This window comes from Chrysemys picta, chromosome 1, assembly GCF_011386835.1.
Source record: "Chrysemys picta bellii isolate R12L10 chromosome 1, ASM1138683v2, whole genome shotgun sequence".
Classification (NCBI taxonomy): Eukaryota; Metazoa; Chordata; order Testudines; family Emydidae; genus Chrysemys; species Chrysemys picta.
In genome coordinates this window covers 140,520,010-140,591,910 of record NC_088791.1, presented here as the reverse complement: position 1 = coordinate 140,591,910, position 71,901 = coordinate 140,520,010, and the positions used below count along the sequence as shown (strand labels likewise).

Sequence of the window (71,901 nt, the reverse complement as noted above, 5' to 3'; positions counted from 1 at the left end):
CTTGGGAGTTTAATACAAGCTGGGAGTGGCCAGTATTATTTTTTAGAATCCTTGCAGGCCCCCACTTTCTGCATTTGAAGTGCCAGAGTGGGGAATCAGCCTTGACAGATACCATCTTCCATTGTTCCCAAGTGGTGTGAAGCCAAACTGTCCTCAGGAAGACGGTGGCTTTATGTGGCTATTTTGAAAGAGGGCAGTTATAATACTAAGCACTTATTTTTAAAAATTACTGTTGTACCAGATCTACTCAACAGGGAGGACAGGAGCAGGACATTTGGCAGTGGAGTGTAAGGACATTTGGGAACAGGACAGAGGAGGAAATCAGTGTGCGCATGCGCAGGTACATGCATGCGTGTGTGTGTGTGTGTGTGTGTGTGTGTGTGTGTGCGCAGGGAAAGGAAAATTGAAGGGAAATGTTGGAGACAGAAATGGGGAGAGGTAGGGGCATGTATAGGAATTTAAGCTCCACCACTTTTGAAGGGGCATGTTCTGTGCCCCCTCCCCGTGACTCCCGGTCAAAGGAGCTCACTCTCCCAGCCACGGCCCTGGGATCAGAGGAGCTGCAAGTTCCCCCCATGACCCCAGGGCCGGAGGAGTTCTGTGTCCCTGCCAATTACTGGGAGGAGTGCCGTGTACCTGCTTGCCCCCCCCCCTTGTGCACGCCCCTGGGGAGAGGAATTGGTGTGTGCATGGGTGAATGGGGGGAGACATGTGGAATTGGGGGAAACTGGCCACTATATTCTGGCTGGTTTACATAGCATCAGAGTGGTAGAAAGCAGCTAGAATTGGTGACTCTAATCATAAAAGTTAAAAATAGGGTTGTCAATTAATCCCAGTTAACTCAAGCAATTAATGCAAAACAAATGATCTAGATTAAAAAAAATAGTCACAATTAATCACAGTTTTAATAGCACAGTTAACCAATAATAGAATACCAACTTAAATTTATAATAAATATTTTTGGATGTTTTTCTACATTTTCAAATATATTGATTTCAATTACAACACAGAATGCAAAGTGTGCAGTGCTCAGTTAATATTATTTTTATTACAAATATTTGCACCGTAAAAAAGAAAAACAAAAGAAATAGTATTTTTCAATTCAGTTCATACAAGTACTGTAGTGCAATCTCTTTATCATTAAAGTGCAACTTACAAATGTAGAATTATTATTAGAGCTTTCAATTACTCACAATTAATGCATGTGATTAACTCAAAACAAATTAACGTTATTTTTTTAACGAGCTTCACTTGCACACCTCTGTAGATGGGACTCAGCAGCAGCTGGGCGGGGAGGGAGGTAGCTTTGGGGCACATGATTCAGACCCTGGGTCTGTGTTGGAGTAGACTGGCATATCTGGCTCAACAAGACAGGGTGCTGGAGTCCTAAGCTGCCAGGGCAGAAAAGCAGGGGCAAAAGTTGTTTTGGCACATCAGGTGGCAGCTCCCAAGGGGGTTTCTGTGATCCAACCTGTCACAGTGGCGTAGTCGGCAGGCTCTGTGCACAGCTGATTGCTTTGTGGTACTGGTAGTGATTTTAAGTGAATTTTAAGTGTGGTGGCTGGAGAACAGACAAAGTGGTTACTGGTTTGTTATTTTCTGTTTGCTTATTTCGGGTAAAGGAAGTAGGGACAGAAAAGGCAGCAAAATAAGTAAGAGTGAAGATCAGAAGAAGCTATAACTACACAAGTTGCAAATTGCCCAGAAAGGCTGAACACTGGGCACTGGGAAAGTCTCTGTTAACTAAGAAGCCCTTGAGCTGAGTGCATCTCAGTTTCAGTGAACTGCAGATGGGTGTGGCCCAACCTCTGTGTCTGTGCTGAAGCTGACTGGAGTGTCTAACTTAGCAAGACAGGAATGGAGGGGTGCCTATTCTGGCAGGAGAGGGTTCTCTGTGGTATCCCAGCTCATCGAGTGACAGTCTAAAGGAAAGACAAATGGAAATTGATGTGCAATTTGCCCAGGAAAAGGCTGCTCTGGAAAAAGAAAAGGCTGCCCACCAGCAAACCCTGGACATAAAAGACAAAGCAAATTGAGACCCAGAAGCATGAACTGGCTGTAATGAAGTGGAAGAGGTACACAGAGACATGTATCCTGGAGCTGGAAGTTGGGGTCCTGGTGACTGCTGCGGTGGGAACAGACCCAAAGGACTCTGTAGCTGGAAGCAAGCCCAACCTGAGTGAAAGGGAGAGGATTTTGCTGGCCAGTGAAAGGTCTGTCATAGCTGGTAGCTGTGAGCCTACAGCTGAATCAGGGGGCCACAGGAGTGTCTTCCCCAGAGGGGAGCCCAAAAACAAATTTTAGATATACTGCCTCCACCATGGTATCATTACAAAGTTTATAATCTACTGAGTGTGGTCATCCTATTTGTATAAATGTACCACTCTTGTATCTGAAACTAGAAATATGAAATATAACTCTGAGGGCCTATTGTACTTATGCAAAGTGTGGGCCATTAATGGTGGTTTGGAAACTTGACGACCCCCATTAACAAGGACAGTTGTCTGCAGATGGCTCTGTTTACTTGTAAGTCTCCCTGTATACGTGTGTGCTGGCAAGTGGGTAATGAAGTCTTACAGTGACATGTGATCATGTCACCTGAACTGGAATCCATCTTTAACCTGGTGCTTTTCCATTGAGAAGCAGGGGTGGGAACCCAGAGAGGGACAAAGGATTCCCGCCTTATGCAAAAGATATATAAATGGGTGGAACAGAAAAAAGGGAGCAGCCATCATGAGAAATCCCCTAGCTACCACCTGAGCTGGAACAAGGGCTGAACCAGGGGAAAGGATTGTGCCCAGACTAGGAAGGCGTCCAGTCTGTGAAATAAACTAAGCTCAATATACTAAAGAATACTGGCTACAAATAATTTCTGACCCTAAATATTGTTTTAAGCAGATTGCAGAGTTTCTTGAAGGTAAACGGCACTGCTTGCAGCTTAAATCTCCAGGTATTCCTTTCACAGGCTAGACACCTTCCAGCCTAGGTCCAGTTCTTTTCCAAGTTCAGTCTTAGGTGTTTCCAGCAGTCATCTTCAGCGGGGAGTCCATGAAGAACTGACCCCGATTAACTCACTCCCAAGCTTTAAATAGGATTTACATATGGCAGGAATCCTTTGTTTCCCAGTTTGATCCCCACCCCCTTCTAGTGGAAAAATACCAGCAGTTCAAGATGGTGTCCAGTACCAGGTGACATAATCACCTGACCCTGCAGTGTCCAAATCAGCATCCCAAGAAACTTCTCAGGAAGGAGGGAAATTAGTATATTCAAAGACCTATTGTTCTCCTTAATGGCCCATCCAGGCTGATTGCATTCTGTCTGGTGGGTGTTCTCCAGGTGCAAACACAGCTGTAATTGTTACATAGTTCATAGTCTTAATTTTACATACAAAAATGGTACATGCATACAAATAGGATAATCATGTTCAATAAATCATAACTTTTCCAATTATATCTCACATCACCCATCTTCCATAAAATACATCTTAGTTATGCCATATTCATATTATAACAATATTTCTGTGAAGAATATGGGGTGTAGCGTCACAAAGGTTCCCTGAAAAGGGATGAGGAGAGAGGGCAGGAGGGAGGGGAAGAACTAATTCCAGAGTGTATCGCAGTCTTATCGTGCATAGCACCCAGCGATCTGAGGTGATATGGGCCCATGCCCAATAGAAGTGAGATAGCCAGTCCACAAAATAGGGGAGGATGGATCCAGATATAGTTCTGGTATGCCGTCCACGGGCACACCCTCAAAGCGCCTGCTTGGTGCCAGATGACTACCTGGTGAGCCCAGATCCCTGGGTCGAAGAGGGTTGGAAGGAGGTCTCCTCTTGTAATTCCTGCCCTGCCTTCTACTATAGTCCTGTCTCAGTTGTGACTGGTAGAACTGAGGCAATGGCGGTGGATTGAAATGTTTTGTCAATGGGTCCAGGGTGTACAGTCCTAAAGACTTCAGCGTGGCCCTGGAGTCCTTCAAGCTGTGCAGCTTGGCATCCGTTTGCTCAGAAAACTGTGCAGTGCCTTCAAAAGTCAGGTCTTGGATTATCTGCTGCCCCTCGTGAGGGAGGCCAGAGGTCTGCAACCAAGAAGACCTTCTCATAGCCACCGCTGACACCATGGTCTGCACAGCTGAGTCGGCTACATCCAGAGCCACCTGCAGGGATGCCTTTGCCACCGCCCTGCCCTCCTCGACCAAAGCCGAGAACTCTGCTCTGGACTCCTGGGGCAATAACTCATTACATTTTGTCATTGCTCCCCAGGTATTAAAATAACACTGACTACGGAGCACCTGCTGATTTGCAACATAAAGCTGGAGCCCCCCGTGGCATAGATCTTTCTGACAAAAAGGTCCAGCTTTTTGGCATCCTTAGCCTTCAGGGTACAACCCTGTTTCTCTTGCCTTTCTCGCTCATTTGCTGCTGAGACTACTAGGGACCCAGGAGGTGGATGGATATAAAGATATTCAAACCTTTTTGGTGGGATGAAGTATTTTCTCTCCACCTTCTTTGCCATAGGTTGCAATGAAGCTGGAGTCTGCCACAGTGCCTTGACCAGTTCTAAAATGGCACTATTGAGGGGCAGAGCTACCCTTGATTGACCCAATGATGCCAAGATATCCACCAGAGCATGGGAGGTCTCTGAAACTTCCTCCACCTTGATGCCCGGGTTTTGGGTGACCCTTTTTAGCAGCTCTTGGTGCAACTTGTGGTCATCTTGTCTGGGCACCACTGAGGTTCCTGCAACCGCCTCCTCCGGTGAGGAGGAAGAGGATCCTAGAACCAGTCTTGCTCTTGCCTGTGAGCTCCTGACGGGTGCCGTGGTGCCAGTCCCTGAGGCACGGTACTGGGCTTGGTGCCTTGGTCATGTCCCTGTACCACTAGAGGAGGAGGTGGCGGTGGGGCTCTACTTTCTGATGCCATTGAATATGACCTCCTCGACTGAGGTTCTTGGACCTGAAAAGCCCAAGGAGTCCAACATGGCCATTGCACCAGCATCTGCCATTGTGCTGGCCAGCCCATTGGTGGGAATCCCTGAGTCATGTCCTTTATCCAGTACAGTTGGCCTGACCGGTGACGGCTCCTTCATGAGGTATAGGACTCTGGCTCTGAGTCCGATGCCGAGGATTCACTGCCCAGAGACCACGGGGGAGGGGGGGTGCTAGATGGTACCAGCAAGCGGTCCCGGGATGGGCTGTTGCATCATTGCCGGTTTTCCTTTTGACAACACCTGGGGGCTCGGTACCGAAACTGTCCTTGCTTCCAGTGCCGGCTTGTGTCTAGTTGGTGATGACGGTACTGGGAGGGACATCAGGTCCCGTGCTGCCTGGAACTCCTCAGCCGTGGACGGGAGTGCCAACCCTGCACTCCTATGGCTTTCCCTTGGGGGAGAGTCCAGTGGCACCGGACTCGACAGCTCCCTCCCTGGGGTTGGAGTCAACGGTGCCACAGTAGCAGCCGTTGAGCCCAAGTGGCACTGTGCAGGTCTCACTCTGCCAGAGTCCTTATGACCGGTGGGCCTTGGGGTCGGGGAGTGCCCCCTGTCAGTTTTGCACTGCTTCTTGTATGGTACCGGGGAACAGGAGCAGTGCCATATACTCTCCTGCACCAACCTCCTCTGTACCGGCAAACTGTGCCAATGCCGGGAGTCATGCGATGCTGATGAGGAGTCCTTTCTCGGTGCCAGAGAGATCGGGCTGCGGTGCTTGTCCCTCACAGAAGCCAATGCACTCCTCACAGAGGCAAAGGTGCTCGATGCCAAGTCAGGGTGACCCGGCTCCAAGGGATGAAGAGCCGCCTCCATCAGGAGGAACTTAAGTCTTTGTTCCCTTCCTTTTGAGTCCCGGGCTTAAAGCCGACATCAATTTTGCAGCGATCACGCAGCTGGGATTCACCCAAACACTTGAGGAAAATGGAGTGGGGATCACTGATAGGCATAGGCTTGTGGCAAGCCATGCATAGCTTAAACCCCGGAGACCGAGGCATGCCCCGGTGCTGGGGCGGGAAAGAACCCATGGAGCAGGGTCCTACTCTATGCTAACAACTACAAACTTTTATATAACTATTTACAGGAAAATGTACAAGTAAGTCCATTGGGGAGAGTACCTGCAGAGCGACCATCACAGGCAGAAAGCAGGAACTGAGGGGATGGTGGGTCTGCAGGCTCCTATATACAGCGCCAAGAGGGCGCAACTCCAGTGGGCACCGGAGCTGACCCAATGGATACCACTGAGAGGAAAAACCTTTCGGCGACGGTGCATGCAGTGCACGTACACCTACATTGGAAGGGACATGAGCAAGGACTCGAAGAAGAATCAATATATTTGAAAATGTAGAAAACATCCAAAAATATTTAAATAAATGGTATTCTATTATTGTTTAACCATGTGATTAAAACTGTGATTAATCATGACTATTTTTTAATCTCGCGATTAATCACGATTAATCTTTTTAATCGTTTGACCGCCCTAGTTAAAAATAAAATTATTTAAGATACAAATATCAGATGGTAATATTATTTTGGGGCTTATTATTTAGTGTTTGGGTACACGATTGTTTGGTTTTTCAAAAAAGGAAATTCCTAAACAAAAATTCCAAAACATCCAAACATGTTAAGATGTGGGGAATACCCAGGTAAGCCAGACAAACAATCTAACTCTGCCCTGTAGTGATAACATAGGAAACATGAAAAACCTAATATATCTTTAGAAATCAGCTTCATCTAATCCCAAACATTATTATGCACTAATCATGCTTGGTTATTGCATGGCATAGCTACAGGCAGAGTTAAAGTTGTTTGGGTGCCTTAACTGTGCATTTCAATACATAAAATGTTTAGATTTGTTTTATGTTGAACTCAGTTTCCTGAGTTCATAATGCTTATCTTTGGGATAATTACAATACCCCTGTAATGTTTTACTTCTAACTTACTGATACGTTTAATATATTTTCTATCCAGGAATATTTATGAAAGCTCTTCCTAGTCTCCTGTGTCTAGTATTAACACATTCTGCATTTTTGCAGCATTTCTTTGTTCTCTGCAGGCTTAACAGACCCTGTTTATCTTTATGGATTTCCCTGGTTCATTTTCTGTAAGAGTGCTTTTTGTACTAGGAAAAAAGCAGAGCAGTTTGGAACTGTTTCACTGTCAGGAGAGTCTATTGCCAACTCTATGCGTTCAAAAATCATGAGATTTTTAAAAGTAATGCGTTTTGTGTTCTTTTTATTTGTCATCTGGAGTTGGAATGTTTAGGGCTCATATTTTCAAGCTTTTCTCTACACCATAATCACTGAAACTTACTGTTTTTGTATAAAAGTCATGTGTAGAAAAGCCCTAACTCTGCATTTGTTTAATTACTTCCCTTATTTTTGATCAGCACCAATATATTAGAAACACAGAAGGAACTTACAGGTCTGTTGTAAGAGGAATGCCATTGACCCAGTAGAAGCCTTCTTCTCGCTTGCGCAGTCCAATCCAAGAGTCTTGCATGTGCATACGCTTAGTGAGGAAATGCTAAACAAGACAACGTTTATATTAACTTGAATTTCCCCACTGGGAACTTTTCTGTACCCACTCAGGAGGTATGATTAGTCATTCTATCAAGGAGTTATTGTTGTTATTGCACAGAAAGCAATGGGCCTGATTCTGCACTTACAGCTATCTTGAAGAGTTACAATCTTAGTTTGTCACAGTGTAATCTAACCTAACCTGAGTGAAACAAACAAAGAGGAGTGGAAGGTAGCAGGAAAGGGAGGACGAGATAACAGAAATCTGAGCATGTTAGCATGTGGAACTCATTGCCACAAGTTATCACTGAGGTCAAGTGTTGAGCAGGATTCAGTAAATCATTAGCTATTTATATAGATAGCAGGAATATTCAGGGTTATGACTGTATGGGGGTTTATTTAAAGGTTTTGGAAAGTATATTGTGACAGACTGACAATATCCTGTAATATCCTGAACAAACCTTATGGAATAAATAAAGTTTATTGAATTAAGTTAGACCTTATTGAACTAAGCTTAATACTTCTGGTGTACAATATATTAAAAATGCAACTGTGTATGTGTTGTTGGGGCATTGTATGTATCTTCTCTAATAGGACGGGGATGCTAATAAACTTCTTCCTTCATCAACCTTTGAGGCCCCCCAGGGAGATACACATATATTAGTTCCAACTGGATTTTCCAGGGAGCAACAGACAAAGAAAAGACTTTTGGGTAAAAGCCTGGGTTTAATCTGATTCGGGGCTTCATATCTGATCCAGCAAATGGACAGGAGCCCTGGTCCACGGAGGGCCCCAATCCTTAGGGGAGGACTGGAAGGACTTGACCTACTGAGACCTCATAAGATTGTGTGCTTGTTCTGACCTGAAGTTTTGATGAGCTTGTAACCACAAAGAAACCTCTAGAGTGGGGTGATGCCTGGTAAGCTTATTAGCATGCATGTAGGTTCTTTCACTGTTTTTAATGTTCTCTCTGTAGTGCTTTTTACCTTAAGAGTAAAGTTGGCTTGCTTAGAAAGAGCTGTGTGGTAACTTGTATCTATAGTAAACACTTTATCAGTCTCTGAAGAGAAAGCAAGCAGGTCTGGTTAGACAGACTGTCTTTGCTGGGAAATACACAGTGAAGGCAGAGAACTGTGCAGCCTGGGAATACCCCAGTCAGAAGGGAGTGAGACACAGGTCTCCACTAAGGAAGGCAACAGCTGGGGAGCTGGAAGCCCAGAGTGGGTGCCCTTGCTGAAGGGAAATACAGGTGCAGTTACTCTGAACTTTGACAGATATAAATTCTCATGCTTCTAACCAAAAGCCAATGACCAACTAATGGTATAAAGAAGAAACTTTCACTATAGATACCTTTCTGTAACTGCCTTCTACAGGGTTTCTTACACTTTCTTCTGATGCAGCTAGTCTAATGGACAGGGCCGGCTTCAGGCATCAGCTAAGGAAGCAGGTGCTTGGGGCGGCACTCCGTCCGCTATTAGGGCGGCCTGTCCGTGTCTTCGGCGGAAATTCGGCAGCAGGTCCCTCATTCCCTCTCTCTCTTTGAGCTGCTGCCGAAGTGCCGCCGAAGAGGAAGAGAGGGCATGAAGGACCCGCTGCCGAACTGCCACCGAAGAATGGAGTTGTGCGATTGAGCTGCCGCCAAAGTGCCACCGATGGGCCTTTTTTTTTTTTTTTTTTGGGCTGCTTGGGGTGGCAGAAAACCTGGAGCCAGCCCTGATAATGGATGAGATGGATCACTACCCAGTATAGCAATTACTATGTTCATATGTTTTATTATAGACTAGCTGTGATCACAGTTTATAGGTATAGAGCAGTGCTTCTCAACCTTTCCAGACAACTATACCCCTTTCAGGAGTCTGATTTGTCTTGCGTATCCCAAGTTTCACCTCACATAAAAACTACTTGCTTACAATATCAGACATAAAAATACAAAGGTGTCACAGCACACTAGTACTGAAAAATTGCTTACTTTCTCATTTTGTCTAGATGAAATTTTTGTTTGTACTGACTTCGCTAGTGCTTTTTATGTAGCCTCTTGTAAAACTAGGCAAATATCTAGATGAGTTGATATACCCCCTGGAAGATCTCTCCATTCCCCCAGGGGTACAGGGCATTGTTACTGCTGAATTTCTTTCCAATACAAATAAATAAAATCAGATTAAAATGCATGGACTAAATTCAATCTTGATGTAAGTTAGTGTAAATTGACTTCAGGACTGAATTATTTCCATGTCACTATCTGTTATCACCAATAAAATGTGTACCAGCCAGTAAATCAGATAACACTCTGGCATTCTGACCATATTCAGTGATTAAAGCAGGAAAGAAAGTTCAAATATCAGTCTATCAGAAACCAAACTTTCCATAAGAGTACAGTATATTACCTGTTCAGTTTATTACTCAGAATACACAGGTTCAAGTTCTCATCTAATAATAAGTAATAATGCAGCAATGTCACCGGTGTTGATTAACCCAGTGTGGTTGGACAACAACAGGAAGGAATGAAGATATGTCAGTGCAAATGACAAAACAGTGAGTTAGAATCCAAGGAAGGCCAAAGCAGATCAATCCAGATCTACATCACTGACACAGTCAAGGGATCTAGTCTCACCTTAGCATAGTTGGTGTGTGTCTCTGTCACGTTATTGACTTGACCTGGGACCGTATAGAACATGGTTGCAACCAAAGTCCTGTAGTGGCACCAAATCTTGTATAAAGGGGGTCAAATGAGGTGTCTAAGACAAGGTTATGGTTTGCTGGTTATGATTATGCTCTCTATATGTGTGTATCAATTTTGTAGTTGAAGTTATGAATATTGGCTCTACACTGTCTGTATTTCAAATTTATGCTGTGCTTCTGGGAGACATCCCAGACAAGTTGGTGTTAGCTCTGCCTAGCCTGCTTGATGGCCCATTAAGGACCATCAGCTATACAACTGACCCATTGAGAGAAGGTAGATATGTCTTGTAACTCAGCAAAGTATGCAGGAATTTGCCCATGTGACTCCAGACTTCATTTTGCTGTGATTTTCCACAGTAAGAACAAAGAGGTGTTCTTACACCTGGAAAAGACTATAAAAGGCTGATGCCTCATCTCCATCTTGTCTTCAATCCTGCTTCTTACCTCTGGAGGGACTTTGCTACAAATGGAAGCTCTTCACAAAGGACTGATGACCCATCCCAGCTGGGGATGTACTCCAAAGACTTGATTTGAACCTGCAGTTTATTCTATCATTGCTATAAGCCTGAACCAAGAACTTTGCCATTACTATATGTAATTGATTCCATTTAACCAATTCTAGCTCTCATCTGTATTTTTTCCTTTTATGAATAAACCTTTAGATTTTAGATTCTAAAGGATTGGCAACAGCGTGATTTGTGGGTAAGATCTGATTTGTATATTGACCTGGGTCTGGGGCTTGGTCCTTCGGGATCGAGAGAACCTTTTTTTTCTTTTACTGGGGTATTGGTTTTCATAACCATTTGTCCCCATAATGAGTGGCACTGGTGGTGATACTGGGAAACTGGAGTGTCTAAGGGAATTGCTTGTGTGATTTGTGGTTAGCCAGTGGGGTGAGACCAAAGTCCTCTTTGTCTGGCTGGTTTGGTTTGCCTTAGAGGTGGAAAAACCCCAGCCTTGGGCTGTAACTGCCCTGTTTAAGCAATTTGTCCTGACTTGGCACTCTCAGTTGGGTCCCGCCAGAACCAGCATTGTTACAGTCTCAAATAGGGATGAAAACCAAAATGTTCAAATCTGGGTTATTTAAAATTAGGCAACTACATCCATATTTAGGCATTTAAAAATAAGTGACCTGAAGATCCACTGCTCCCAGTGGGATATGGAATTAGTTGCCTAATTTTAAGAACCCATGTTTAACACTTTGACCTAAGTGTGTATCAAGGAGAACAGATGATACCAGGAGGCAAGGAACCACAAGAAACAGCAGTGTAATCATTCCACATAATTCACTGCTTTCCAGAGGGAAGAGGGAGAGATAGGCGGAGAGAAACAAAAACTTACAGAATTTAGAGACTGGAGTGGTAAAGAACAGAAACCACAACTAGAGTACTCTCCTGATTTGTAGTCCATACCCACAGCTCTGCCAAAGCACCTCCTTTAATCTGAGGAAATTTTCTCCCACTAATGCCTGCAACGCAAGGTATGAATTGGGCCCATTGTTTTAAGATTCTGATGGCTGTCTTACATTCTTTTAAGGTTGTCAGATACCACAGGTATGGCCATGATATAAATATATTGACAGAGGAGCAAAAACCACCACTCCTCTTGCCAAAATTCTGTTAGAAGGAGGTGGGTTAAACTAATGAGGCATCATCACTCATCTGTCTGACACCATGAAAGCCCATCCACAGAAATACCGTTCCTATGGAGTTACATGGTTTTAGGGAGATGACTAGGTGTGGAAAGGATATTGAAGAACTGTCCTTCACAGCACTGTCCCCCTTCAAACTCATTTTGATTTCCCTACTGGCTATATCAATAAGATGGACTCCCACTCCCTGATATCAAACTTCTTCAGTAAGATGGTTGACCTAGGTGTATCTAGAGAAACCATGACAGCTAAGCCCCTGAGGCCCAAGGTTGTGGGGCCAGGAAGTTGTGAGGATGCAGTGACCTCCATCCTGGTGCCTGGCCTTCTCAGAATGGTCTCAGATCTCCAGGTTTTCGTCATTTTCCTCATTGGGACCTCTATGATGTTGGAAAGTCACATCTCCCACTTACTACATGGAGAGGCAGTCTGTCTTCCCTCAACCATGCTTAAATCTGGAGGAATTCTGCAGCCTTAAAGACAAGGAGTTTTTCACCTACATGGACTCTGACTGTCTTCTAGGTGGGAAGCCATTGTCTAATCTATAATTCATCATTCCCAAGAAATAAAATTAATATGACTCATGACAGATGTTGTTTGTACAGGCCAAAGCTTTTCTGGGGGGTGCTTCCCCCCCCCCATATTTAAAGGACAACATCAGTTTTGCAAGTAGATGATACTGCAAACGTGATCTCCATTTCACTGGACTGTGTTTTACAGGATCTGATTTCTTTACCACAGATCCATTCATCTCTGTGTACTGTGAGCTTGGACATGCACTGGAGGGAGGAAGGGACAGGAAGGGTCAGGGGATTAATAATTTCACCTCTAATTTGCCAGTTCAAATCCAGCCATCAGGGCAATGTGTGCATTGCTGCTGCCTCTGCTGGGGCTAAATAAAGGCCCTTGGTTTCCTGGACTGACAATCTGGCACCTTTCACTATCTGTTTCACATAATTTTTTATTTTACAAAGACTTAAAAGGACAAATGTTGAATGAGAAAATGGGGACATTACAGGAGCTAAGGAAAGAGACTAAATGAACTTTGTTTTTATTCCCTTACCATTTCTTGGTGGTTTTCAATCACAGCTAGTGAAGCTTCATAAAGGGAACAGAAGCTCTGACTGGAGTCCCAGTCCTTCTCCTCCTCTGAGAGAAAATAACATTTCCTTTTGAAGTACAGCCAGTCCTCAGGGCATGGTTCAGAGGGCAGGGAGATGGGAGGTTCTTTATTGAAGAGATGCCATGCAACTAAAAAGGAAAAAGAATGTGTCATATTTCTTTCGGATAAAATCTCCCAGTTCAGGTTCTCTGGGGCAGCCTAACCCAGCCAAGTTTAGCCCTTCTGAAGACAAGATTCACAGTGAATGTCAGAGGAAAAAACAAACTAAATAAAGAATAATAATGCACCTCATCCTGCAAGCCCTTCTGCATCCAGAACTCCCACTGGCTTCTGCTGAGGCCAATGGTACTTGAAGGAGCTCAACACCATGCAGAGTGTGCCCTCAGTGACATGTCCAGGATCTCAGTGACGGTCTCACCCTCCATGTGTACCAATGCACATCCTAGGTCATGAGCACCTTCATCCCCAAGGCACCAAAAGTTCTCTACACTTGAGCTATACTTTAGCTGATAGCAGTAACAAGCTCTTATCTTCTTTGGGCCACTTCACTCACCTCAAGTAAAAATAATTGGGCTTTATACATGTGAAGTGCTGTGGAGAGGAGGAGGAGTTTGTGGGGAGTGAATCTATATCCCAGTCCCTGTGGCCACAACCTCCTGCTGCTCTAGCTTCTCCTCACCATTTTTGTGGGGTGTTAAGATCATTGGAGCTGCATAATCATCAGTCGTGTAGCCATTCTCCCAGCCTGCCCCCAACACCACCTTCTACATTGGTCTATGTTGGACTGGTGTGAAATCCCTTTCTGCAATGCCCAGAGAATATAGAATCTGTTTCCATCTTCACAACCGCATTGGGGGCATAAATGGTGTCAGGAGTTTTGCAGAAGGGATCCTCACCAGGGTGAATTTCACCCCATGGTGAATTATTATTTATATCAGAGTAACTCCCAAAATGTCTCACAGCACTGTACTGACATGTAGACAGATGTATTACTGACCCCAAAAGCTTATAAACTAATGGCAGCCATGAAAAAAGAGCTACAACAATAGATGGGAAAATTGGAGGATGGCCAGAGGAGGGTGTGACGAAGTGGGGATTTTCCCTTGTCATGTTGTATGTGAGCCTATGTGAGTCTTACTGATGAGCCTATGTGAGTTTTACTGTTTTGCATGAATACTGTGTGTGCCTCAGTTTCCCTGTGTGCTGCACCAATGCCTAGGTGGTGGGAATAAGGCTGTGTGACTTTGGCTGAGACCCTCGGAGGGCAGGTTAGGCTGCTCCAGCTGCCTACATGTAGGCGATGGCCAGTGCCCTTCGTAACCTGAGACCCAGGACGGGGATGAAACCAGGTGACGACCAGGTGACGACCAGGTGACACTTTGCCTGGGAAGTGAGACAAAGACCAGGAGGAGGATAGGGGTGTCTGATGTCGGCTTGCTGGAAGCTGGGCAGTCTGCTTGGGGGGACTGGAAGAGGGGGAGTCCCCAAGGTGGACTTGGCTGGAAGTCACTGATTTCTGTGCTAGCAAGCTCTGTTCTATGCTGTGTTCCTGTCAACTAATAAACCATTCTGTTCTACATGCTGGCTTAGAGTCATTGCTGACTCAGGAGTTGGGGTACAGGGCCCTCTGGCTTCCCCAGGAGCCTTGCCTGGGCAGACTCGCGGCGGGAAGCGCACGGTGTGGAAGGGGATGCTGAATGCTTCGAGGTCAGATCCAGGAAGGTTGAAGATGTGTAAGCATCTTGCCCTGGCGACAGTATGCTCAGAGAGAGGAGGCATGCTACCCCAGAGTCCTGACTGGCCTCATATGGAATAGTTCCAGAGCACTGGCTCAGTGACTCCGTGACAGAGGGTTACAGACAATAAGGTCATGTACACTTAAAATTTTACCAGCATAGATACATCAGCTAGAGGTATGCTTTTTACCAATATAGCTATGCCAGTAAAAGCCTTAGTGTAGATGCAGTTATATTAGTATGACAGTGCTTATGCCAGTATAACTTATGCTGGGCAGGGGAACAGGCATAAACTATACTGCTGTAAGTACTTTCATACTCATAGAACTGTGTCTACAGACGGTTTACTTAGAGTTATGCACATCTTGTTACAAAATGTGTTTGACAATATGTATAATACTCCTTTAACCCACTGAAATCCTCTTCCAGGGTAGAGTGCCCCATATTCAAACTCCCAACCCCATCCTCAGTCACCATTCAGTCTCTCCATCCACTACCCTCTCTAAACATCCAACCAGCCTCTGTCCTCATTCTACATGGCAACTTCTTGGCAGGTCATCCTGTGACCATTCCATACCTACTCCTAGCAGCCCACTCCCTCAGCACAAGTTCTCTCTCCCCTCTGGGGTATTGTGAATGTTTTTAGGAACAAAACTTGATAAAGGAGAAAAAAATCCTCGAGGGTTGATGTGGGGTAGGAAAATGGGATTCTTTCTGGTCTCCAATGAGTTAAGGGCTAGAGCTGGCTGAAAAAGGGGAATCCTTTTCTGGAAAAATTCTTTCAATTTTGAAAAAACTTATGTCCTGAAGCTAAACTTATTTTCATCAGAAAAATTCTGACAGCTCTGTTAAGGGTACGCAGGGCTGCATTTCACCCTTAACAAATGTTTAATTAGCGATACTAAAAAATAAACACAGAAAAATAGCAAGTGACCCCACAGAATATGGGAAAGGGGCACAAAAGGTTGAGTTAAGAATAAAAAGTCAATTTTACTGCTAAATCCTCTGGATTTTATTAATTTGTGGGGTGGGAATTAAACAGTTTTGGAATAGCAGACTTCATTCTTTTTTAAGATTCTATATTGAAGTTATTCTGCCTCAATAGCAGCATCACATTGCTATAAAGATGCCTGACATAATAAGGTACAATGTTGCCTCCATTAATGGGAACTCTGGCTTTAGGCCCCAGCATTTCCAGTATTGTTGAATACAAGTATTATTGCATTTGACAACTGAAGTCCTAGAGCAGGGGTCAGCAACCTATGGCACGTGTGCCAAAGGTGGCATGTGAAATGATTTTGAGTGGCACTCACACTGCCTGGGTCCCGCCACCGGTCCCGCAGCCTCTGCTGCCATCTTGGGGTCCTACCGCTGGCCCCCTGCCACCCGGGGTCCATCTGCTGCCGGCCCCAGGCTCCAGCCACCAATCCCAGAGGCTCTGTTGCCATCCTGGGGTCCTGGCTGCCGGCCTGGGGTGCTGCTCCTGGCCTCAGCCCGGGGCTCTGCAGCTGCCACCAGCTGTGGCCCACTGGCCCCAGCCTGGGGCAGTGAGGGCTGCAGACAGGGGCCAGAGGGAGCGCAGCTCAGCATCCCCAACTTAAAAATTGTTCCAGCGCCACTGTACTGGGATATTTTTAAGTCCTGATTTGCTGCTTACATCACTGTCACGTCACATGGAACAGCGCACTGTGTTTGACGTTGTGTGCGCCGTCTGTCATGATTTTTTTTTCCACTGTACGTTTGAGGGGTACATTTGACAAAATGTCAGCTCCTAAGAAAGCAAAGTTAGATGTCTGTTCACTTCACTTCTTGGACAGACACATTTGGATTTATTCAAAAGAAGGACCGTGCTGTTTGTGCTTTCTGTTGTGAAAGTGTTGTTGTCGCACATCAAGTGTTCGAAGACATTTTCAAACGAAGCACGAGAAAACCTTTCTTGACGAAACAGACAAGACTGAATCGATCAAAAAGGCAGTAGCAGGATATGAGAAACAAAGCAGTGTTTTTAAATGCTTAAGTGTAAGTAAAAATCAAGCCACAAAGAAGGAAGTTACAAGATTGTACAGTATCAGAGGGGTAGCCATGTTAGTCTGGATCTGTAAAAAGCAACAAAGAGTCCTGTGGCACCTTATAGACTAACAGATGTATTAGAGTATAAGCTTTCATGGGTGAATACCCACTTCGTCAGATGCAAGATTGCACAGTGCATTGCAAAAAATGGAAAGCCATTTACAGATGGGGAATATATAAAAGAAGTTTTTTCTCAGCAGTTCAGAGGTTTTGTTCAACGATTTGCCAAATAAAAGATGCGTATCTAGAATAAAAGAACTGCCTGTCTCTGCCAGAACAGTTGAGAGACGTGTAAGCGAAATGGCAGAAAACATTAACGAAAAGCAGACAACTGCTTTAAAAGACACAGCAGTCTTTAGCATTGCAGTTGATGAGAGCATGGATATAAACAACGTTCCACGTTTGGCAGTTGTTGCAAGATATTGTGCTTCCAATGAAATCCAAGAGGAACTTTGTTGTCTAAAACCCCTGCATGGCACAACAAAGGGGGAAGATATAGTGGAAAATTTTGTAAACCATTTTTAAGAATGAGGAGTTGACATCAGAAAAATATTTTGTGTGACAACAGATGGTGCTCCTGCCATGGTCGGAAAACAGAAGGGATTTGTAATGTTACTTGAAGATCAAATTGGCCACCTGACTGTCAAATTTCACTGTATCATCCATCAAGAAAACCTGTGTGCTAAAATTTCTAAGCTTAATAATGTGATGAATACAGTGGTGCAAATTGTGAATGTCCTTGTTGCTCAATCTGCTTTGACTCACAGACAGTTTCGAGCACTGCTAGAAGAGATGAACAATGCTTATAATGACATTCCACTTCACAGCAACATTTGGTGGCTAAGTCGTGGCAAGGTTTTGGTGCACTTTGTAAACTGTTTTGATGCAATCAAGGCCTTTTTGTCAGAAAAAGGACAAAACTACCCTGAACTGGATGATGAAAAATGGCTGTGTAAGCTCATGTTTCTAACTGTCATCATTACTCACCTAAACGAATTCAACCTCCATCTCCAGGGTACAGGGCAAACAGTTCTGAATCTTTATGAAACCTGGAAGGCATTTGTCGTAAAACTAGCAGTTTTTTCTCGGGATATTCGAACTTCGACTTTCCGCTACTTCCAACACATAAAAGAACTATCGACACGTTGCACTGTCAGTGTTGATGAGATTGGAATGTACATGTAAGAACTGGAATCAGAATTTTCTGACAGATTTCAAGATTTCCAGCGATTTGGCCCAATGCTTTCTTTTCTAATTAAACCTGAAAAGTTCAACGAAAGCAGCTTGGATTCGTCTGCATTTCCGTGGATGGGTGTTGAAGATTTTGAAATGCAGCTCATTCAGTTAAAAAGCTCAGATTTGTGGGCATCAAAGTTTGGAGATCTGCGGAGTGCACTTAAAGCTACTGAGAAAGATCATGGCCTCTATTTTGACCTGCTGGCCAGTGAAATGTATCTGTCTGAAGAAAATTGCATTTGCAATGCTTTCAGTATTTGGATCCACATACCTGTGTGAACAGGTATTTTCACACATGAAATCTGTCGGTCCCTCTCAGAGCCAGTTAACAACTGATCACTCAGAAGCCTGTGTGCAGCTTAAAGTATCCAAATTTGTGCCAGACATTGGAAAACTCTGCAAGGAAAAGCAAGGGCAAGGATCACACTAAACTGATAAGATCTGCATTTTAATTTAATTTTAAATGAAGCTTCTTAAACATTTTAAAAACCTTATTTACTTTACATACAACTATAGTTTAGTTATATATTATAGACTTATAGAAAGAAACCTTCTAAAAACATTAAAATGTATTACTGGCACGCAAAACCTTAAATTAGAGTGAATAAATGAAGACTTGCCACACCACTTCTGAAAGGTTGCCGACCCCTGTCCTAGAGCATGATAGTGAGATGAAATGTACTTCAAATGGTAAAAAAACAATACAAATACTTACTCGGGAGAATTACCAGGACCAATACCAAAATCAAAACAGCAACAGAAACAGTTCCAGCGATGCGATTCTGGCATGAGAAAAGGCCTAAAAAGGTGAAGATCATTAAAGGCTTTAACATGTGTGTAGCAATTTCAGGTTTAGGACTACTGACTGGAGTTAGGCTGTGCCCCACAGAACCAGATAAAGGAATCCTCAGACAACGCTGGGACAATTTCTAATCTCAGTTACACCAATGTTATTCTGAGTAACTCCACTGAAGTCAAAGAAGTGGTTGCTCTGGTTTTACATCAGTGTAACAGGGCTTTTCTACACACAGAATTACAGCATTCCTGATTCATTTTGTTCCTGATTAACTTCACATGTGGACACTTACTGTTTGCAAATGGGTTATGTATGCTAAACATGAAGAAAGCACTTTTCTTGTGGAATAATGGTGGCCACACATGGAGTAATTCAGGAACAGCTACTGTGCTTTAAATTCACACCCTATCTTAATCAGTGTTAATTTTCAAGCATACACAACTCCGGTGTGAGACCAAAATCTGACCAGTTATGTCTACCTAGCAAATCCACCCAACCCAGTCAACCAGTCATCCACATGTGCATACCTGTAACCATGTTTTATTAGTGAATGCAGCAAGACAAGATGAGGTACTTGAGTGGGGTTGAGGGGCATGGGGCAGGAGACAGGGAAGAGTTAGAATCTCATATGAGGGGGCAAAGGGATACAGAGGATTCCAGGCCAAACCAAAGACAGTAGTGACTTGGATTTAGAAGGGCATGTCTACTTGAATTCTAATCTATTTAAAATATATATGTTAAAATGAGCCTCAAACTCTATACCTGCTCCTCAATACCCCTATCAATCACTGTGGTTTTATAATCACATTTTTCTGGTTTCAAAAATGTTTGTTTGTTCACCCCTGTTGTTGTATGAAAGACTCACACAAACAACGGGGAAACAAATAAACATCAATTACATTTCCCATAGATTTTGGGGGCAGTTTGAGAAGCGCAACTCTCATAGAGGGCACCCCCAGAATGAGGCATTCAAAGCCACTAACCTCTTCTGATTTTTTGGCCTTCCTAAACAGGGAAAGTAGACTCAGCACAAGACCCCAGATACTCAAAGGTATTTCAGTGCAAGTCAGGCACCTAAATACCTTTCAGGATCTGGGCCAATGTGCTGGCAAATAGAATATTCATCAACTTTCTTTCTCTAATCTCTTTTAGTTACAATAATCTTTAATGTTACCTCTAGTTAGTAGGAAACATTTTCAACCAGAAGTATGATTTTTAAATTGGCAGTGTCCCTTTAAATAAGCAATGGCTTTACCTTTTCCTAGTGCACCCGATATTTAAACCTGTGATAATCCCTGCCTAAAGAGAGATGCTTGAAAGGGTATGAAACAGCGAGGAATCTATTGTTTTGTTTTTCCACTTAAATAAAAACACATTCTCTTAATCGCAAAATTTACAAATTACAAATTTATTAAGATGCACTTGGCTGACAAGAGTTGTACTTTGTTCCTGAAAAAACAGACCCATAATATTGCACAGTTCAAATGGCAGAATTTGAGGTATGGGGCCTGGCTGCACATCTTGAAAGCGAATCAATTGTTGGGGTGAGGAGCCCCACCACTGGATTTTGTGAGAGAGATTGTGTCCATTCCGAGGTCAAAATGTGTGTGCGCGCGCAGCCGGTAGTTTACCAAACTGCTACGTTGCGTGGCAGAAACCGCACCCAGTTGCAAAAGGGGAGGGTTGTGTTTCGTGCTGATACACCCCTGCACTCTGGGCAAAAAAAACCATTGTGTTGTGTCCTTCGCGTGCAACTAGCGCTTGCAGCAAACTCAGCCCCCACCCGCACCCGATCTGGGCATCTCTCTAGCATCACGCAGAACTCAAATCTGGGACTCCAACAGTCTCAGAACAGAGGGTTCCCAACCTGGATGTGGCGCCGAACTTCCCCGCGATGGAAGTGTTCAGCGTCCCCACCCCCCGATTCAAGCTGGATGTGGGGGTTTTAATTTAATTAAACATTACAACCTCCTCCTCCTGTAATATCCTCCCATCTCCAGCCCTCTTCCTTTCCTCACTCCCTTCGGTCATCGTCCCCGAACACAACCCTCCTTTTCTCTTCCCTTACCCTTCCCCCATCCGAAACCTCCCCACCCCCAAAGGTGGGCACCCTTCCCCCTCAAATGCGTCTAGGCCCATACTGCAGCGGAGAGGAGTGGGGACAATTCAGATCGCACCAACTCCACACACAGTCTCATGGAGTAAAATTAAAATCTCTTACCGGACACAGCTTCCTTCAGCCGACTGAACAGCTCCCCGCATCCCGACAGTTTCCGTAACCAGAAAGTTGCATTAGGCGGTAACGAAGGGCTCCCAGTTTCAGAATCACCCCCAAGACTCCGATCTCTCGACCCGCTGCGAACCTGGGGCTCACTGCCGGTGCCGGGTGCCCACTGAGTGCAGGGCGAGCTGCGATCTTCCGGGGTTCCCGGGGGTGTTGTGCTTGTTAGCGGCTCTCTCTCCTCTTGTTCCCCGGGCTGGTATCCAGCGGCTCTTGACGTAGACCGAGCAGGAATCCCCCCTTCTCCTTCCCTCTGGGCCCCTGCAGGCTCCATCCTAGCTGGGAAGCGGCCTAGGAGTGGTCGCGCGTCCTCAATGATCCGGTTCCCCCTTTCACTTTCACTTGCGTGCCAGGGCGCTCGCAGGAAAGGCTGCGGATAGCACAGGCGCCTCCCCCCGATAGCACCTCCCTGCTCTGCCCTGCAGAGGAAAGCAGGGGACGGGAAGGGAAGGGGTGGGGAATGGGGAGAATAATGCCTCCAGAGGGCGAAGAGGGCAGAGTGGCACAGGGGGAAGGGGATGGTACATGGGAGGCACAGAGAACAGCAGACTGAATAGCAGATGAAGAGGTAAAGGGAAAGGGATAACATGGGGAAGGGAGATGGGAATGACCTGGGAGTTGAGAAGAGGTTACAGGGTGGGTAGCACAGAGAAAGGAGGAGATGCCATGGACAAATAGCAGGAGGTGGTACAGAGAAGAAGGGGTGACCTGGGACATAGGAGAGAGGAGAAGGTGAAGAGATGGCACAGAAAGGAGCATACGCATAGTTTGACTGCTATATTCGGGGGGGGGGGGGAGGGGAGAAGCCCAGGCACGCACACACATGTGCACAGTGAAGCTAGTTCCCTTGGCTCGCTGGCTCTCTCCCCCCACCTGCAGTTGTCCCTGGGCTGCTGGTGCCACGGGAATGGGGTCGGGGGAATGGGTTAGGATGGTTTAATGGGGCATCCCCAGCTACTGCTGTCTGCTGTGGCGACCTGAGCAGGGGGGCTGTGGCCACTCTGGCAGCAGCTGCTGCCATTTTGTGCATGCTCTGGTGCCCCCCTGTGCTACTGAAGCCCACTCCCTGCTGGGGCGGCTGGTGGGGGGACACCACATGCCAGGCTCCTGCTCCCCCTACCCTCATTTCCATATCCAGGGATTTCCCTACACCCCCCCTGAATTTCCCCAACACCTCCCCTCACCCCCAGTTATATGCAGTGTTGCCAATTTAGTCGTTTGGAAATTGGAATTGACATTGAAACATTAATAGACACTTTAAAAGCATATACAGTATATGGGAAAATACTTGTACCTGAGAAAGCATGATGGGTTTGAAAAGTATGAACAAGGACTAGCTTCCTCACCAAGCCATTATTTATGTAAATATATGTTTCCTAGTAGGCCAAGATTTTTAAAATGCATTATTTGCCAAGGTTGTTATCTCACATCATCACTATCTCAAGAGGAGTTTCTGTACTTTTTATTATTATAATTAATTTTTATGTAAGAATGGCCATATTGGGTCAGACTAATGGTCTATCTACCCCAGTATCCTGTCTTCTGACAGTGGCCAATGCCAGGTGCTTCAGAGGGAATGAACAGAACAGGGAATCATTGAGTGCTCCATCCCATTGTCTCGCAGCTTCTGGTGAACAGAGGCTAGGGACATTCAGAGCATGGTGTTGCATCCCTGCCCATCCTGGCTAATAGCCCTTGATGGAGCTAACCTCCATGAACTTATCTAGTTCTTTTTTGAACCCTGTTATAATTTTGACCTTCACAACATCCCTGGCAAAAAGTTCCACAGGTGACTGTGCATTGTGTGAAGAAATACTTCCTTTTTTTTGTTTTAAACTTGCTGCCTATTAATTTCATTGGGTGACCCCTGGTTCTTGTGTTAAGTGAAAGGTTAAATAACATTTCCTTATTCATTTTCTCCACACCAGTCAAGATTTTATAGGCCTCTATCATATCCCCTCTTAGTCATCTCTTTTCCAAGCTGAAAAGTGCCTGTCTTTTTAATCTCTTCTCATATGGAATCTGTTCCATACCCCTAATCATTTTTGTTGCCTTTCTCTCTGTACCTTTTCCAATTCAAATATATCTTTTTTGAGATAGAGTGACCAGAACTGCAAGCAGTATTCAAGATGTGGGTATATCATGGATTTATATAGTAAAAGTGGAGGACCGTGGTTTGTCAGACTGATCAGCCAAGCCAATACTGACAACCTACATGAAAAGGCTACAAAACACCATGCCTCTGGACTGCATCAAGATGCAGAAAGCCTTATAAACCAGTCACTGTCAAAGCCAATTTTAGAAGTACTTAATAAGGCTGTAAGAATGCTGGAGACACAACTCAGTTTATGTGAACCAACATGGCTGTTGCATCATACTTTCTATTTAAGCAAGAGATACCACACACTACAAACTAGAGGCCAATGTTAAGTGCATTGTCACTTGTTAATCCTGAAGTTGGACACTGGTTCTGAACAAGACTGGCAAATGCTCACTATCTTTCTGCAAAACATTCAGCTGACTGTCTAGAAGCAGGCAGTGCAACAGTGAAAGACTCAGCAGTTGAAAAAGTGAAGAACTCTTTAACCACATTCAAAGAATGTGCATACATGGCTGATGAATGCAAATAGGCATCAAGTATTAGAAGCAAGAGGAAGGCCAAGGACAGAGTAGGCCCATTACTCAATGAGAGGGGAAAGACAATAACAGAAAATGTGGAAATGGCAGAGGTGCTTAATGACTTCATTGTTTCGGTTTTCACCAAGATGGTTGGTGGCGATTTGATGTCTAACATAGTGAATGCCAGTGAAAATGAGGTAGGATCAGAGTCTAAAATAGGGAGAGAACAAGTCAAAAATTACTTAGACAAGTTAGATGTCTTTAAATCACCAGGGCCTGATGAAATGCATCCTAGAATACTCAAGGAGCTGACTGAGGAGATATCTGAGCCATTAGCAATTATCTTTGAAAAGTCATGGAAGACGGGAGACATTCCAGAAGACTGGAAAAGGGCAAATATAGTGCCCATCTATAAAAAGGGAAATAAGGACAACCTAGGGAATTACAGACCAGTCAGTTTAACTTCTGTACCCGGAAAGATAATGGAGCAAATAATTAAGCAATCAATTTGAAAACACCTAGAAGATAATAAGGTGATAAATAACAGTCAGCATGGATTTGTCAAGAATAAAATCTGTCAAACCAACCTGATAGCTTTCTTTGACAGGGTAACAAGCCTTGTGGACGGGGGGGAAGTGGTAGATGTGGTATATCTTGACTTTAGTAAGGCTTTTGATACTGTCTCGCATGGCCTTCTCATAAACAAACTAGGGAAATACTACCTAGATGGAGCTATTATAAGGTGGGTGCATAACTGGTTGGAAAATCGTTCCCAGATAGCAGTTATCAGTGGTTCACAGTCATGCTGGAAGGGCATAACGAGTGGGGTACCGCAGGGATCGGTTCTGGGTCTGGTTCTGGTCAATATCTTCATCAATGATTTAGATAATGGCATAGAGAGTACACTTATAAAGTTTGCGGACGATACCAAGCTGAGAGGGGTTGCAAGTGCTTTGGAGGATAGGATTAAAATTCAAAATGATCTGGACAAACTGGAGAAATGTCTGAAGTAAATAGGATGAAATCCAATAAGGACAAATGCAAAGTACTCCACTTAGGAAGGAACAATCAGTTGCACACATACAAAATGGGAAATGACTGCTTAGGAAGGAGTACTGCAGAAAGGGATCTGGGGGTCATAGTAGACCACAAGCTAAATATGAGTCAACAGTGTAACGCTGTTGCAAAAAAAGGAAACATCATTCTCAGATGTATTAGCAGGAGTATTGTAAGCAAGACACGAGAAGTAATTCTTCCACTCTATTCCACAATGATTAAGCCCGAACTGGAGTATTGTGTCCAGTTCTGGGCGCCACATTTCAGGAAAGATGTGGACAATTTGGAGAAAGTCTGGAGAAGAGCAACAAAAATGATTAAAGGTCTAGAAAACATAACCTATGTGGGAAGATTGAAAAAATTAGGTTTGTATAGTCTGAAGAAGAGAAGACTGAGAGGGGACATGATAACAGTTTTCAAGTACATAAAAGGTTGTTACAAGGAGGAGGGAGAAAAATTGTTCTCCTTAACTTCTGAGGATAGGACAAGAAACAATGAGCTTAAATTGCAGCAAGGGCGGTTTAGGTTGGATATTTGGAAAAACTTCCTAACTGTCAGAGTGGTTAAGCACTGGAATAAATTGTCTAGGGAGGTTGTAGAATCTCCATCATTGGGGATTTTTAAAAGCAGGCTGGACAAACACCTGTCAGGGATGGTCTAGATAATACTTAGTCCTGCCTTGAGTGCACGGGACGGGACTAAATATCTCTCGAGGTCCCTTCCAGGTCTGTGATTCTATGATTAAGTCATTAAGTATGTTATCCTGGTGTCCGTGGTAGGCCAGTAGATGCATTCTAGATGTTCAGGTTATAGAAGACACATCAGCTGCATCTGTGACATCTTAGAAGAGTTAAATGCTTGTAAATTGAGCCCCAAACAATTGGCTGCTTGTGCATTTGATGGAGCCACAAACTTCTCTGGAAGACATAGTTGAGTACAAGCTTTGCTCAGAGAAAAGTGTAACCCTAATCTCATCTATACACACTGCAGAGGCCATCTACTGCAGCTAGCACTAGTACGAGCTGCAGAATCTTCAAAAGACATTAAAAAGCCATAAATGTAATGGCTTTGTTATACTCTTTTTTCAGCAAGAGTCCAAAAGGACTGAACATCTTGGAAATAAATAGAAGACTGAAGAAATAAATTGAAGTTCAAATTAGTCCAACCTGGGAAAACCTGCTGGCTCTCTAATGAGCGATTCTTGGCTGTTGTGTTAAAATTACTGCAACTGTTATTACTGGCTTTGGAAAGTATCTACCAAGATAGGACAGATCTAAGTAGTGAGGCTGGTGTTACTAATTTCAGAGAAGACTATAACCATTCTCTCTCTTGTAAGTCTATTGTTGAAACCACTTGGGTCATTAAACAATGCCATCCAGGCATCTGCTACAACAGTAATAGATCTTTGTCCAGCAATAGAAGCTACCCTTGGACCAATCAGAGAGATATCCATTGAAAACATACTGCAAGAAGCAAAGACTTCAGTCCAGAAGTAGACTAATGAAGGCACTTATATTGACTCGTTAAGTGAAGAGGACAAGAAGTGTTTGTTAAACCAGCTGAAAAAGTACACAGACTTGATTCTTACAAATCTAAAATAGCGATTTCTGGATTCTGCTCAACCTCTATGTAGCTTTTACAGATGCCTGTCTTATAAAACACCTACAGTTGAGTGGAGTGAGGCGCTACCAACAATGGGGCCGCTATGTGATCAGGAGAGAATAGAGAATTTTGAACACAGAGTGGAAATCAGATGATGAACGAATGACTTCAACTTCTTCTTCTTTATCATCACTAGTGGTTTTCGACACAATCTTTGTAGGAAGTAGGAATCCCTCTCTTGCTACTCCCAGTCACAACAGCTACCGTTGAGCGTTCTTTTTCCTCATTGAATAGAATATTGTGTCCTGAAAGAAGTCGCCTTCTGCCTGATCATGAGCATCTCGTGAAGGACTGGAAGTAATGGACACACAAGAAGACACCAAGTTGTTGTGCAAAATTACAATAAGAAACAAAGAAGGATGTAGATATAGTGCTTCATAGTAGGCTTGAGTAGGTATGTTAGCAACAAGAAAAAGGTCAGGGAAAGTGTGGGTCTCTTAATGAATGGGGGAGGCAACATAGTGACAGATTATGTGGAAAAAGCTGAAGAACTCAATGCTTTTTTGGCCTCGGTCTTCACAGACAAGGTCAGCTCCCACACTACTGTCCTGGGCCACACAGTATGGGGAAGAGGTGAGCAACCCTCAGTGGTGAAAGAACAGTTAAGGACTATATAGAAATGCTGGACATGCACAAGTTCATAGGTCAAGATCTAATCCATCCGAGGGTGCTGAGGTAATTGGCTGATGTGACTGCAGAGCCATTATCTCTGAAAACTTGTGGCTATCGGGGGAGGTCTCAGACGATTGGAAAAAGGCAAATATAGCGTTCATCTTTTAAAAAGAGAAAAAGGAGAACCCGGGGAACTACAGACCGGTCAGCCTCACCTCAGTCCCTGGAAAAATCATGGAGCAGGTCCTCAAGGAAACCATTTTGAAGCACTTGGAGGAGAGGAAGGTGATCAGGAACAGTTAACATGGATTCACCAAGGGCAAGTCATGCCTGACCAACCTGATTGCCTTCTATGATGAGATAACTGGCTATGTGGATATGGGAAAAGCAGTGGACGTGATATATCTTGATTTTAGCAAAACTTTTGGTACAGTCTCCCATAGTATTCTTGACAGCAAGTCAAAAAGTATGGATTGGATGAATGGACTATAAGGTGGATAGAAAGCTGGCTAATTTATCAGGCTCAATGGGTAGTGATCAATGGCTCAATGTCTAGTTGGCAGCCGGTATCAAGCGGAGTGCTCCAGGAGTTGGTCCTGGGGCCGGTTTTGTTCAACATCTTTATTAATGATCTGGATGATGGGATAAATTTCACCCCCAGCAAGTTCGTGGATGACACTAAGCTGGAGGGAGAGGTAGATACCCTGAGAGTAGGGATAGGGTCCAGAGTGACCTAGACAAATTGGAGGATTGGGCCAGAAGAAATCTGATGAGGTTCAACAAGGACAAGTGCAGAGTCCTGCACTTAGGATGGAAGAATCCCATCCATCGCTACAGGCTGAGGACCGACTGGCTAAGCAGCAGTTCTGCAGAAAAGGACCTGGGGATTACAGTGGACAAGAAGCTGGATATGAGTCAGCAGTGTGCCCTTGTTGCCAAGAAGGCTAACGGCATATTGGGCTGCATTAGTAGGAGCATTGCCAGCAGATCGAGGGACGTGATCATTCCTCTCTATTTGGCACTGGTGAGGCCACATCTGGAGTACTGCGTCCGGTTTTGGGCCCCCCACTACAGAAAGGATGTGGACAAATTGGAGAGAGTCCAGTGGAGGGCAACAAAAATGATCAGGGGGCTGGGTCACATGACTTATGAGGAGAGGCTGAGGGAATTGGGATTGTTTAGTCTGCAGAAGAGAAGAATGAGGGGGGAGTTGATAGCAGCCTTCAACTACCTGAAGGGGGGTTCCAAAGAGGATGGAGCTCGGCTGTTCTCAGTGGTGGCAGATGACAGAACAAGGAACAATGGTCTCAAATTGCAATGGGGGAGGTCTAGGTTGGATATTAGGAAACACTATTTCACTAGGAGGGTGGTGAAGCACTGGAATGGATTACCTAGGGAGTTGGTGGAATCTCCATCCTTAGAGGTTTTTAAGGCCCGGCTTGACAGAGCCCTGGCTGGGATGATTTAGTTGGTGTTGGTCCTGCTTTGAGCAGAGTGTTGGACTAGATAATCTCCTGAGGTCTCTTCCAACCCTAATCTTCTATGATTCTATGAATTTTAATTTCTGTGATGATTTTAAAACACGAGTTAAATCTAATAAAACGGTCATGAAACATTTTTCAGTTTTCACTATGGTGCCATACAGCCCACCTTTGCCCTCACAGTCTCAACCCTCCTCGGCCCTCACCCCCCCGTATATTCGAGTACCTCCCCCCACACACATTTCAATTCCCGAGGAAAACATTCCCCATATCCCCTTCTCTTCCCCATCCCATTCCCCTTCCCCTCCCCACTGGCCCTGCCCCATCCCCCTCTCCACATCCACTTCTCTTCCCCCTGCCCTATCCCCCCTTCCCCACTGTCTCTTCCCCCACCCCCCTTTCCCCAGCCCCATTCTGCCCCCTTTGCCCTGCCCTGTCCCCCCTGCCTCCCCCGTGTTCACTCACCATTGTACAGGAAAGAGGAGGGTACTAGGGCACTAGGACCCAGGTGGCCTCCTGGGGCAGCTGCTCCATCCTCCTGCTCCCTTCCCAGGCCTGGCTGCAGGACTTACTCTGCTTGGCCTGCTGGGGTGAGGTGCAGAAGGACCTAGCTCCTCCCCCCCCCCTCCTGCCACTGCTCCTTGTGGCCCAGTGGTGAGGTTAGGTGTCACGTGACCCTGTGTGCCCCCCCATACCTCATCTCTGTTTGGGGGGGCAATGCCTTCCCTGCATCCCCCCAAACTATGCCCATGAGCTTAGGGAGAAGTGGAGAGGATTGCACAGGGAGGCCAAGACACAAAGCGAGTGGGGGGATGGGGGAAGAAGGTGGGGATGGCACAGAAGTGTGGGATGGGGGGATTCCAGACAGGGGGCATAAGGGAAAGAATGGCTGAACAGGTAGGGTTGGAGAACTTTCCCAGAGACCATATTTAACCCAAAATAGTATTTTTCTTGCAGTTGCAAGAAACAACAGTAAGGGTACATCTACACTACAGTGGGGAGTCGATTTAAGATACGCAAATTCAGCTACGTGAATAGCGTAGCTGAATTCGACGTATTGCAGCCAACTTACCCCGTTGTGAGGACGGCGGCAAAATCGACTTCTGCCGCTTTTTGTCGGCGGCGCTTACTACCACCTCCACTGGTGGAGTTAGAGCGCCGATTTGGGGATCGATTGTCGCGTCCCGACGGGACGCGATAAATCGATCCCCGAGAGGTCGATTTCTACCCGCCGATTCAGGCGGGTAGTATAGACCAGACCTAAGTTAAAAGATGCCAACAGGTCTTGCATACAGTCACAAGAAGTGTTTCCATTTTCAACTGAGGGCTTGTCTGCACAAGTTAACATACTTGTAAAGACCAGTCTGAACACTTCCTAACTAAACATTAGTTCCAGGCTGCAAACATTTGTAGCTTATCTTAGGTGATGTGAAGTGACAACTGTTAACTGCTTAAATAAAGGTATAAAACTTCAGAGCCAGCCAGAGCTTCCTCCCTCTTCTCAAACAATTTACAAATAGTTTACTGGGCTGAGCTTCAAACAATGTGTTCCTGTGTATTCCTGTTTCGAGACAGTGTGTTCCTTCTCTTTTCTGATCTGAAATGTGGTCTAAAAGTACATTCTAAAACAGGGTTCCTATTTTCTGCAGCGAGGGACTAAAATAATAGTAAGAATCGATTAGGTCCAAGTAGCTCTCTCTGTGTAAGATTCTATGTCTGGATGTTGTGTGTGTGTGTCTGTAATAGAGCTGCATTAAAAACAAAACAAATAACTTGTGGGAATGTTTAGCACTCTGAAAGCAGTTTCATTCTGTTTGTTTCTTAAATGTACCGATTTCACAATTTTTCAAAATACTTGGTGGAGTTTATCAAAATTGTTTTGCATTTTGAAATCTGTCATTTTTGCAAATAATTTTTTTCTACTTCAGAATTGAAAACATTTGATTTTGGAAGAAAAAAATCCACCATCTCGCTAAGATGACCAGTCAAATGAGCGTTGGAAAAGAATAAAACTGAATCTGACAAAAAAAACCCCAAAACTAATCCCCACAGGACTCAGGATACACAATGAGGATGTGTGAAACACAACAGAGAAAGACAACTATGTGGGAATGTGTCATTTTTGACAACATACCAATAGAACCTGGTTTCCTCCAAATCAACCACCTGGCTCCTTGGCAGCCCACTTGGTGGGCTGACAGGAACCAAGAGCTTGGAAGCTCTGAGACCCTCAACTTCCAAACTCCCAGGCAGCCAGAGGCAGAATGCACCAGGGGTGTAACAATAGTTGAATGTGGGATTACTCCAGAGTCTTTACTGCTAAGTCACTTGTAGGGAAATTCATGGCTTTAAAACTTGGGCGCAGATCTACAACTGAAGTACAGGGTTCTCCCGAAAATAACAGCCTTATTCGATACCTTGACCAACAAAGGAGGAACAGAACTGGAGACCCTTTCACAAAGCAGGCCAGCTCCTTTTAAATATCAAAATGTTGGCTCGTTAAAGGATAGAATATATACTTTCCTCATGGATTGTACTTTCTAAATGGACAACCTACCCTAAATGCTCAATTACTGAGAGACAATCATCACTCATTGATATATTTTGCTTTCCACAACCAACTCTCTGTACAACTTTTCATGAGTGATGTACCGAGTATACGGATTCTAACATCTAAACTGTATTGTTAAATTTATTCACCTAAATTTCGGTTATTGCTGATTATGCACTATATGTATCCTATGACTTTTAAAACAAACTAAAACAAACTTTGTATTTGTGGATAATCTAAGCAGTATACCCAGATGTACAGACACTCTTTTCTTATCCTGTCTACTATATAATTTTTTAACATTAGCTTTAATAAAAAAAAAAATTAAATCTGCCTTCCAATCACCTTTTCAATCAGTGCAAGAGGACGAAAGGAGGGCTTGCTTTCCTGGGCTCTCAGAGGAGGGAAAGTCCCAGGCAGCAGGCTATTCTCAGAACAAACCAACTTTTACAAACCAGCATGAACAGCCTCAGTTGAGTGAAGAGTTAACATCTGAATGCAAAAGTATTGTTTACAGTGAGAACTTGAAAGAAAAATTAACTAATGGTGATAAAACTGCAGTGTGTATCCAGGTATGCAAGATTGTCTCTCCACCAGAGGAGGTGCCCATCATTGAAACTACTACTGCTGCTATTTCATAGGAAATTCCCTGTAAGAAAATCCCCAAATATTACTGAATCTGGAAGATTATCTTTAGCAGTTATTCCACTAACAGGCATCCCAAATACCCATGCAACTTTACTTCTGAGTGTATCAGTGAAGAAGTTGGAAGTAATACTTGATCACAGCTAAGTAGAAAGAAAGTTACCTTTTCAGAAGATCTGAGCTTGGAGATATTTGATGATGCCATGCTACCTATTACACCACTCCAAAAGGGAAACCTTCCATCCAGTGAACAATCCCATAATGGCTCCTCCTGCCTTCGATCTATTCTGAAGAAAACACCAGTAAAACTACTGAGGGCCCAGGCTCCCAAGACTTTCAGGATTCTGGCTCCTTGACAGCTGAGAAGCCCTGGGGCCTACTTCCCTTGCTCCCAGGTTGCCCAGCTCCCAGGCTCCCTGCCTGGTGAGCTGGCAAGACTACAGCCAGCTTGGCAGGCCTTGGATGAATTTAGAAAGGGTCAAAATAAAATGCCATGTCAACTTTTTAAAAACAAATTTTTGGAATTCCCTTTCCCTGGAAAATTTTGAAATTTCAAGTTCTATTTTGGAACATTTTATTTATTTATTTATTGAAATTTCAGAGATGCCCACAGAACAGGAATTCCAATTTCTGGCCAGATCTACTCTGTACATATGCCATGCATGGATCTTATGTGTGTCTCTCTCTCCCTTTCTGTGCAATGCATTGATCCCATTGATAAATAGATTTTCAGGCCAGAAGAGACCATTGTGATTATCTAGACCAGGGGTCGGCAACCTTTCAGAAGTGGTGTGCCAAGTCTTCATTTATTCACTCTAATTTAAGGTTTCGCGTGCCAGTAATATATTTTAATGTTTTTAGAAGGTCTCTTTCTATAAGTCTATAATATATAACTAAACTATTGTTGTATGTAAAGTAAATAAGGTTTTTAAAATGTTTAAGAAGCTTCATTTAAAATTAAATTAAAATGCAGAGCCCACTGGACCGGTGGCCAGGACCCGGGCAGTGTGAGTGCCACTGAAAATCAGCTTGCGTGCCGCCTTCGGCACGCATGCCATAGGTTGCCTACCCCAGATCTAGATTCACCTGTATAACTCAGGCCACAGAACTCCCCCAAAATAATTCCTAGAGCAGATGTTTTAGAAAACATCCAGTCTTGATTTAAAAATTGTCAGTGATGGAGAATCTACCATGACCTTTGGTAAATTGTTCCAATAGTTAATTACTCTCACTGTTAAAAGTTTACATCTTATTTACATCTAACTGGTATGTGTGCACCGTCCACACATTGATCCTATGTCTCTTGTCTCTGTCTGTAAAACCTCAATCCTGTGCTTTGTTGCAAGGGGGTTGGAGCGGGAAGAACAATACCGGATTTATAATGGCGCCAGCCTCTTTCCCTCTTTCCCCAGCGTGCTACGTCCTGTCCCTCCCCCCCCCCCCCCGACTGGTCAGTTGGATTAGCCTTGCAGGCAGGAGGGGGGCAAGGAGGAGCAAGCCACAGCACACCACTCCAGGGAGGAGGAGAAGACGAGGCGGGGTGAGGCCTTGGGGAAGGGGCTGGAATTGGGGCATACCCGCTCCAGCCCCCTGCGTGAGCACCCCCACGACCCCAGCCCACCCCCCAGCCCTCTGCCCACCCTAACCCCTGCACCCCCCCAACCCCCTGCCCACCCTAACCCCTGCACCTCCCAGCCCCCTGAGCCCCTGCCCTGACCCTTCACTCCCCTCACACCTCCTCAGCACCCCCCACCTCTCCAGCCTCTTCCCTGACCCCTGCACCCCTCACACCTCCCCAGCCCCCTGCCAACTCCTGCATTCCCCTCACACACCCCCAGCCCCCTGCACCCCACTCTCACCCCCTCACACACACCCAGCCCCTGCCCTGACTCCTGCACCCCCCCCCCACATCCCCACCCCCATCCTGAGAACCAAATAGGAGCTGCCCCAGGTGAGCGCTCCACACCCCAACCCTGAGCCCCCTCCCTCACCCTAGCTCCTGGCCAGATCCTGCACCCGAACATTTTTTTACAATATTTGCAAAGATCATTAAGTGGTCCGTCGAGACCCTCCATGATTTTCAAGTGGTCTGTGGAAAAATATGTTAGACTACAAGAACAATCAAGGTACCTCATTTTATTTTCATTTACTTGCTATTACTTATGGGAGGAGGATGAAGAAAAAAAGAATGAAAAACAGGGGCGGGGGGAGATAAGAGAGAATGTTCTTTTTCTTGACTGGGTCCCAAGGAGGAGCCCCAAAAATGAAGCTGAGCACAGGGCTGGGGGGCCCCACTAACTCTAAATCCACCACTGGCTGTCATGTCACCTGGGCTGGGGATACTGTCAGGGCTGATTTAACCTCTATGCAAACTAGGCGACCGCTTAGGGCGCTAAGTTTTGGGGGTGCCAAAAAGCGGTGCCCCCCAATTTTTTTTACACTACAGTGGAGTCACATCTTACACGGGGGTTAGGTTCTAAAATCACTGCGTAACAGGAAAATTGCGTATAGTGAAAATTACCATAAAGTACAGTATACACTAGAACAGGGGTCCTCAACCTACGGCATGCATGCCAAAGGTGGCACGCAAGGCAATTTCTTTTTAATGGCAGGCTGTGGGTCCCGGCCGCCGCTGAGCCTGCTGCCGACCTGGGGTTCTGTTCACTCAGCTGGCAGCAGGCTGAGCAGGGCCAGCAGTGGGCCGGCTCCTGCCAGCCGGGGTCCCAGCTGCCAGCCCCGCTCAGCCTGTTGCTGGTCTGGGGTTCCGGCTGCCAGCCCCTTGCCAGTCGGGGTCCCGGCCGCCAGGAGGCTGAACGGATCCAGCGGCCGGGACCCCGGCTGGCAGCAGGCTGAGCAAGCTGAGCGGGGCTGAGCAGGCTCTGGAGACAGTGGACGGAACCCCAGACCGGCAGCAGGCTGGGGTCCCGGCCGCCAGCCCTGCTCAGCCCGCTGACGATCTAGGGTTCCAGCTGCCGGCCCCTTGCCAGACAGGGTCTCGGCCACTGGCCCTGCTCAGCTTCCTGCCGGTCTGGGTGAACGGCAAGAGGCTGAGTGGAGTCGCCGGCTGGGACTCCAGTTGGCAGCTGAGTGAACGGAACCCCAGGCCGGCAGCAGGCTCAGCAGTGGCCGGGACTCACAGGCTGCCATTAAAAAAAAAAAATCAGCTCGCGTGCCACCTTTGGCACGTGTGCCGTAGGTTGAGGACCCCTGTTCTAGTGTATACTGTACTTTATGGTAATTTTCACTATATGCAATTTTCCTCTTATGCACTAACCTTAGAACCTAACCCCCGCGTAACATGTGACTCCACTGTATTCATTTTTGAACATTTATAATAAGTGATGCTCCGGAGGGGAGGGGAGAGGTGCAAGGTGGAAGTTTTGCCTAGGGTGCAAAATATCTTTGCATCGGCCCTGGATACTGTGTCAGCTGATCCCCACAGTCTCCAACCTACCTGGGCAGTACAGCAGACATGGCCCTGCCCATTAGCTCCTCTCCACTCCCTAGTCCACCCACCACTTGCTCAGGGCCGGCTCTGGCTTTTTGGCTGCCCCCCCAAAAAAAACCCTGCGGCGCGGCTGGAGCGCGGGTGCAGGGGGACCGGCTGGGGGATGTGTGGGGGAGGGAGCAGGCGGGAGAGAGAGAGAAGGGGGCGGCCAGGGCTACAGCAGGGGCACTGCCACGCAGCCCCTCCCGCTGCGCCGCCTCCTGCCGGTGTATCACCACAAAGTGCTCCCGCTCCCGTTTCGCTACTTTGGGTGTACTGAGCATGCTCAGTCGAACTGAGCATGCCCAGTAACCTTCGTTGTAGCCACTGCCCTCTCTCTGCCCTCTCTCTGCCCTTACTTCTGCTAATGATTTGCTGCCTCCTCTTTGGGGGGGTTTAAAAGGATTAAGGGGGGCAAATCGCAGCGGGGGGCTGTCAGGGTCTGAGCATCCATCCCCCCCACAGGAAGCAGACCGGGAATGTTTTCCACCACAACCCCATCCCTCCCGTTTTGCAACCATCCCTGGACCAGTGACAGGTGGTGATACACCGGCAGCCGCAAGGGCTCCGGTCGGCGGGGAGGGAAGGAAGAGGACTGCCCTGCAGGGCGGCCAGAGCAGAACAAGAACAACAACAAAAAAAGCGGCCGTGCCGCCCTACGATTGGGCAGAATGCCGCCTCCAACAATCTGCCGCCCCAAGCACCAGCTTGCTCAGCTGGTGCCTGGAGCCAGCCCTGCACCTGCCTCCCCCTTAAGGCTTAGCCCTCTTACTTTTAAAAATGATTGCTTGCCCCTCTCCCCCCCTCAGGCTTTTCTGGCAGCCCTGTTGCCAGGTATCCAGTTTTAGACTGGAAACTCCAGTAGAAAACGGGACCTGAGTGTCCGGTTAGCAGTGCTGACTGGAAACAAAATGTCCGGTTATAGGAGTAACCACATTATCCTCCGCTCCTCCCACTCCCAACACCCACCCCAGAGGGCTGGAAGAGAAACTGTCCTGCTGCTGTGGGAGAAGGGGTGTGACGACACGGCAGAGAGAGACAAAAAATATGGGCTAGAACCAGGTAGGTACCCGCTCTATGTGGGCAGGGGCAGGGGGGATCCTGTTTATCCCCTCCCCAGCCCTGCTGCACTTGCAGTTTACCCCTGACCCCTCCCTTACTCCAGAGACCAACCCTAGCTCCCGCCCCACTGTACTTTTACCCCCTGCCCCTTTTACAATTATTTCCCAGGGGGGCCCACAAAAAGTTAATCCGGCCCTGGGGAAGAATGCATTACTTCCATGTCTTGGTGTGGATGACATGAATTGACACTAAAATTGGATGCTTTTGCGTCCTCAGCTTTTTCTACAGCGGGGAAGAGTATCTGCATCTGGTGTTTGGGCTCAGCTCATTATAAGGTTCAGGTTTCTGAACCCCTCTGATCTCCCATAGTCTGGGCATGTTGGTAACTCGGCAGGAGGGTGCCTGTCACTCTCTGCTGGGTGCCGCCTGGGAATGTACATCGGCCCGGGCTGCTGCTGATCCCCGTCCCCGACCTGGGCTGCGGGGCGGGGGCTGGGAGCTCGCAGAGGAAGTGAAAGTGAAAGTAGATAAGAGAAGCGAGCGCTGGGTCCCGGGGAGCTGCTCGGTAGCGGGGGCGCGTCGCCGTCGGAGGGATGCAGAGCGTCGCAGGGCAGAGCGGGAGCGAATGGTCCCACCGGCCTCCGCCCCGCGGGGAGAGGCCGCAGCTGAGGTGGAGGCGCGGCCGCCACCGTCTATCCAAGTCAGAGTCAGACCTGAGGGATGTAGGCCCCGACCCGGCTGGGGCCCAGCTAGCCCTGGGCGGCGCTTGGCCTGCGGATCCCTCCAGGAAACGGGGCTCAGCACGGGACTGCCTGGTGCTGATGGATACCAGGAACTGCGATCCGGAGCTGGGACGAGGCATAGGAGGGGAAATGGAGCAGCTCCTGGGGTCAGGGCCCGGCGCCGGGACCCTAAAGGCCAGCTGGAGACACACCACGTGGGGTGAGAGGGGGAGGGGAGAGGTCTATGGCTGGTGTTTGTGTGACATGCTGCCTCCTCCTAGAGCCCCTCATCGTCCCTTCTCCCCATGTTGCCCTTCCACCCTCTCTGCGACTCCACCCAATCTTCCTTCAAGCTCTCCTCCACACCCCTGGTCTCCCCTTTCCCCTCCACTCCCTGCCTTCTTCTACTCTCCCCTTCACCCCTTGCTATTTCCTCCTCTGCCCTAGCCTGCTCTCCTTGTTCTTTCCCTGTAACAAGCACTACTTTCTTAATAATGTGCAAGACAGCTCCTTACACGTCAACACAGGGGGGCTGAAAGTGATAGGAGAGGAGTGACGGGCAGGGGAAGTTTGTGTGGGGAGAGAAAGATGCAGGCGCTGTCAGAGGAGGGGATTCCTGGATACACACGCTCTGTAAAGAAATAAAGGCTTTCAAAGTCCCTGCTAGAGCTGGGACTAACTGGGGTTTAGGTTTGGGAAATGGAACTGAAATTCCAAATGAAAATTTGTTTTAGTGACATTGAATTACATCCCCCTGCACCAAAACGGAAACACTGGAGGTGTTTGAGGTTGAACAAAACGTTTTGTTTTGACCCAAAACATTTTTAAACGTGTCAGGTGGTTTTGGGGTGTTTTTCATTCTTTAAAAAAATATAACTAAATTTAGAAATGAAACACCATTTTGAAATGGAAAGTTGAAATGTTTTGATGTTTTTTTGGGGGAAAAAACCAATCCAGTTTTATTGTCCCAGACAAAACTATTTGCCAAATTTAACTTGAATTTCACAAATAGTTTTGGTGTCCTGAATAGTGCATTTTTTGGTGAATTTACCATTCATAAAAAAATATGCTACCAGTTCTAGTCACTACACATAGGTACAGGTGTTGATTCTGAATTATTAAGTCCTCATCTCTTGTATTCCCTGGCCTCACAATAGTGTTTGTCAGCCCACCAGGTGTCATTTATGAGCTAGAGCAGGGGTAGGCAACCTATGGCACGCGTGCCGAAGGCGGCATGCAAGCTGATTTTCAGTGGCACTCACACTGTCCAGGTCCTGGCCACCGGTCCGGGGGCTCTGCATTTTAATTTAATTTTAAACGAAGCTTCTTAAACATTTTAAAAACCTTATTTACTTTACATACAACAATAGTTTAGTTATATATTATAGACTTATAGAAAGAGACCTTCTAAAAGCGTTAACATGTATTACTGGCACGCAAAACCTTAAATTAGAGTGAATAAATGGAGACTCGGCACACCACTTCTGAAAGGTTGCCGACCCCTAAGCAAGAGGTTCCATCTTTTCATTAATTCCCAGTCCTGTTGTTGCTCATCTCTTTGCCCCAAGATTCTCACTGTACTATCTTCAGCCCTCACCTCCCTTCTGTCCCCTCCTTCTCATCATGCCACATATACACTAGTTATTAGGGCTATCGATTAATCACAGTTAACTTACACGATTAACTCAAAAAATGAATCTCAATTTAAAAAAATGAATTGTGATTAATCACAGTTTTAATCACTGTGTTAAACAATAAAATACCAATTGAAATTTATTAAATATTTTGGATGTTTTTCTACATTTTCATATATATTGTATTCTGTGTTGTAATTGAAATCAAAGTATATATTATTTTTTATTACAAATGTTTGCACTGTAAAAGTGATAAACAAAAGAAATAGTATTTTTCAATTCATACAAGAACTGTTGTGCAATCTCTTTGTCGTGAAAGTGCAACTTACAAATGTAGATTTTTTTTTGTCACATAACTGCACTCCAAAACAAAACAATGTAAAACTTCAGCCCCTACAAGTCCACTCAATCCTACTTCTTGTTCAGCCAATCACTAAGACAAACAAGTTTGTTTACATTTACAGGCAATAATGCTGCCCTCTTCTTATTTACAATGTGACCAGAAAGTGAGAACAGTCATTTGCATGGCACTTTTGTAGCTGGCATTGCAAGGTAGATATGCTAAACATTAGTATTCCCCTTCATGCTTCTGCTACCATTCCAGAGGACATGCTTCCATGCTGATGACACTTGTTAAAAAAATAATGCATTAATTAAATTTGTGACTGAACTCCTTGGGGGAGAATTGTAGGTCCCCTGCTCTGTTTAAGAACACTTTAACTGCAGAGTTCACAAAATGCAAAGAAGATACCAATGTGAGATTTCTAAAGATAGTTAGAGCACTCAACCCAAGGTTTAAGAATCTGAAGTGCCTTCCAAAATCTGAGGGATGAGGTGTGGAACATGCTTTCAGAAGTCTTAAAAGAGCAACTCTCCGATGCGGAAACTTCAGAACCCGTACCACCCAAAAAGATAATCAACCTTCTGCTGGTAGCATCTGGCTCAGGTAATGAAAATAAACATGCGTCGGTCCGCATTGCTTTGGATTATTATCGAGCAGAACCCATCATCAGCATGGACATATGTCTCCTGGAATGGTGGTTGAAGCATGAAAGCACATATGAATCTTTAGCGCATCTGGCACGTAAATATCTTGCAACGCCGGCTACAACAGTGCCATGAGAACGCCTGTTCTCACTTTCAGGTGATGTAAACAAGAAGCAGGCAGCATTATCTCCTGCATGTGTAAACAAACTTGTTTGTCTGAGCAATTGGATGAACAAGAAGTAGGACTGAGTGGACTTTCAAGTTCTAAAATTTTACATTGTTTTATTTTTGAATGCAGGTTTTTTTTGTACATAATTCTACATTTATAAGTTCAACTTTCATGATAGAGAGATTGTACTGCAGTACTTGTTTTAGGTGAATTGAAAAATACTATTTCTTTTGTTTTTTTTACAGTGCAAATACTTGTAATCAAACATAAAGTGAGCAGTATACACTTTGTATTCTGTGCTGTAATTGAAATCAATATATTTGAAAATGTAGAAAACATCCCAAAATATTTAAATAAATGGTATTCTATCATTGTTTAACAGTACAATTAATCACGCGATTAAACTTGATTAATTTTTTTTATCACTTGACAGCCCTACTAATTATCCTTCAAAATAACATGGGTTCCACTCTTTGTGATGTTAGAAGGATGTGTGTTGTAGTGAGTGGACTGAGGTAGGGGAGGCCTGGCCTCTAGCATCTCAGTTGTCCATCCTTCTAAGAGGAGAGGTACTCTATCAATGAAAACAACAAGGAGTCTGGTGGCACCTTAAAGACTAACAGATTTATTTGGGCATAAGCTTTCATGGGTAAAAACCTCACTTCTTCAGATGCATAGAGTGAAAGTTACAGATGCAGGCATTATGTACTGACACATGGAGAGCAGGGAGTTACTTCGCAAGTGGAGAACCAGTGTTGACAGGGCCAATTCAATCAGGGTGGATGTAGTCCACTCCCAATAATAGATGAGGAGGTGTCAATTCCAGGAGAGGAAAAGCTGCTTCTGTAATGAGCCAGCCACTCCCAGTCCCTATTCAAGCCCAGATTAATGGTGTTAAATTTGCAAATGAATTTTAGTTCTGCTGTTTCTCTTTGAAGTCTGTTTCTGAAGTTTTTTTGTTCAATGATAGTGACTTTTAAATCTATAATAGAATGACCAGGGAGATTGAAGTGTTCACTTGCTGGCTTATGTATGTTACCATTCCTGATGTCCGATTTGTGTCCATTTATTCTTTTGCGGAGGGACTGTCCGGTTTGGCCAATGTACATGGCAGAGGGGCATTGCTGGCACATGATGGCATATATAACATTAGTGGATGTGCAGGTGAATGAGCCCTTGATGGTGTGGCTGATGTGGTTGGGTCCTGTGATGGTGTTGCCAGAGTAGATCTGGGGACAGAGTAGGCAACGAAGTTTGCTACAGGGATTGGTTCCTGGGTTGGTGTTTCTGTGGTGTGGTGTGTAGTTGCTGGTGAGTATTTGCTTCAGGTTGGGGGGTTGTCTGTAAGTGAGGACTGGCCTGCCTCCCAAGGTCTGTGAGAGTGAGGGATCATTTTCCAGGATAGGTTGTAGATCTACCTGGTCATTCTATTACAGATTTAAGAGTCACTATCATTGAACAAAAAAACTTCAGAAACAGACTTCAAAGAGAAACAGCAGAACTAAAATTTATTTGCAAATTTAATACCATTAATCTGGGCTTGAATAGGGACTGGGAGTGGCTGGCTCATTACAGAAACAGCTTTTCCTCTCCTGGAATTGACACCTCCTCATCTATTATTGGGAGTGGACTACATCCACCCTGATTGAATTGGCCCTGTCAACACTGGTTCTCCACTTGCGAAGTAACTCCCTGCTCTCCATGTGTCAGTATATAATGCCTGCATCTGTAACTTTCACTCTATGCATCTGAAGAAGTGAGGTTTTTACCCACGAAAGCTTATGCCCAAATAAATCTGTTAGTCTTTAAGGTGCCATCAGACTCCTTGTTGTTTTTGTAGATACAGACTAACAAGGCTACCCCCTGATACTCTATCAATGAGTCATTCTCTTGCTAACAGTTCTGAAGGAAACCACACATTCACAGAGGCAAACACTTCATATTTTGAGTGCCTAAAGTTAGACACCTACATCCATATTTAGGCCTTCTTTTCAGAGGTACCAAGCATCGGCAGTTCCCATTGACTTCTATGGAAGTTGTAGCTGCTCAGCATCTCTGAAAATCAGGTCACTTATTTAGGTGCCTAAATACAGATGTAATTTGAATTCATGTTTGATTTTTTTTTAATGACCAAGTCTCTAAACCCTTCAGATCTATACATATTTAAGTCACTGAAGCATCTCAACTCTCTCCTTTTCAGGCCTCTGCTCACACCTCTGGTTCTGGAGACGGGTTGCTGGAATTTTGATTGCTGTTTCTGCGATTGTCCTCTTGCTGTGGTTTAGCTTGCGTAAGTGCATTTAAGACAAACTGATGTTGGAAAGGCAAAGCAATATCTTTCCTTTCCTCCTTCCCACCTCAGAGCCTTCTGGCTGCTATGAGGATGGGAGAGATCTACTATTTATCCCCCTCTCCATCCTCCCAACCTACTAGCTGCTCTGATGGAGGAGAAGGGTGTCTTTACCTTTCCCCCAGGCTTCTGTTTTTGGGTCCTCTCAGACAGTAGCCCAAACGTGTAACCCTTTCTTGACTGTATTCAGTCAACACACTTAAAATCTCTACACCTGCATATGTAGTGCAAATCTTGCCCAGAGCAACAAGCTGTGCGTTTCACCCTGGTCACTGTGACATTCCCCCCCCCCACCTTCCCCCGTGGTACAACATGGACTATGGGACTGCTGTGCCCCCTTTAACTCTCTGGCTCAGGATACCTCTCACACTGCTCTGCTAGTGACAACCAGCCCCTTCAGGCTTTGCTCTCACACAGCCATTAGCATGTGAAGGCACACCCAAAGTTGTATGCAGGCTCTCACAGCCTCTCATAAACTATCCACAGGGAGACACCAGTAAATTCCCGCAGCCTTGCACCCCAGTAATGTACCATCTTACACTGCTCAAGGCTTCCTTGGACAGTACAAGCTCATAAGTCCGTCATTTTATCAAAGAACATTAATATGCACCAGCCCTTGTTAACCTGAGCTGAGATTCCATAAGCACTTCAATCAAAAATACACTGGTTGAGATAAAACATTAAACAAGTTTATTAACTACAGACAGATTTTAAGTGATTAAGTGTTAGGTGTAGAGGTCAGAGTTGGTTACATAAGAAATAAAAGGTAAAATCCTAAACTTTATCAGACTAAGCAAGATTTGAATCAATCAGTTTTTCACACCTTACTGGATGTTGCAGGCAGAATACAGTTCACACTAACTAGAAAGCTTAGTTAGGACCATCCTTTCTCCCAAGTTCTAGGAGGCTTCCCTTTTTCTTCCAAACGATCTTGCTTCTAGGTGTTGAGATGAGAGAGGAGAGAGTTGGTCTGGTGATGTCATTGTTCCTGAGTTTATACTATCCTCCAGGTGCCTGGAAAAGTACTGGCTCAAACATGGAGTCTTGGATCACATGTCCTGACGTGCCTTGTTGAGTCAGCGGTTATTCATTGCCTATGTACTCTTTGAGGAGTCATCAGGAGGGGCCCACTGGGAGAGTAGATTCTCATTAATGGGCCATCAACACATTGCTGGCTAGTACTGATGAAAATCTGTCTTGTGGGTGTTAGTTGCTCCTTTGTTGCCACTGAAAGGCTAGCTGTGGGTGTTTCTCAAACTCACAACATATTTCAGTAACAAACATATAGCAAAACTTCATAACTTCACATACAATGTTAATACATACAATTCAACAGGATAGTAAACAGATCATGACTTTTCAAATAATACTTCACAAGGCATACTTATCACAAAACATATCATATTCATATAACCGTGGCAAATAAGGGGGTACCAGGGTGCTATTTTGAGATACAGTGCTTCAAACTCTGCTGCTTAGAGCTTTCACAGGCATCTGCAGAGCAAAATTGACCTGGTTCATGTCAGTTCCACTGCTGCTCTCATGTCTTTGAATAAAAACAGTGTAAACTGATCAGGCTGGTCAGTTTGTTGCTGTACTTCAGCTTGGCAAAGGTCTGAGGAGCAGCAGAGGCACTGAAACTGTCTGTCAACAGACTTAGGAAGACAGCACTGTATTGGTTACACTTGGTTCCAGTTTGGAAAGTTTCCTGGCTTCAGAGAGTCTGATTCACCATTTTGTGTCAAGCTAGGTTTATGTCTGCTCTGAGTTGCTGTATCAGTGCAAATCACCAAGGATACCAGTGAATCAGGCCTTTAATGAAAACTTAGGTTCAGCAGAAGTTGATGGTACTTTCCTGGGAACGTTTCCTATGCATTCTTAGTGACCAGACAAATGGACTTTTCAAGCTCACTCAAAGCATTTCATCTTCAAACTGCTTAGCTACTGTTTACTCTTGGTAAATATTATAATTCCTAGTTTATAGATGGAGAAACTGAGGCAGAGTTGTCAAGTGACTTGCTCAAGGTCACACAGTAAATCAGTGGCTCGGACAGATTGGAACTTGAGCTCTTGACTCCCAGTCTTGTCTTCAATTTACTAGACTGCATCTAATTTTCCACTTTTCCCCATCACTGTGTCTAACTAGTAATAAAGGCCCAGATCCTCAAAGGCCCAGATTTCGGCTTCCAACTTCCATTAATTTCAGTAGAAGTTAGGGGCCTAAATACCTTTGGGAAACTGGGCAAACGTGCCTGTATTGCTGTGCAAAATTTGATACTATTTCTAATCTGATATTAAATTTTTAGCTAAACAGCATCAATGCTTCTTGTCAATTTTTAAATTAGAACTGTCTTTAATTTAAATAGAGTGCTTTACAAGCTCTGTCTTTAATAAGACCATTAAAAAAAATAATACCAGTCCTGGTATTTAACAAAACAGCCCAAAAATTATTCTCCTTGTCTTCTCAGGTCCTCCTAACCTGCTTGTGGTGCCATATTCTAAGTAAATAAATTGCTGCTTCATCATGTAGGTCATTGAAAGGTTTGCAAAGTTCATAAGAACTGTTTAGAATTAAGGTTAACTTCAGCTCAATCCTACATACTTAACTGCATTAAGAGAATGTTATTGAGGTTGCAAAGTCAAGCACTCAAAAGTCAGTAAATGCCAGTATTATGATTGTCTGTACAACTTAATTCTGCCATCTTCTGCATATATATTAAGATACAGTGTTTAATGATGTGATCACATACTATTTTTTCCCTGGGACCCCAGCCTCATTCAGTGTCCAGTATGGTTGGTGTGCAGGTAGTGAGGCAGCTGTTCAATATTTTTATTCTCATTATTTAGTTATTAGTGTACACTATCCAAAGCCTGCAGTGAATAAAACATTATTCATTTCCTGGTAGTCTGTAGTTGAGCACTTGTCACTGTACTATCTGAGGACCTCACAAACATTGAGAAATTTCTCTCTACAGTGAGGTAGAAGGGCATTATGATCTCCATTTTACAGATGGGGGAATTGAGACAGACTTGCCTGAGACCACACAGTGTATCAGTGGCAGAACCAGACTTAAAATTTAGGACCACTTCACTCCCAGCCTTGTTTTCATTCCTTCAGTTCATGCTGCCTTACTGTCAAGCATCCACTGACTTTAATTGCAGTTATGGGTGCTCAGCACTTCTGCAAATCAGACCTCAAGTGTCTTGGTTGGGTACCCAGAAAATTAGAAACATGTCATTAATAGCCACCTGCAAAATTTTTGGTTTAAGTGCCTTGTTCAGCATCACATAAGAATCCCATGGCAGAGCCAAAGATAGACATGAGTTTGCCTGTTTGGCATTCACCTGCTTTACCTATAATACCATCCTCTCCACACATTTTCTAACTTCTAGAGCAAGTGTGGCAGGGATCCTACATGCAGCCTAATTTACTACACAACCCTGATTCGTTTTCTGACCATTATCCATCCATTGCACTGAAGAAGACAGGGACCTGTAAAAAAAAAAAAGAGTATGTGATCGTGTAATTAAAAATTATAGCATGATGCATATGCACAAGAGGCTCAAATTAAGGTTATACGGGCCACCTAAATTCTGGCATTTTCTAGGTTTTCAGTGCTTTCCTTTTGCAACCTAAATAATGTTCTTTTAACATAGACTTAAGGTCAGAAGGGATCATCATGATAATCTAGTCTGACCTCCTCCACATCGCAGGCCACAGAACCTCACCCATCCACTCCTGTAATAGACCCCTAATCTCTGACTGAGTTACTGTTATCATCAAATCATGATTTAAAGACTTAAAGTTACAGAGAATCCACCATTTACACTAGTTTAAACCTCACTGAAAGTCAGTGGGACTTAGCCTTTTAAAATAGTAGGTTCTTTTAAAAGTGATTTTAATGGGAGTTAGGCACCCAACCTGTTTAGGTGATTTTGAAAAGATCACTGTAAGTGCCAAAGTCAATTTGAACATTTTATTCAATGTGTTTATCTCACAATCTCAAACCCCTTCCCATGCCCCAAAGCCCCAAACATTCTTCACTCAGCTGTCTGCCCTCCCATGTCCTGCCAACTTTTAGCTGTGTATTTTCAATACAGAAATTTACAGCCCATTGTCACTTGATAATTTAGGGAGAAAATACAATAAATTAAATTTAATATTTTAAATAATTAACAGAAGATACTGTATTGCATTGTTCAGTTTAATCTTTAATTCAGTACAAGCTTCCATTTTTTAATATACTAGAAGTTGCAGCAGAATTTCCCAGGTTGTTGTAGCAGTATCACAGACACCAAAGTGCCTTGCCACAGAATTTAGGACCAGCTTGCTGTGGAGTTCTTAGGGAATAGTGAATAAAACACACAGTCCTATGTATTTGCTATGTACTAGGATAGTAATATTCACTTCATTTCAAATAAAGGTCTTCCCAGATTGCCTCACCAGGAGCCATGCCATGATGACTGGCTATACTACAGAAAGAAATGTTATTACCTCTCAGAAGATCAAGCAGACTGGGACTCCAGTCAGAGCTTCTGCTCTGCACATGGGGCTTCTCTTGCTGTGATTGAAAGCCAACAAGAAATGGTAAGATTTCCATCCTTCTGATACAGCATCCCTTCTCTCACACCAATGATTCCTGTAATGTTATCACTCTTCCCCCTTCCTCCCCCTCCCCCCACACACATACACCCTGGAATATCAGAATATGCTGGAATCCAACATAGCATGTGACAGAGCTGCTTGTCACTAACAGAGAAGTCAAATCACAAACATCGTGTTCAGTGATATATAAGTTGATTCCATTAGCATCCATAACAGAAGCCCGTTCATGTTCTGAGATGGGGTGGAAGGAGTTTTCAGAAATTAAAACTGCAAAGTGGGCATGGATTAAAAGTAACCATCAAAGGAAATAAAAATTTGAGATGGACTTTTTTGTGTTTCTTTTTTAATGAACAAAAAGGCCTAAATGTTGTTTTTTTAATAATAATTTTTGGCTTATTAGAAATGTAGGGTCTCATCCTGTACTCCTAAAGTCAATGGGAGGTTTGCAATTTGACTTCAGTGAGTGCAGGATCCGAATTTATATCTGATCTACCCAGAAAGAAAATAGAATGAAATGGCGAAATGATATCATCAAAATCAAGAATGAAAATTGAACAATTGGGAAGGTAAGGGATATTTGTTCTGTATTTCTCAACTTTTATGCTGGTGTAACTTTACTGAAATCAGTGGAGTTATCCTGGCATAAAACTCCAGCAGGACAATGGTGAATCAGGTTCAGTGTACTTAAACATTGTAATCTCTTAATCTAAATATGTATTTACTTAGATTTCTCCTACTCTCACCCCTCACCACTATTAGTTAAGTGAAGTCATTGCGCTGAAATATTTTGCTGTCCTTCAGAGCATTGTATTATCTGTTATCCATGATACACAACTGATGATATTAATGATCTGTGCACTTTTGCAACTGCAGGGGTAGCAGAGCATGAGGTGAGGTGGGGTGAGGATATACTAGTGTCATTGTAGTGGTTTCTTTCTGACTGGCTGAAGTTATATTTTGGTCTGCTCTGATCAGTGACCAAGGCTCTGTCTGTCCAACAACATGGCTGACTGGCTCATCCTCCATTGACTATAGTTAGTGACCTCTCTGTGCTTTTAGAGTTGTTTCTTGCAATGAAATTTAGCAATAGAGCAGTAGCGATCTAATCAAGAAAACACATTGGGCTTGATTGTCCACTGCCTTGTACCTTGTGTGGCTATTTAGATCTGTGCAAAGGTGAGTAAAACTCTCCCTATTCAGAATGGTGTCATTTGACACCCACTTGGTCAGGCAAAAATGACAACACAAGGTGCAGGGCTGGGGAGAATCAGACCCCCGGTATCTGTCTGTAAAATAAAAGCAGGAACCCATTTTCAGAGCGGAAACTCTTCCATACTGATTGGATTCAGAAAAGATGCACTTCCCAGCATGGAAATTCATTTCTGACATATGTTTTGTCTAGAATTTCATAATGAATCGAATGCGCACAAGAGACTCTTGGATTGGGCTGCGCAAGAAAGGAGCCAAGTTCTACTGGGTGAATGGAGAGACACTTAATACGAGTCTGTGAGTTGTCCTTCAACTGTGCTATGTAAGAGGAGAGTAAGGAAAGTGAGAAATTAAGGGCTTGTCTACACACAAAAGTTGTTCTGCTTTACCTTTACCATCTAAAGTGGAACCCCTTCCCCCCCGAGTGTGGACATAGTTATACTGGTATAAATGTACTTAGGGGAAGAGGAATAAGCTATACTAGTAAAAATCGCCTTTATACTGATGTAACTGTGTCCACACTAGGAAGGCTATATTGGCATAACAATTTCAGTAAAAATATCATGTCCCTAACTGAACTAATTGTACCAGTACAAAACCCGTGTATAGACCTGGCCTAATGCTGTTGTCCTTCACAGAAGCTGGGGCTATTGTCCCCATGAACTATTATTTTCTTTTGTTCATTAGGAGAGAGCTCAGCTTCTTTTTAGTTAGTTAGAGAAGAAGGAGAGAAGAATTAGATATTGAAATTGTTGCTGTGTGTCTGGAAACAGTAAAGTCAAGAGACTGGCCCACTTTCTACTCTGTTACATCAATGCTGATCTGAAAGAACTTCATTAACTGCAATGGAGTTACTTCGGATTTACACCAGCTTAAATGAGATCAGATCTGGATCAATCTGTTTTATTTAATCTTGTTGCCTGCCTTTTATTTGACTATATGCACATTATGCTGTTACAGTCATGATTACAATACATTGTATGTATAAATTTCCACCTTATGTGAGGAGAAATTGACAGTAGTAATTTTAGTGGGTAAGATTGTTCCCTAAACAGGAATTACCTATGCAATAGATTAAACTCCATGAGGTTACCCTGTATGTAAATCGTCTAGGATCCAGAGGTCCTGTACTCTTTTAATAGCTCTCTGTAGTATAGCGCTATATTGATAAGGGCTCCAAAACTAGTAGATGTCCCCAGAAGCCCCACTAAAGATTGGTTCCCAGTGTGACCTGGGGAAATGCCTGAGGCAGCATTAATTTAGACGATTTTCTCCACCAAGTTGGTGGCCACCTCTACCTCTACCCCTCAAAGACCTAGCAGAGGAGGCTTTTCTGAAGTCTGGAAATGAGGAGACCTATGCTACAGGTGGGACTTCCCCTTTCTGTGGATTCCTCACAAAGATTTTGCTGGGATTTTGTCCTCTCCATCCATGAAGATGGTCTGGGCCATTCTTTCATATCGAAATACCATTTTAGATTTTGAACTGTCTTGCACATTCCAAACACACAAGCAGCTCCAGTAACCTAGCATCCAGTTGTGACTAAAGTAACCTTCTTTAGAAAGGGTGTCACAATAGGCCAGGGGTAGGCAACCTATGGCACGTGTGCCAAAGGCGGCACACGAGCTGATTTTCAGTGGAACTCACACTGCCCGGGTCCTGGCCACCGGTCCGGAGGGCTCTGCATTTTAATTTAATTTTAAATGAAGCTTCTTAAACATTTTAAAAACCTTATTTACTTTATATACAACAATAGTTTAGTTATATATTATAGACTTATAGAAAGAGACCTTCTAAAAACGTTAAAATCTATGACTGGCACGCGAAACCTTAAATCAGAGTGAATAAATGAAGACTTGGCACGTCACTTCTGAAAGGTTGCCGACCCCTGCACTAGGCAATAGTGGGAGTTTTCCATATACAAGAGTGTCACATGGTAGGCTCCATTTCTCCATGTGTTTTGCTTTGCAAACAGCCCCCACACACTCCTCTCTAAATCCAGCACCATGTGCTTATAATGTTTTATACCCATGCATGGTCTCCATAGCATAAGGCTTTCCCCAAGTTTCTACTTACTCCCTAGGCACAGGATGAGAGGAGGAGGGTGAGCTCACCTTTCTGAGCTCCTGGGTTTCTTTGCTCTTCCTTCCAGCCTCCTGTCCCATCCTGTCTCCGTTTTAATTGCCTCAGCTGATGAGCTGAATCCCCTTGTTAACTGGTTGATCACCCAGTCTTTAATCAGTTATCTCCCATTTGAGCCCAGGCAGGCAGGCTTACAGAGTGCACAGAGTGGTGAGTCAGCCTTAGGCTACTCCTGTTCTGACCCACAGAGTGATGGACAAAGCAACACATTTATTCCTCCCGAATCAGACAAATGTCAAATGGTTCCTTAAAATGTGTTCTCTGGGGCTTCGTCAGCTCTAGTTTTAAATGACATAAGCAATGAAGCATTGATCGTTTATTTCAGACTTTCTACCTTAATTCCTATTTTCTTATGGTTTTTCAGATTTCCTGTACACCTATCAGGTCATGAAGAATGTGCCCACACAGATTCAATCTCCATTTCTACATCAGAGTGCAGGTTACTCAGGAACTGGCTCTGCAGTGTGGGTCTGCCTCAGTCCAGCACACTTTCTCCATAGAACACAGCTTGATGTGTAAATCCATGGACTTTCTTCACATGTGGATCACTAGCCTGTAGTCCACAATATCTGAACATTTTGAAATTCAGGATCACAGTAGCAGCAGAGAAAACAGAGCCATTGTGGGAGGGTTCATGAATGCACATCTTCAGTACCAGCTGGATACTGATAAATAGAGCAATCATCCCTACATGGAGAAGAGTGATAATTCCTACGGGAAGCTGGTAGGGTCCGGGGAAAGCTTTGGCTGATATAGTGATAGCAATTGTAGCAGACTTCAGTGAGTGGACAGGACATTGACCATAACGAGATCTAAGAAATGACTGCAACACAAATATTTCCTTGTTTGAGCTTCAGCCCTGCTGAGGAGAAAGATGATAACACAGGTAAAGCAATCACTGATCATAGAGGGCTCTAAAGCACTGTCCTAGACCCAGCAAACCATCTTTTCATTTGTAAAGAGAAATCTCACTTATTGAGGACCTCAGTTCAGCAATGAGACTGCTGAAGGAAATGAAGCTGGCCAGACTCCTTGAGGACTCTGACAAAGAGCTCTAAAAAGAATGACGTAGAATAAATGGATTTCTTGGATGCGTAAAATGTCACAAAATGGTTATGTAAACTTTCTTACAAAGTTAATGTACAGTGTCCCTCATGTATCTTGCTCTTTCTGTTATATCCAGAGTTTTGTAATTCTGTACCGAAGAATTTCAGATTCAGCTTTGTGGGTCCTGGTGTTTCAAAAACGCCTAGGTGCCTAACACTTATTGGAGTTAGGGACCTAGGCACATTGAAAACCCCACTACATGCCTATCTGCATCTTTAAATACCTTTAAAAATCTGTCCTATTAGTCTTCTCTTCCCTCTTCCCCCTCACCCCCCTCCTCCATTTTGTTATATCACTTTAAATGTAGATCGGAGGCTGTTTGATGTGGTGACAGTGTCTTCACTTGTTTGTTGAGGTGCCTCATACATCATGAAAAATAAACGTTAATTTAAAGTGTTTTTAAAATGTAAAAGGCAGCATACCTCATAATAATAATGATTAATGCCTAGGTTTTCTGTTACTTTTCCTCAATAGATCTCAAAGTGTGTTACAAAGGAGGTCGGTATCATTACCCCTAGTTTAGATCAAGGACATCAGAATTTAACGTTTTAAAACAGAACAAGAGTTCTCTAAGTTTCTAAAAAGCCTCTGAAAATGTTTTTCTGAGCAAATCCTTTATTGACAGGCTGACAGCTCAAGAACAGATGACAGATTTCATTTCCATAGGCCTTATCACCATTTAGGTGAAGGGTAAGCTTGAGTCGTTTCAGCCCAAGGGATATATTTACCCCCAGAAAACAAACATTTGAGAACAAACATAGCTAAGCACTGCTGTTATGATATTACTGTAAAATTTGCCAGGAAAACCTTGGCTGAACCAGTTGCTTGTTCTTGTTACACCCTTCAAATGTAAACAATTGCTAGTTCAGAAAAAAAACAAAACTGTGCTCTGTCTCTGTCTGATTTCAGCACTGAAACAGAACAAAGTGTTTGACTTAACCATGTTAAACTTATTTATTAGAATATGTGTGTGAGCCAAATTCTCCTTTTAGTGAAACCAGTGTAAATCCAGAATCATTCCACTGCATAAGCAGGAATGGTGTCCCTAGCCTCTGTTTACCAAGAGCTGGGATTGGGTGACGGCATGGATCACTTGATGATAACCTGTCTGTTCATTCCCTTTGGGTCACCTGCCATTGGCCACTGTCAGAGGACAGGATACTGGGCTTGATGGACCTTTGGACTGACCCAGTACGGTCATTCTTATGTTCTTATCCATCTTAATATTGTTTTTATTTGGAAATGTCTTTGTTGTTTTCATTTTTTTTCTTAATGATTTAAAATGTCACATAAATAATAAACCCAAAGAAAATGTTAGTGTGGTATGTCTAATGATCTGAAGATATGAAATATCATAGAATCGTAGGACTGGAAGGGACCTTGAGAGGTCATCTAGTCCAGTCCCCTGCACTCATGGCAGGACTCCGTATTATCTAGACCAGGGGTTCTCAACCGTTTTCTTTCTGAGGCCACCATCAACATTCTATAAAAACTGCAGGGCCCAGTAGGGGAGGTGGGAGACTTGCAGTTCTGGACCCTTGGGCATAGGCATATTTTGACTTCTATTTTGGGGGGGGGGAAGGGGCGAGCAGGGCTTGGGCCAGCTCCGCACAGCATGGTCTGGGAAGGCAGCGCCACCTCCATGCCCTGACTCACCTCGGCAGACCACCCAGCTTGTCTGGGTTGTGTGTGGTGGGGGTTCAGCTCAGAAAGTTTGAAAACCACTCCAGCTAAAGGGAGGAGGTAGCTACAGGCTGTGTGCAGGCAGGGGGCTAGCTAGGGCTGTGTGCGGGTCTGGGGATAATTCAGGGTGGAGGTAGGGAGTCGCTAGGGGCTGTGTGCAGGCAGGGGGATAGCCCAGGGGGTAGGGAGGTGGGTAGCAAGGGGCTGTGAGCAGGCAGGGGGTAGGGAGGTGGGTAGCTAGGGATTGTGTATGGGCAGGGGGGATAGCTCAGAGTGCAGGGAGTGGGGTAGCTAGGGGCTTTATGTGGGCACTGGGATAGCTCAGGGTGCAGGGATGGGGTCGTTAGGGGCTGTGTGCAGGCAGGGGGTAGCCCAGGGGGTAGGGAGGTAGGTAGCTAGGAGCTGTGTGCAGGCAGGAGGTAGCCTAGGGGGTAGGGGAGGTGGGTAGCTAGGGGTTGTGTATGGGCAGGGGGGATAGCTCAGAGTGCAGGGAGTGGTGTAGCTAGGGGCTTTATGTGGGCACTGGGATAGCTCAGGGTGCAGGGATGGGGTAGCTAAGGGCTGTGTGCCAGGAGGGCTCCCCTGTGGTCACTGTTCCCCAAGGGCTCTGCTGGGCACAGAGCCGGGTCACCCTGCCTGGGCAGCTCTTACCAACTGCGTGAGCTGAGGAGCAGCCACAACCCCGGACACCAGCAGCAAGAGACAGAACGATGCAGCTGCCCGCTCCATGGCACCAGCCAGAGCAGCAGCTGCTCGCACTACCCAACTCCGGCTTCCTGCCTCCAACCTGGCCATGGGGTGGGATGAGGAGGAAATGGGGTGGAGCTGCCCTCGGGACTGCTCTGCTCTGGCACTGAGGGGAGGGGGAACAGCCAGCGCTCAGGGCTTCCGTCCCACAGCTCCCAGCTTTAGCCCCACGGCGGGGGGCACCGGAGCTCAGGGTCTCAGCCCCACAGCTGGTGGCCCCACGGCTCCCAGCTTCATGCCAGGGCTCACAGCTTCATCCCTGTGGTGGGGGCACCAGGACTAGGAGTTTCAGCCCCATGGTGGGGGGTCCACCCAGGCTCGGGCTCTGGGTTCCAGCCTGGTGTCCAACGCCTGCCCTGAAAGGGCTCAAGGCCTCCCAGGGGGCCATGGACCCCTGGTTGAGAACCACTGATCTAGACCATCCCTGGCAGGTGTTTGTCTAACCTGCTCTTAAAAAGCTCCAATGACGGAGATTCCATAAACTTCCTAGTGTATTTATTCCAGTACTTAGCTACCTTGACAGGAAGTTTTTCCTAATGTCCAACCTAAACCACCCTTGCTGCAATTTTTTAAATCTTCCCTCATAGGTCACATTTTCTAGACCTTTAATCATTTTTTGTTGCTCTTTGCTGGACTTTCTCCAATTTGTCCACATCTTTCCTGAAATGTGGCACTCAGAACTGGACACAATACTCCAGTTGAGGCCTAATCAATGCAGAGTAGAGCAGAAGAATTACATCTTGCTTACAACATTCGCGCTAATACATCCCAGAATGATGTTTGCATTTTTTTGCAAAACACTGTTGACTCATATTTAGCTTGTGATCCACTATGATCCCCAGATCCCTTTCCGCAGTACTCCTTCCTGGGCAGTCATTTTCCATTTTGTATGTGTGCAATTGATTGTTCCTTCCTAAGTGGAGTACTTTGCATTTGTCCTTATTGAATTTCATCCTGTTTACTTCAGACCATTTCTCGAGTTTGTCCAGATCATTTTGAATTTTAATCCTGTCCTCCAAAGCTCTTGCAACCCCTCTTAGCTTGGTATCATCCACAAACTTTGTAAGTGCACTCTCTATGCCATTATCTAAATCACTGATGAAGATGTTGAACAGAACCAGACCCAGAACTGATCCCTGCGGGATCCCACTCAATATGCCCTTCCAGCTTGAACCACTGATAATTACTCTCGGGGAATGGTTTCCCAACCAGTTATGCACCCACTTGATTATAACTCCATCTAGGTTCTATTTCCCTACTTTGTTTATGAGAAGGTCTCATACGGGTAGGTATTTCAAGGTACTTCAAGGCTAGGAAGGTATTTCAAGCATCCATACTATATTAATGAAATTACAGATGAGATGGGCAGGGCATGTCACCAGAATGTCAGATGAGTAACTGCCAAAGAAGATCTTCCATGGTCAAATAAAGGAGGGAGGCCAGAAGAAACGTTTCAAAGACGCCCTCAAATTATCCTTGAGGGGTTTCAACATTCACCTAGAGTTTTGGGAAGATCTTGCTCATGGTTGTTCTACTTGGCAAAATCTCATCCATACTGGAGCTACAGTCTACGAGCAGATGAGAACTACTGAGGCAGAGCAGAAGTGCCAGCAGTGTAAATCTCACAACAGCAACATGTCCGCTGCTAATCAAGAACCCATAGCGACCTCTCTTGCTCAGTGTGCCACAGACAGTTCAAAACTCAAATTGGCCTGATCAGCCACTCACATGTCACAGAAAACAAACCCATCAGTGAACTCGAAGGACAAACAACATTTCCTAGTTTATTTATGAGAAGGTCATGCGAGACAGTATCAAAAGACTTACTAAAGTCAAGATATACCACGTCTACCCCTATCCAGAAGGCATGTTACCCTGTCAAAGAAAGCTATTAGGTTGCTTTGACACAATTTGTTCTTGACAAAGCCATGCTGACTGTTACTTATCACCTTAGTATCTTCTAGGTGTTTACAAATTGATTGCTTAATTATTTGCTTCATTATCTTTTGAGTTATCAACCTTGAATCATTTAAAAAAAAATGTGTAGGGCCAAATTCCCCAGTACACTCTGGCTGCTGTATGCCAGTCTGCAGCAGCACAAGCCTTAGACTCTGGGAGAGACTGGGTCTGCAGCCAACTACTTTCCTTAGCAGGGTCTTCATCCACTGGTGAGGGAGAAACTTCATTTGAAGAATAATGGCCGAAATGACTCCAAATCTTTTGTTTTCCTCTCAGATATACCTATCATGGTGTCACAACTGGGTCATGGACAGTAAGACCTAGTGGGAGTCGGGAGTCAGGCCAAGTCGGGTACCAGCCAGGCAGAGTCTGAGGCAGGCCAGAGGACAAACGAAGAGTCAGACATCAGGAGGCAGGCACGGTACAGTTACCGGGAGGTCAAAATCCAAGATAGGCTGGAGGGTAAACCAAGAGTCAGGAGGCAGGCAGGGTCAGAAGCTGGAGTCTGGGATCTCTCACACACAGGGTCTGAAGCAAGATGGACAGGTAATCTGTTGTGTTTCTCAGACAACTCCCTGTCATGGCTTCCTGGTTTGAGTACTAGCCAATTAGTGGGCTGCAAGGAGCTGCCACTCGAGTCCTACTGGGTGGTACTTCCTGCTGGGCTCAGCCTCACAGGATCCTCCTGCAGGAGCCTAGCCTAAGCTCCTGGGGTGATTTGGAGACACCAGCAGCTCAGAACCCTCATGGTCCAGGATTTAGCCCTGCAGGTTCTTACATCATCCCTTCTTTCAGGCCCCCCTTTGGGACGGTGTTGGTCTAGGCTTGTCTGGTTGAGCCTCGTGGAATTCTTTCAACAGGATGGGGCATGAACAGGGGAGGCCGCTTTCTAAGTGCTCACTTCAGGGTTATAACCTTCCCAGTCCGCCAGCTCGTACAGGCAGCCACACGTCTGTCAGGAACTGAGAATGGCATGTGCTTCATATACCTCGTGACCCTGGATTTCAACTGGTGAAGGCAGGGATGTGATTCAGTCATGGAAGAGGTGCTCCATGTAAGGCTTCAGAATGGAGACATGGAAAACTAAGTGTGACTTGTGACTTGTGAAACAGGAAAGCTAGAGTGTGAATGTAATGAGGTTAATCTGCTGGCCTAGCAGGAAGGGTCCCAGGAACTGGTGGTGCAATTTGCGGGAGGGTTGTTTGGGTGTGGAGGTTTTTGGCAGTGAGCCATACCTTCTGGGCTACCATAAATATTGGAGCTTTTTGCTGACAGTTCACATCCATCTTGCAGGTCTTCTTAGGCTATTCTAAGTGGTTCTTGAGTTCTTGAATCATATGCATCCGTTGGATCCAGTCTGTGGAGGCAGGATTCAGGGAGACCACTGGTAACTCCAGGTGGAAACGGGGATAGAACGCGTAATTAGTGAAAAAGAGGCTCCTACCTGTATGCTCAATATTATTGTAGGAAAATTCTGCATATGGCAGGAGCATAGACCAGTTGTTTTGATGACAGTTTACAAAGCACCTAAAGTACAGTTCCAGTACTTGGTTCACCTGTGATGATGTATGGCGTATCAGTGACCATTTATAATATTATTGATACCATTATTACAAAATTGCAATAAATCTTACAAGATTGTCATGTAAGGTATCAGTGGAAAAGTTATGATTTGCCAAGTATGATAATCATGTGTATATGTTTGTATCATCTTTGTGTTATGCGTTATAAATATGTGTGATATATCTGTGTCTGTGCTGAGTTTCTGGGTGACACCCTTAGACAGATTGGCATCAGCATAATCTAGCCCAGCAGTTCTCAAACTGTGGGTCAGGACCCCAAAGTGGGTTGTGACCCCATTTTAATGGGGTTGCCAGGGCTAGCTTAGACTTGCTGGGCCCCACAGCCAGAGCCGAAACCCAAGCCCCACCATGTTACAGGCCCTCCTGCCTGGGGCTGAAGGCCTTGGGCTTTGGCCTCCCTTGCTGGGTGGTGGGGCTTCGGCTTTGACTCCTCCCCCCCTTCCCCAGGGGTATGGCTCAGGCAGGCTCAGACTTCAGTTCTCCTTCCTGGGTTCATGTAGTAATTTTTGTTGTCAGAAGGAAGTCATGGTGCAATGAAGTTTGAGAACCCCTGAGCTAGCCAGTTCAATGGCCCCTCAAGAGCGATCAGCTATACAATGAACCCACTGAAAGAAGCCAGGGGCTTCCCCTATGAGTCAGCAGGACATGTAGGGATATGGTGATGGACAGGGGACTCTCATGTGCTGTGAGCTTGTGTTTGGGACAGAGGATGTACAAGCCACATGGCAGAGAATATAAAAAAACAGTTGCATTTTCTCCATTTTGTCTTCAATCCTGCTTTTTACCTCTGGAACAACTTCTCTACAAACAAACATTGAACAAAGAACTGGCAGACCCATCCAAGCTTTGGATGTGTTACAGGGGGACACTACAAGCCAGCAAACTCACAAATGCAGCTAAGTACCTGATATACGGACTCTGAAGTCTTATATATGTATCGGATTGCTTTGACCATTTAACAACTTTCTTCTTGTTCTTTTATAATAAACCTTTAGTTTTAGATACTAAAGGATTGGTTGGCAGCATGTTATTTTGGGTAAGATTGAAACTAATATTGATCTGGTAATGTGACTAGCCCTTTGGGGTCAGAAGAACATTTTGTATAGTAAGCAGAGTTTTTAAATAACTTCTCACTTTACTGGACCTATGTGCTGGTTGGGAGCCAGAGAACTGGAATGCAATAAAGTGGACTCTGGGATTTCTTTTTTCGGCTTCTTAATAACCAGTGTGGGGGATCAGGAGCACAGTTTGTGACTGCTTGGTTCATGTAATTTCAGTGTTAACCTCCAGTTTGGGGAGCATATGCTTTCCTTTTGCAGCCTGCCTTGATCTTGGTATTTTCAGTGTGGGCTATGCTATGCACCATGGGCCACGTACCCATTCTATTTGTTCATCTGTTTGAGGGTGGTATGCAAAGGAGCTGGATATCTGGACATCAAGTAGCCTGAGCACTTCACACAAGAAGTGAGAGGTGAATTGTGGGCCACAGTTGAAAAATATGTGGTCTGGCAGTCCATGGAGCTGGCCCACATTGTGCAGTAGGAGTTGGGCAGTAATCTCAACAGTGGTCAGCTGGTTGCAGGGGATGAAGTGGGCCATTTTTGTTAGGCAGTCCATAACTGTCAAGACTATGGTGTGGCCACCAGATGGTGGGAGCTCCACATTAAAGTCTAGGCTGATGGCGGAGCAAGGCCTAGCTGGAGTCTCCAGGGGTACTATGGTGCCAAGGGGTGCCAGGGGTACTGTGGTGCCCTCCTTTAGGTCACCATAAAATATCTTCTTTGGCAGTCGCTCATCTGACATTCTGGTGACATGGCCTGACCATCTCATCTGTGATTTCATCAACAGAGTATGGATGCTTGGAATACCTACCAATATGGGACCGTCTCATAAACAAAGTAGGGAAATAGAACCTAGATGGAGCTATTATAAAGTGGGTGGATAAAGTGGATGTCTTGGTAGGTGCACACCACTTGCAGGAGTCCACATATGCTTGGACCTTAGCCCACATGTGGGGCTACCAGAAAAAATAAGAACCAGATGGGAGGTCTTCCGGTGGCCAAAGTGATCCACCAATGGAGCATCATGGCACAGCCGCAGCACCTCCTATTGGAGATGCCTTGGGGGCACATATATGTGCTCATTGAAGTATGTTACCCCATCCCAAACAGAATGGTACATCTTAGCCCCCAGTGGCAAGGGGCTGAGTCCCTTGGTCAAGCAAGTCTTCCTTCAAGATGGCTTAGATAAGGGAGAGCAGGTCTCACTGGATTGTGGCATTGGCAAAGTTACCAGGCTTGAGGTGGTGGGGGGCCTCAAAAGTCAGTTATTTGCTTTCCCGGTAGTATTCCCCATTCTGAGACAGAGCACCAGCTTTTCCATTTCGCCTTCTCGGGCAGTAGGTAATGGTGAACTCAAACCAAGCAAAGAACAAGGCCTGCCTTAGCTGCCTCTGGTTCATCGCTTGGGCCTTGTGGAGGTACTTGAGGTTCTTATGATTGGTGAAGACCTTTACTGGGTACTAAGCCCCATCAAGGATGACACCATTCTTCAAATGCAGTTTGAATTGTTAATAGCTCCTTGTGCCATATTTCAGTTTAGCTCAGCATGGCTAAGCTTCTCGGAATAGAATGCACAACTGGGGCCTGAGTTGCTGTGAGAGTACCACCCCTAGGGCCACATTGGCTGCAGCTGCTTCCACTATAAACAGACGAGTTGGATCAGGGTACACCAGGATTGGGGCTATAGTGAAGGTGGCCTTTAGCTGGTCAAAAGTGAGCTGGGCTTCAGGTGACCAAGTGAATCACATGGCTTTGTGGAGAAGGGAAGTCTGGGGTCGGGGGTTATTAACTGAGAGAAGTCAGTGATGAATCTTCTATAAAAAAATTGAGAAACCTGGGAACCAGTTAAGTTCCCGGAGAGTACGGGGTCTGTCTAGTTACGAATGGCTTCCACCTTCTGAGGATCCATCTGGATTCCCTCCAGTGAGATGATGTATCCCAAAAATTCCATGGCGGCCTGTTCGAAAGTTCACTTTTCTAGTTTGGCGTACAACCTGTTACCCCAAGGGGAGTAAGGTAATGCTTCAGAGAGAAAATACTAGAAAAATGGTAGCGGGAAAGATAGAAAAGGAAAGCCTCTTTTCTCAGAAGAGCAGACTCGGCTCCCTTCCGTGTCTGTCTATTGGATTTAGCTTAAAATAAAGGTGTCCCTCCCTCCCTGTGTGATATAATACAAATAAAAAGAGGCAAGGTAATATGGTGCAAACAAAGGTAAGTATATTAAGAGTAAAGGTACAAAAAACTGGGAAAAATGGGGGGGAAGAAACACAAACTTAACCATACAGTGATTCAGTGACTGGCTTTAGGAGCTTGAATCTCAGACCCACAAAACCTCTCTTGGCATTTAGAAAAACAATAAAAGAAACCCCAATACAGAAATCTTTCCTATGATTTAGGCGCAGTGGACACAGTGTGCAGGTGCGAAGCCCAGGACCTTCTACTCTCCAGCTGATTTAGAGCCTTCGAGGAGGACTACTGGGGAGTCCCGACGACGGTTGGACTTTGTCGCAGGCGGGGAGACCCTCTGGGATGACGGGCACCAGGAAAGCAGGACCCTCCACAGGTAAAATAGATTCAGTTTGCTGCGGCAGGGATAGTGATGACAGGCCTCTCCTTCCTCAACCTTGCTGCAGGATAGATGGTACTCTTCTCTCTAGCTCTGGAGCTGTAGGAAGACCCAACGGTGGACGCGCTGCCACTGGAATGGACAGCCCCACGCAGGCACTGAGCAGGCTCTTATATAGACTTTTTGGAGGGAAAAGTTCTGAGGGAATAGAATGTTGGGGGCTGGTTTTAGCGGGAAAAACTGGTTCAGTCCGGTTTGAGCCAGGGAAATCCAGTGTCTTTAACAGTAAACAAGTCTGCTTACAGAGATGGAGTCCGAGAGTCACAGATGATATACTCCATATTGGATTTCATTAAAGCCAGTGATTTACATAACCTTTATCTTATACACACTATTAAAACAGCTAATTAAACACCTTTAAACAGTACCAACACAACATTTTTTACTAACAAACCCATGCTTCCATAATGTCCCCAGGATGGACCAGACATGGTAGTAGTGCTGCTCCGGGTTCTCAGAAAATACCAATATATTGTCAAGGTAGATAATCATGTATTGATCCAGGATATCTCATAACAAGTAATTTATGAAACATTAGAGGGGCATTGGTGAAGCCCAAACAGCATCACCAAATATTAGTGTCCATATCGGATACAAAAAGCAGTCTTCCATTCATCCCTAGGCTTTATGCACACTAAATTGTATGCCCTCAAAGATCTAGTTTCGTGAAGATCCTGGCCATCCTCAGGTGTTCCAGCAATTCTGGAATGAGGAGCAAGGGATATCGGTTACATATGATCACTTGGTTCAATGCATGATAGTCTACTCAGAAGCATAGTGACCTGTATTTCTTCTTTACAAAGAGGACTGATTTCCCTGCTGGAGAGGTAGGTCATCAAAGAAAGCCCTTGGTGAGGTTTTCCTGCATATACCCATGTAGTGCCCCCAGTTCTGGTTCAGACGTGGAATATATCCATCCGTAGGGAACCTTTGCCCTGGGCTGTAGGTCTATCAGGCAGTCATAGTCTCTATGTGGGGATAGCAAATCTGCATTATTCTTCTTGAACACATCCAGGTAGTTGTGGTACTTATTGGGGGCTGAGGTTCTGGCCTGGAGCCACTCCCACCTGGTTAGCACCTGCCATCTGGGGCTCTGCTTCTGAAGGTCCTGGGTCCAGGTCAGTTAGGGGTTGGTTGCTTCGTTAGAGGCACACTTTCTGGCAGTATTCAGAGAAGATGCTAATATTCCTCCACCATCAGGAGATAACATGGTTTGTGCTATTCCAACCAGAGAATGTTGAGAATTATCAGGACGAATGGGGAACAGATGACACTGAAGCAGATTGTTTCTCAGTACCCTTCCACTATGGCCTATAAGAGGATGGTCTCCTGAGTCACTGGTCCTGATGATAGGGGTGACCCATCAATTGTCTCTACCAGGTCCAGTGCAGATTTTGGCCAGAAGGAGATCTGCAGGGTTTTGGCTGCCATAGCATCTATAAAGTTTGCAGCATCTGTGAGGGGACTGGATGGATTTTGGGGGGAAGGGAGTGGAAAAGGTGGTCTGAGCAAACTGTCATGACTGGGTCATGGATAGTCAGACCTAGTGATCAGAGAGGGAATTGGGAGTCAGGCACCAAAGGTCAGAGTCCAAGACAGGTCAAAGGGCAAATCGAGTGTCAGAAGTCAGGCAGGGTCAAGTTACCAGGAGATTCAAGTCCGAGACAGGTCAGAAAGCAAACCAGGAGCCAGGCTCCAGGAGGCAGGCAGGGTCTGGTTACCAGAAAGTCCGAGTCCAAGGTAGGCTAGAGGATAAACCAAGAGTCAGGTGTCAGGAGGCAGACTGGGTCAGAAGCCAGAGTCTGGGACCTCTCACACGCAGGGTCTGAAGTAAGACAGGCAAGCAGTCTGTACTGTTGCTGAGACAACTCCCTGTCATGGCTTCCTGGCTTAAGTACTGGTGCCAGCCAATCAGTAGGTGGAGAGAAGCTGCCACTTGGGTCCTGCTGTGCAGTACATCCCTCTGGGCCCAGCCTCATAGGGTCTTCCCTGTGGTGATCTGGGGGTGGCAGAAGTCCAGCCCCCCACCCCTGGTTCTAGCTCTGCATATTCTTATACATAGGTACTTCTACTTAGCACCGGGGTGCCTCCTTCTCACCGCATCTGGAAATTAGCTCTGCTGACCTGACACCCTCTTCTCACAGTTCCTTGGCCTGTTGTTTCATTCTGCATCCCCTCTCTTGCTCCTCATCTTTGTGGCTTAGCCCTCTAGCCATGTCACAGTAGTCCTGCCCTTCTAGGGTACTATCTAAGCCTTCCATGTCTACTCCTGGGGGAATTCTGCTCCAAAAAAATTAAAAATTCTGCACCAAAAATTTAAACTTCTGTGCACAATATTTTAAAATCCTGCAAAATTCTGCATATTTTATTTGTCAAAATAACACAATATAATCACACCAGTTTCAATTATTTTGGTAATCTGTTTCAAAATACCTTTCAAGAAGTATGTCAACTATACAGACAACAGCAAAATAGATTCTCCCAAGAGTAGAAAGTTAAAGAAAACCCTATGACAACCCAGTTCCAGTTGGGAGGTGCTGGAGGGGGCTGAGTGGGCCCCCAGAGCCCAGACACCCACATTCCCCTCCCCAGAGCCTAGCTGCAGGGCACCCCCCAGCCCAGACACCCGCCTCCCCTACCACCAGAGCCCAGCCACAGGACACCTCCTGGCCCAGACACCCGCACCCCATCCCCTCAGAGCCCAGCCGCAGGGGTTGGCATGACAAAAATTATTGTAAATGTACACTTGTGATAGAACTGATGTTATTGCTAATGATTGTAACTAACTTGTTGCTAATACCAAAAACTGTTAAAATGTACAATGTGCATGGTCTTTTGGAAAAACCCTTGAACATGTTAAGAATGGTACATAATAGAAACCCTTATGATTATGCTGTTTGGTTCAATAAGAATGTACTTTGTATTAAAAGACCTAATAATGTTGAGATTTCACAGCTAATGACTATACACAATTCTAAAACTTTCCACAGCAGAAAAAACATTTCAAGCTTGGACTGCTGTGCACAAGGGGAAACTGAGGTACAACTGAAGGGGGGAGGGATAGCTCAGTGGTTTGAGCATGGGCCTGCTAAACCCAGGGTTGTGAGTTCAATCCATGAGGGGGCCATTTAGGGAACAGGGTTAAAAATCTGTCTGAGGATTAGTCCTGCTTTGAGCAGGGGGTTGGACTAGATGACCTCCTGAGGTCCTTTCCAACACTGATATTCTATGATTGAATGCCAGAGTAAGTGCTCTCTAGAGAACATTAATGGCTACGTTAAGTCAACACACAGACCAATCACTGAAGTGTTTCACAAAGTATGAATTAAGTTTTTAACTTAGGCCAAAGCAGGCACCAGTAATTTGGCCTTACAAAGAATTCAATATAGACACAGCTCATATCAATATTGGAAAATCCTTAAGGTGTATCCAGGAGCTCTAATTTCTCCTTTCCACACATGACCAGAAAGGGCTAAGCATCCTGCAGGATAAATGACTCAAATTCAACCTTTAAAAACATATGGGGAGCAGCCCAGCGGCACAGCTGCGAGCAGCGGCACAGGAGGCAGCAAACAGGGCTGCTAACAGGGGAGTTTGAGTGGGAGTTTGCAGGGGGAGGTGGAAGGGGAGGCAGGAGGGCGCGGTGTCTTGTGTGCTCTGTTTTCTCAGGTGAGGTGGGCAGAGACTACAGCAGCCATGAGCCGGGCAGCAGGGGACACATTGCAGATGATTGCATGTGGAAGCTGTGGTATGTACATGGTGCTAGCGGGGGTGCCTGACCAGAGGTATGTCTGTATGAAGTGCCGCCTAATAGAGCTGCTGGAAGAAAAGATCTGAGGGTTGGAGATGCAGGTAGATACCCTGGTGGAGTTTAGAAGGGGGTTCGAGCAGCTGATGGAGGAAAGGCAAGGAGGGGCTGAAGGGGAATGCTCAGGGGTTCGGGTGGAGGCAGGGGCTAAGGTCTGTGAGGGGGGAATATCTGAGGGAGAACAAGGGCAGTGGAAGCATGTGACTGTGAGAAGCAGGCCAAGGAAAAGGAGGGCTAGTGAAGGGGAAATAGAACTCAGGAACAGGTTTGAGTGTTTGGATAGCGAGGAGGAGGGGCAGCAGGTGGTAACTGAAGGTGGGAGGGTGAGGAAGAAGAGTAGAGCAGCTAGTCCAATAGAGAGAGGGGAGGAGTTGATGGAGACAGCACCAAATATGGGCCCCGAGAGGATACAGGATAGCACAAGGGGGAGTATAAGGGACAATAGGAACAGACACAGGTTACGACTAGAGGGAACAGAGGATAGATTAGTAGATCGCACTGTCACCAGGCAAAGGCAGGTTTATGTGATTGGGGACTCCTTACTGAGGAGGTTAGACAGGCCTGTGACCAGGGCGGACCCAGAGAACAGAAGGGTGTGCTGTCTACCGGGTGCTAAGATACGGGATGTGGACCTGCGGCTGAAAAGGATCCTAAAAGGAGCAGGTAAGAACCCCTTGATAATCCTTCACGTAGAAACAAATTACACAGTTAGGTTCTCTTTAGAGAGAATCAAGGGAGATTATGCCAGATTGGGGAAGACGCTCAAGGAAATCGAGGCTCAGATCATCGTCAGTGGGATTCTGCCAGTTCCTAGAGAAGGGCAGCAAAGGGCTGACAGGATTGTGAGGATAAATAGCTGGTTAAGGGAGTGGTGCTATAAGGAGGGCTTTGGGATGTCCAGTTAATCTCCACGCCAGATTCCAACATTGAAAAGGAGGGTGATGAGATAAGAACAGATATAGCCGGGGGGAAGGGATTGGACATAAAAAGGAGAGGGGGGATAAACAGCAAGGGGTCCGTACCAAATTGCATAACTAATGGGAGACAGGCTAAACGGCATACATTAAGATGTTTATACACCAATGCGAGAAGCCTAGGTAACAAAATGGAGGAATTGGAGCTCCTGGTCCGAGAAATGAAACCAGATATCGTAGGAATAACCAAAACCTGGTGGAACGGTAGTCATGACTGGAGTACAGGTATGGAAGGGTATCTGCTGTTTCGGAAAGATAGGAACAAAGGTAAAGGTGTGGGGGGGTAGCATTGTATGTCAATAATGAGGTAACCTGTAAAGAAATAATAACTGATGGAATGGATAAGACGGAGTCTGTCTGGGCAATACTCACACTGGGTAAAAGAAGTACTAGAGCATCCCCTGGGATAGTGCTTCGGATGTGCTATAGACCGCCGGGATCTACCCAGGATATGGACAGAGAATTATTTAATGTTTTTAGGGAAGTAAATACTAATAGGAACTGTGTAATCATGGGAGACTTTAACTTCCCGGATATAGATTGGGGAACAAATGCTAGTAACAATAATAGGGCTCAGATGTTTCTAGACGTGCTAGCTGATGAATTCCTTCATCAAGTAGTAGCTGAACCGACGAGGGGGGAGGCCATTTTAGATTTGGTTTTGGTGAGTAGTGAGGACCTCGTTGAGGAAATGGTTGTAGGGGACAACCTTGGCTCGAGTGATCATGAGCTAATTCGATTTAAACTAAATGGAAAGATTAACAGAAATAAATCAAAGACTAGGGTTTACAATTTCAAAAAGGCTAATTTTAATAAATTAAGGGGACTGGTAAGGGAAGTGGATTGGGCTAACATATTTATGGATCTAAAGGCGGATGGCACCTGGGATTATTTTAAGTTGAAGTTGCAGGAGCTGTCGGAGGTCTGTATCCCGAGAAAGGGAAAACGGTTAGTAGGAAAGATATTTAGACCGAGCTGGATGAGCAAGCATCTCAAAGGGGTGATTAAGAATAAACAGAAAGCGTACAAAGAGTGGAAGAGGGGAGGGATCAGTAAGGAAACCTACCATATTGAGGTCAGAGCATGTAGAGATGGAGTGAGAAAGGCTAAAAGGCGTGTAGAGTTGGACCTTGCGAGGGGAATTAAAACTAATAGTAAGAGGTTTTATAGCCACATAAACAGGAAGAAAACAAAGAAAGAAGAAGTGGGACCACTGAAGACTGTAGATGGAGTGGAGATAAAGGATAATCTAGGGATGGCACAATATCTAAACGAATATTTTGCATCGGTCTTTAATGAGGCTAATGAAGGGCTTAGAAATAGTGGCAGCATGACAGAGGGGAATAAAGGAGGGGGGATTGACATTACCGTATCCGAGGTAGAAGCCAAACTTGAACACCTTAACGGGACTAAATCGGGCGGACCGGATGATCTTCATCCGAGAATATTGAAGGAACTGGCACGAGAAATTACAAGCCCATTAGCGATAATATTTAATGAATCTATAAACTCGGGGGTGGTACCGTTGGACTGGAGAATAGCTAATGTGGTTCCTATTTTCAAGAAAGGGAAAAAAAGTGACCCGGGTAACTACAGACCTGTTAGTTTAACATCTGTAGTATGCAAGGTCCTGGAAAAATTTTTGAAGGAGAAAGTAGTTAAGGGTCAATGGCAATTGCGACAAATTACAACATGGTTTTACGAAAGGCAGATCGTGCCAAACCAACCTGATCTCCTTCTTTGAGAAAGTAACAGACTTTTTAGATAAGGGAAATGCGGTGGACCTAATATACCTCGATTTCAGCAAAGCGTTTGATACGGTACCGCATGAGGAATTATTGGTTAAATTGGAAAAGATGGGGATCGATATGAAAATCCAGAGGTGGATAAGGAACTGGTTAAAGGGGAGACTGCAGTGGGTCGTACTGAAAGGTGAACTGTCAGGTTGGAGGGAGGTCACCAGTGGAGTTCCTCAAGGTTCGGTTTTGGGTCCCATTTTATTTAATCTATTTATTACTGACCTCGGAACTAAATGTAGGAGTGGGCTGATAAAGTTTGCGGATGACACAAAGTTGGGAGGTATTGCCAATTCGGAGAAGGATTGGGATATTCTGCAGGGAGACTTGGATGACCTTGTAAATTGGAGTAATAGAAATAGGATGAAATTTAATAGTGAAAAGTGTAAGGTGATGCATTTAGGGATGACTAATAAGAATTTTAGTTATAAGCTGGGGACGCATCGGTTGGAAGTAACGGAAGAGGAGAAAGACTTCGGAGTCCTGGTTGAACGCAGGATGACTATGAGTTGGCAATGTGACGTGGCCGTGAAAAAAGCTAATGCGGTCTTGGGATGCATTAGGTGAGGTATATCTAGTAGGGATAAGGAGGTGCTGCTTCCGTTATACAAGGCACTGGTGAGACCTCATTTGGAGTACGGTGTGCAGTTCTGGTCTCCAATGTTTAAAAGAGATGAACTCAAACTGGAACGGGTACAGAGAAGGGCCACTAGGATGATCAGAGGAATGGAAAACCTGTCGTATGAAAGGAGACTCGAGGAGCTCGGTTTGTTTACCCTAACCAAAAGAAGGCTGAGGGGGGATATGATTGCTCTCTTTAAATATATCAGAGGGATAAATACCAGAGAGGGAGAGGAATTATTTCAGCTCAGTAATAATGTGGACACTAGAACGAATGGATATAAACTGGCGGTGGGGAAGTTTAGGCTTGAAATTAGAAGAAGGTTTCTAACCATCAGAGGGGTGAAATTTTGGAACAGCCTTCCGAGGGAAACAGTGGGGGCGAAAGACCTCTCTGGCTTTAAGATTAAGCTCGATAAGTTTATGGAGGGAATGGTTTGATGGGATAACGTGATTTTAGTCAATCAATCAACAGCGTGCCATCGCGGGTAAATAGTATCAATGGTCAAAGAAGGTCTGGCTGGAGAATCTTGCCTGCATGCTCGGGGTTCTACTGATCGCCATATTTGGGGTCGGGAAGGAATTTTCCTCCAGGGTAGATTGGCAGAGGCCCTGGAGGTTTTTCATCTTCCTCTGCAGCATGGGGCGGGGGTGGCTAGCTGGAGGATTCTCTGCGACTTGAAGTCCTTAAATCACAGGATTTGGGGACTTCAACAGCTGAGTCAAGGGAAAGGGGGTGGGTCAGCTTTTGTGGCCTGCATCATGCGGGAGGTCAGACTAGATGATCATACTGGTCCCTTCTGACCTTAAAGTCTATGAGTCTATGAGATAATGTTTGTGTTTTTGTGTATTTACATATATATAGGTAGAGGTCAACAATGTAATCAAATATCAGAGGGCTAGCCGTGTTAGTCTGAATCTGTAAAAAACAACAGAGGGTCCTGTGGCACCTTTAAGACTAAGAGAAGTATTGGAGCATAAGCTTTCGTGGGTGAATGCCCACTTCATCAAGCATGTGATGAAGTGGGCATTCACCCACGAAAGCTTATGCTCCAATACTTCTCTTAGTCTTAAAGGTGCCACAGGACCCTCTGTTGCTTTTTAATGTAATCAAACAGTCCCTGTCTATGCTGTATTCTGTTAATTCAGAGCTCAGAAGACCATCTTAGCATTTAAATGAACTGTAAACATGGAATATCGGCTGTATTAATCTCTCTTTGAAATGTATAGCCAACCATCTGCAAATGGTGGAAAAGCAGGCAATTGCCTTATGTTAATTTGTGTAGCTAAGTACCAGTGGTGGACCTACTTCAAAGTCACCCTGATTGCCTATTGTAAGCCAAGGGACTCCAATCTGTCACAGAAGGCCAAAAATTGTATAAAAGATCCTTGTGTCCTGATCCTGTCATCTCAGATCTGCTTGAGGTTTCATGCAGGGGAAGCTTAAGCAACCAGGACTGAGATCCCAGTTCTGACTGGATCGCCCTGAATATAAACATTGGACTATAACCTATGGACTATTTCTGAAAGAACTCTTTGCATCTACAAAGCTCTCCCTCTATGTTATGAATCTGAATCTCAAGACTGACTCATGTCTGTATGTATTCTGTTCTTTTAACCAATTCTCTCTCCTTTTTCTTTTTAAATAAATGTTAGTTTAGTTAATGAGAATTGGCTGTAAGCATCTATTTGGGTAAGATCTGGAATATTCATTAACCTGGGAGGTAATGTGTCTGATCCTTTGAGATTGGTAGAACTTTTATATGATGAATAAGATTTTTATTAATCCTTATCATACCTGACTTGGGTGTCTAGGTGGAGGCCTCAGGCTGGGTTACTTTAAGGGAACTGTGTTGTTCACTTCTGAGTAACCAGCGAGGTATAACAGATGCTGTACTGTGCTGGCTTGGTAAATCTAAGGGTATGTCTACACTACAAGAGTACTTCGATTTCACTTAAATCGAATATGTGGAATCGATATTACAAAGTCAAATGTGTGTATCCACACTAAGGACAGTAATTCGACTGTGTGAGTCCACACTAACGCGGCAAGCGTCGACATTGGAAGCGGTGCACTGTGGGCAGCTATCCCACAGTTCCCGCAGTCCCCGCTGCCCATTGGAATTCTGGGTCGAGCCCCCAATGCCTGCTGAGGGAAAAAATGTGTCGAGGGTGGTTTTGGGTAACTGTCGTCATCCAACCGTCACTCCCGCCCTCCCTCCCTGAAAGCGCCGGCGGGCAATCAGTTCGCGCACTTTTCTGCTGAGTGACAGCGCGGACGCCACAGCACTGCGAGCATGGAGCCCGCTGCAACCATCGCTGCAGTTATGGCCATTGTCAACACCTTGCACCTTATCAGCCACCTTTTCCAGAGGCAGATTCTGAGAAATCGGGCGAGGAGGCAACGGCAGCGCGATGAGGACATGAAGTCTGAGAGTGGCACAGACCTCTCGCAAAGCACGGGACCCCACGCCGTGAACATCATGGTGGCACTGGGTCATGTTGATGCCGTGGAACGGCGATTCTGGGCACGGGAAACAAGCACGGACTGGTGGGACCGCATAGTGCTGCAGGTCTGGGATGAATCCCAGTCGCTGCAAAACTTTCGCATGCGGAAGGGAACTTTCCTGGAACTTTGTGAGTTGCTGTCCCCTGCTCTGAAGTGCAAGGACACCTGGATGCGAGCAGCCCTGACTGTCCAGAAGCGAGTGGCGATAGCCCTCTGGAAACTTGCAACGCCAGACAGCTACCGGTCAGTCGCGAACCACTTTGGCGTGGACAAATCTACCGTGGGGGTTGTTGTGATGCAAGTAGCCAACGCGATCGTTGATGTACTGCTGTCAAAGGTAGTGACCCTTGGAAACGTGCAGGTCATCATAGATGGCTTCGCCGCAATGGGATTCCCAAACTGCGGTGGGGCTATAGATGGAATTCACATCCCTATCTTGGGACCGGACCACCAGGCCAGCCAGTACATTAACCGAAAGGGCTACTTTTCAATGGTGCTGCAAGCACTGGTGGACCATAGGGGACGTTTTACCAACATCAAGGTCGGATGGCCGGGCAAGGTTCATGACGCTCGTGTTTTCAGGAACTCTGGTCTGTTTAGACAGCTGCAGGAAGGTATTTACTTCCCGGACCACAAAATAACTGTTGGGGATGTCTATAGTGATCCTCGGTGACCCAGCCTACCCACTAATGCCCTGGCTCATGAAGCCCTATACAGGTGCCCTGGACAGTGAAAAGGAATTCTTCAACTACTGTCTGAGCAAGTGCAGAATGGTGGTGGAGTGTGCTTTTGGACGTCTCAAGGGGAGATGGAGAAACTTACTGATTTGCTCTGATCTCAGCGAAACCAATATCCCCATTGTTATTGCAGCTTGCTGCGTGCTCCACAATCTGTGTGAGAGCAAGGGGGAGACCTTTATGGCAGGGTGGGAGGTTGAGGCAAGTCGCCTGGCTGCTGATTACACCCAGCCAGACAGCCGTGCGATTAGAAGAGCCCAGCGGGATGCGCTGTGCATCCGGGAGGCTTTGAAAGCCAGGTTCCTCAGTGAGCAGGGTAACCTGTGACTATATAGTTTGTTTACAGAGAAGCTGAACCTGCCCCTATTTCTTTACCCAGTGAATGTTCACTATACTCTCCAGTTTCATACCCCGTTCACCCCATTCACCCCCTTCCAACCCACGTTTAATAATAAAATCACTGAAAATTTGTTAATGAACAACGTTTTCTTTATTACTGTTTTCGCGGTAAAGTGTTGAAATTGGGACACAGACTGTGGTGGGGAGCGGGTGTAGTGTAGTGATGCAAAGGATGCTTCTAAACTCGAGGAATGATAGGCTCCTGCTTCTACAGTGGTCTGCAG

At 45.2% G+C, this 71,901-nt stretch overlaps 2 protein-coding genes across 3 annotated transcripts in view; one reads left to right on the top strand and one right to left on the bottom strand.

Moving 5' to 3' along the window:
• LOC101940649 (early activation antigen CD69) overlaps positions 1–21,478 on the bottom strand; it is a 26,503-nt gene extending 5,025 nt beyond the window's left edge. Inside the window, exons 1-4 of one of the 2 annotated variants that reach the window (XM_042845528.2) lie at positions 21,014–21,478; positions 18,712–18,795; positions 12,895–13,082; positions 7,408–7,511 (exon numbers count right to left, since the gene is read on the bottom strand). In XM_042845528.2, coding sequence (XP_042701462.2) covers positions 7,408–7,511; positions 12,895–13,082; positions 18,712–18,795; positions 21,014–21,347 — 710 coding nt within the window. In that variant the 5' untranslated portion in view covers positions 21,348–21,478. The remainder of the gene's footprint in view (positions 1–7,407; positions 7,512–12,894; positions 13,083–18,711; positions 18,796–21,013) is intronic. The other variant, XM_005295727.4, reaches the window with a different exon arrangement.
• A 15,242-nt stretch (positions 21,479–36,720) lies between these two features.
• On the top strand, positions 36,721–52,491 carry LOC101940205 (C-type lectin domain family 2 member L). Its single transcript, XM_005295725.5, has 5 exons — positions 36,721–37,190; positions 41,961–42,050; positions 46,535–46,698; positions 48,119–48,222; positions 50,432–52,491. Exons 1-5 carry the CDS (start codon positions 36,842–36,844, stop codon positions 50,565–50,567), a joined length of 843 nt encoding a protein of 280 aa, XP_005295782.2. The 5' UTR covers positions 36,721–36,841; the 3' UTR covers positions 50,568–52,491.
• The last annotated feature ends 19,410 nt before the right edge of the window (positions 52,492–71,901 follow it).

Coding starts and splice junctions, on each gene's coding strand:
- LOC101940205 (XM_005295725.5), top strand. CDS start 36,842: ATGCAGAGCGTCGCAGGGCAGAGCGGGAGCGAATGGTCCCACCGGCCT. Junction 42,051..46,534: donor CTTGCTGTGGTTTAGCTTGC/GTAAGTGCATTT, acceptor TTTCAAATAAAG/GTCTTCCCAGATTGCCTCAC. Junction 48,223..50,431: donor GAGACACTTAATACGAGTCT/GTGAGTTGTCCT, acceptor ATGGTTTTTCAG/ATTTCCTGTACACCTATCAG.